This window comes from Barbus barbus (genome assembly GCF_936440315.1).
Source record: "Barbus barbus genome assembly, chromosome: 16".
Classification (NCBI taxonomy): domain Eukaryota; kingdom Metazoa; phylum Chordata; class Actinopteri; order Cypriniformes; family Cyprinidae; genus Barbus; species Barbus barbus.
Genome location: NC_136744.1, coordinates 30,387,104 through 30,459,192, shown reverse-complemented (window position 1 = coordinate 30,459,192; position 72,089 = coordinate 30,387,104). Strand labels below are relative to the sequence as shown.

General features: G+C 34.7%; 1 protein-coding gene across 1 annotated transcript; it reads left to right on the top strand.

Annotated features, from left to right (window-relative positions):
* Positions 1 to 16,424: 16,424 nt before the first annotated feature.
* LOC306882589 (kinase non-catalytic C-lobe domain-containing protein 1-like) lies at positions 16,425 to 67,653 on the top strand (the record flags this gene model as incomplete). Its single annotated transcript, XM_079437308.1, has 30 exons — positions 16,425 to 16,547; positions 23,672 to 23,870; positions 26,026 to 26,084; positions 29,057 to 29,191; positions 32,134 to 32,251; positions 34,498 to 35,090; positions 37,771 to 37,885; positions 38,739 to 38,810; positions 38,994 to 39,055; positions 39,128 to 39,286; positions 40,993 to 41,070; positions 42,911 to 43,001; positions 44,161 to 44,323; positions 45,321 to 45,856; positions 47,167 to 47,305; positions 50,091 to 50,374; positions 52,417 to 52,694; positions 55,550 to 55,643; positions 55,740 to 55,837; positions 56,892 to 57,085; positions 57,192 to 57,302; positions 57,626 to 57,773; positions 59,657 to 59,824; positions 60,743 to 60,937; positions 62,019 to 62,101; positions 62,720 to 62,873; positions 63,266 to 63,388; positions 63,741 to 63,800; positions 65,117 to 65,274; positions 67,431 to 67,653. Exons 1-30 carry the CDS (start codon positions 16,440 to 16,442, stop codon positions 67,651 to 67,653), a joined length of 4,998 nt encoding a protein of 1,665 aa, XP_079293434.1. The 5' UTR covers positions 16,425 to 16,439.
* Between the last annotated feature and the right edge of the window lie 4,436 nt (positions 67,654 to 72,089).

Sequence of the window (72,089 nt, the reverse complement as noted above, 5' to 3'; positions counted from 1 at the left end):
TGCAACATAACTGAAGTCATTATTCAAACAAATCCTCATCTCAGTAGCTCTCAAATCAAATAGCATCAGATTTGACATCTGTGATATTTGGTCACAAAAAACATTGACGTTTGATATAATTTTGGTTAATATATATACGGGTGCATCTCAAAAAATTAGAATATAATGGAAAAGGTCTTTTATTTTTTGTAATTTAATTCAGAAAATCAAACTTTATTACAGTCTAGATTCATTGCACACAAACTGAAATATTTCAAGAGTTTTTGTTTGTTTTAATTCTGATGGTTACGACTTGCAGCTTTGAAAATTTTTCCATTTTGAGCTTGATTAGTTTGATTAATTTTGAGTATAAATATTGGGTATCTCCTGGGCTAGTTTAGAACATGCAACCACAATAACGGGGAAGACTAATGACTTGACAGTTGTCCAGAAGACTGTCATTGACGCCCTCCACAAAGAGGGTAAGTCACAGAGGGTCATTACTGAAAGCTGTGGCTGTTTACAGAGTGCTGTATCAAAGCATATTAAATGCAAAGTTGACTGGAAGGAAGAATTTGGGTAGGAAAAGGTGCACAAGCAACAGGGATGACCGCAAGCTTGAGAATACTGTCAAGCAAAGCTGATTCAAACACTTGTGAGAGCTTCAGAAGGAGTGGACTGAAGCTGGAGTCAGTGCATCAAGAGTCTCCACGCTCAGACGTCTTCAGGAAAAGAGCTACCAAGCCACTTCTGAACCAGAGACAACATCAGAAGCGTCTTACCTGGGCTGTGGAGAAAAAGAACTGGACTGTTGCTCAGTGCTCCAAAGTCCTCTTTTCAGGTGAAAGTAAATTTTGCATTTCATTTGGAAATCAAGGTCCCAGAGTCTGGAGGAAGAGTGGAGAGGCACAGAATCCATGTTGCTTGAAGTCCAGTGTGAAGTTTCCACAGTCAGTGATGATTTGGGCTGCCATGGCATCTGCTGGTGTTGCTCCACTGTGTTTTCTGAAGTCCACAGTCAATGCAGCCGTCCACACATATAAAATATCATAATCAAATGTTATCAAAATATTAATCTGACGTGTGACAAAAAACAGAATTTGTAGTCATTTTAACAATCAAATACATTGAATCAATCAATTACTGTATTAAAACAAACACAACAAACAGCGAGTATGTTATCGTTTACAAACCTTTTATTGCAGTTTCACATTTAAGTATTTTGATATGTCATTGGAACACAAATGATCCATTTTTCTCTCAGAACAGTATGTCTGCTGTGCATCTAACAGATGAACTTTTAAAAATAGTTAAATGAACAAATAAAACAATTAGTTGTTACCTTTATCCATTTACGTTCACCCGTATCTTAATATTCAGATTGAAACATCTTAAAAAATTATCCATAATTATCCATTTCAGTCTGGTGCTCTCATCTGACTCCAGAAGAACGAGCGAGTAAATAACAACAGACGTGTTTCTGTATTTCCCATCCTATAATTGAGGTAGGTTTGTGTGTGAGATGGTGTGTGTATGACAGGTGTGAAATCCCTCAGAACGGGTAATATATTCAGAGGTCTCAACACAAGCCCCAAAATAGATCAGTGCAGCATCTCACGCCAAATACTAACTTCTCAGGCGGAGAGAGAGAGTCTGAGTCAGAGTAGTGTGTAATTAGCTATTATTTAATTAAAGCCTGGAAAGCTTGGGCTGAGTCCGAGACTCCAGAGCTCGTGAAGGTGAGTGTGAGAAACTGGTTGACATACTGGCTTCATCACATGATGATGATGATTATGATGCCCAGGTGTCATTTCCATAGTTGATTTGATCTGGTTTGTCCTGATTAGCAGGGTAATATAGACCTGCATGTCTTTAACAATGTCCGTGTGTTGGACTGGTGACATACTTCTAGCTGTTTTTGCCTTAAATGCAGTGTTTTATGATATCTATTTTGGTTATACTGGCACTTTCCACAAATAACGGCATAAGTTAGAGTCCATTTGCTTTTGTTTATAGTTCTTTTTTCTTCTTTTTTTTTTTACATTTTGATTCATTCTTTTATTTTTATAATTAATACATTTTATTTATTTTATTTATTATTATTACCAAATGTGCAAACCCCATGTTCTGCATAGGGAAAGCAATTTAATAGTTGAACAATTGTCTAACATAAAATTAAAATAGCATTAAATCATCTTAAAATGGTAATTTTTATATACCCCACCTTACTGGTCTTGTCTTTATCAACAAACAAATTCATATAAAAACTGCAGATATCTGTCTGTCTGTCTGTATGTCTGTCTGTCTGTCTGTCATCTATCTATCTGTCTGTCTGTCTGTCTGTCTGTCTATCATCTGTCTGTCTGTCTATCATCTATCTGTCTGTATGTCTTTCTGTCTGTCTGTCTATCATCTATCTATCTGTCTGTCTGTCTATCATCTATCTGTCTGTCTGTCTATCATCTATCTGTCTATCTATCTATCTGTCTGTCTGTCTGTCTGTCTGTCTATCTATCATCTATCTATCTGTCTGTCTGTCTGTCTATCTATCATCTATCTATCTGTCTGTCTGTCTATCATCTGTCTGTCTGTCTATCATCTATCTGTCTGTCTGTCATCTATCTGTCTGTCTGTCTATCATCTATCTGTCTGTCTGTCTGTCTGTCTGTCTGTCTATCTATCTATCTATCTATCTATCTATCTGTCTGTCTGTCTGTCTGTCATCTTTCTGTCTGTCTATCATCTGTCTGTCTGTCTATCTATCATCTATCTGTCTGTCTGTCTATCATCTATCTGTCTGTCTGTCTGTCTGTCTATCGTCTGTCTGTCTGTCTGTCATCTTGTCTGTCTGTCTGTCATCTTATCTGTCTGTCTGTCTGTCTGTCTGTCATCTTATCTGTCTGTCTGTCTGTCTGTCTATCATCTATCTGTCTGTCTATCTATCTGTCTGTCTGTCTGTCTGTCTTTCTGTCTATCTATCATCTATCTGTCTGTCTGTCTGTCTGTCTGTCTGTCTGTCTATCTGTCTGTCTGTCTGTCATCCATCTGTCTGTCTGTCTGTCTGTCATCTATCTGTCTGTCTATCATCTATCTGTCTGTCTGTCTGTCTGTCATCTATCTATCTGTCTGTCTGTCATCTATCTGTCTGTCTATCATCTATCTGTCTGTCTGTCTGTCTGTCTATCGTCTGTCTGTCTGTCTGTCTGTCTGTCTGTCTGTCTGTCATCTTGTCTGTCTGTCTGTCATCTTATCTGTCTGTCTGTCTGTCTGTCTGTCATCTTATCTGTCTGTCTGTCTGTCTGTCTGTCTATCATCTATCTGTCTGTCTATCTATCTGTCTGTCTGTCTGTCTGTCTGTCTGTCTGTCTGTCTGTCTGTCTGTCTGTCATCTGTCTGTCTGTCTGTCTATCATCTATCTGTCTGTCTGTCTGTCTATCATCTGTCTGTCTGTCTGTCTGTCATCTTGTCTGTCTGTCTGTCTGTCTGTCTGTCTGTCATCTTGTCTGTCTGTCTGTCATCTTATCTGTCTGTCTGTCTGTCTGTCTATCTATCATCTATCTGTCTGTCTGTCTATCTGTCTGTCTGTCTGTCATCCATCTGTCTGTCTGTCTGTCTGTCATCTATCTGTCTGTCTATCATCTATCTGTCTGTCTGTCTATTTGTCTGTCTGTCTGTCATCTATCTATCTGTCTGTCTATCATCTATCTGTCTGTCGGTCTGTCTGTCTATTATCTGTCTGTCTGTCTATCTATCTATCTATCTATCTATCTATCTATCTATCTATCTATCTATCTATCTATCTATCTATCTATCTATCTATCTATCTATCTATCTATCTATCTATCTATCTGTCTGTCTGTCTGTCTGTCTGTCTGTCTATCTGTCTGTCTGTCTGTCTGTCTATTTGTCTGTCTGCCTGTCTGTCTGTCTATCATCTATCTGTCTGTCTGTCTGTCTGTCTGTCTGTCTATCATCTATTTGTCTGTCTGTCTGTCTATCATCTATTTGTCTGTCTGTCTGTCTGTCTGTCTATCTATCTATCTGTCTGTCTGTCTGTCTATCTGTCTGTCTGTCTGTCTATTTGTCTGTCTGTCTGTCCATCATCTATTTGTCTGTCTGTCTGTCTATCATCTATTTGTCTGTCTGTCTGTCTGTCTGTCTGTCTATCATTTATTTGTCTGTCTGTCTGTCTGTCTGTCTGTCTGTCAAGAATCTTAGAATTAAATAGTTTTCATAATTAAAATACTTTTAATTAACACAAATATTACACAGTCATCCCATGAACTTTTACCTTCATTTGTTTTATTCAAATTTGAATAAATGTTTATTTAATAAACACGGGAAATAAAGCAAACTATGCTTCATACTTTATACTTAAAAATGCCCCGTTTAGTTCAGTGTGTTACTTGCCATTTATTTGGACTTGTAATATTTAATAACAAAATACTATTTACATCTTACTATATGTATTTTTTGTTTGTTTGTAGGTAGGTTAACTTTATTGTCCTTAAAAAGGCAATTCTTTATGTAGATAGCAGTAAACATCAGTAAACATGCAACAGCCACACAACACACAATATCGAACAAAAAAAAAAATAAAAAAAAAAAAAAAAAAAATAATAATTATAATAAATTATTTAAGAACGCTATTGCTGCCGGTACAAAAGAATTCTTATATCTATTTGATTTACACAAAGGGAGTTTAAGTCTCCGACCAGAAGGAAGCAATTGAAATTCATCACACAATGGATGGGTGATATCAGACAGGACTAACTGGCCCTTCTTAGTCACCTTGTATTCATAAATTTGTGCGATAGTCCTTAACTCAGTTCCCACTATCTTACTGCATATTTTAACTATACTGTTCAACTTTCCCCTACTCTTTACATTCAAATTTCCATACCAACAAATCACAGAAAAACTTACAATAGATTCAATAAAACAAGTATAAAACATCATCATAAAAGAGACATCCACATAAAAAGTTCGAAGTTTCCTCAAAAAATACATACGTTGAAGAGCTTTCCCTCTAATCATATCAGTGTTTGCCTCAAATTTTAGTTTATCATCAAACACAGTGCCTAAGTATTTATACTCCTTGACCAATTCTACCTGATGCCCCTTAATGACAGCAGGCAACATAGGTACAATATTCTTCTTACGGAAGTCAATGTACATCTCTTTTGTTTTAGAAGCATTAATGTTTAGAAATGAAGCATCACACCATTGAATAAAATGGTCTACCACTGGACCATAACTCCCATCTGACCCAGTAAGGAGAGACACAATTACAGAATCATCTGCAAATTTAATAATGTGTCTCCCCTCAAAAACACTCCGACAGTCATCAGTATATAAAGAAAACAAGAGAGGGGACAGAACACAACCCTGTGGGGTACCAGTAGAAGACAACAATGCATTAGAGAACACCCCATTAACACGTACTCTTTGGGATCTACTAGTTAAAAAATCTACCAACCAACGCACAATATTTAAGTCTAAATTAAAATTTTCAACAAGTTTCTTCGCCAGAATATGGGGTTGAACACAATTAAAAGCAGAAGAAAAATCAATAAAAAGCAAACGTACATAATTATTTTTACCTTCCAAATGTTTTAGAATCATATTTAATAACGTACAAGTGGCATCTTCCACTCCTCTACCTGATCTGTACGCAAACTGCATAGGATCAAGTGCTGACTGTGTTAAGGCTAAAATCCCCTTCCTAACTATTTTTTCAAAAGATTTCATAACCAGGGAAGTGAGTGCAACAGGCCTATAATCGTTAAAAGAAATAGGATTACTTTTTTTTGCAATTGGCACTACTATGGAATCTTTCCAAGAACGAGGGACTTTAGAAAGTTGCATTGATTTATTAAAAATAAATGTACAAATCCCTGAAAGCTGCTCTGCACAATTCCTCAACAATCTTCCACTAATATGATCAGGACCTGGACTTTTCCTTACTTTAACCTGACCAAAGCAGCTACGTACATCAGCTTCACTAATTTGAAATTTAACAGAGGTGTCCAAAGTCACAATATTCCCACCATACTTCAACAATTCGGATGTAAAATCATGAATATCAAAACGTGTATAAAATAAATTAAAATCATCTGCTAATTCATGATCAGATTTCCCACCTAGAGTAATACTTTTTGTCTTCTGTTTAGTTCCAATTATCGACTTCACTCCATCCCAAGCTAAATGAGATTCCCCACTTATAAACATGGTTTCAACCTTATCCTTATACTGCAATTTGGCTAATCTCACCTCATTTCTCACCAGTTTATGGGCCTCTCTGTACCGAATGCTATCACCTTGTTTATAATAAATGTTTCTCAGATTAACCGCATTTTTAACTTGTCTAGTAATCCATGGTTTGTTATTCGGAAATACTATACAAAGTTTATTTTTAATAACCAGATCTTTACAGAATACTATATAATTAGTCACAGTCTCTGTGAGATCATCTAAATCAGTACATACAGATTTAAAGAGTTCCCAATCGGTACATTCAAAGCATCCCCTCAGCTCTTGAATTGAGTCTTCCGACCACACAGGAACGAGTCTTTTCTCTGTTTTTTCCCTTTTCAGGACAGGTTTATAAGCAGGGGCCAGATAAACTGCATGATGGTCAGACAGGCCTAAAGGAGCCCTCAAATATGACTTATAAGCCCCTTTAATAGACCCATAACAGAGATCCAAATATTTCCCACATCTGGTAGGACAATCCACATATTGATCAAAATGGCTCAGTGATTTCTCCATTTTACAGTGATTAAAGTCTCCCATCACAATATTGGGTGCGTCAGGAGAAATATTTTGCCACCGATGCACCGTTTTACATAAAATGTCGGATGCATTTTTCATATTAGCCTTTGGGTGAATATATACAACAGTAATGAATATTTGTGGAAACTCTCTCGGCAAGTAAAAAGGGCGAAGTGATATCGACAACAGTTCAATATCAGGACTGCATATAGATTCCCGCAAAATCGCGGACTTGCACCAACGCTGGTTAACGTAGATGCATACACCTCCACCCAGAGTTTTCCCAGTCACAGCAGCATCCCTGTCCAATCTCAACGGGACACCAAAGCCCTCTATTTCCAAATCAGAGTCTAGGTCATGTTCTTTAAGCCAGGTCTCCGTCAGGGAAATAACACAAGCATTCCTGTAATCTGAGAGAAACCGAACGTTTGCTTGTAAATCGTCCAGTTTATTCCGGAGAGACTGGGCATTAGCTAGAATTATTGAAGGGAGTGGAATGCGATGTAGTTGCTGTTTTCGCAGTCTCTGACGCAGTCCCCCCTTCTTTCCCCTTTTCCTCACCTTCTTACTGGTGTTCATCTCTGTGTGGGTGCGAGAAAGATCAGTCCTTAAGATCTCCGAAGGCCAGTCATGGGATTGATCCAACACAGTGTAATCAGAGACCCAACACTCCATAAGAAAGTCACGACTATAACGAAGCCGCTCTCCATTCCCACGCTGTCCTCTCACGAGGTATCCAAAGAGTAGCCAAATAATCAAGTAGTTCACAATCGTGTGATATATCATCATGACGGTTCAATAAGGGCAACGAAGTGAAGAACTTAATAGACACTTCAGGAACTTATACTCATGCAAACTCATACATACAAACAACAAACAACAGTGTTGCTACTTCGACGTTACTGCTTCTACAGGTCGCCACAGTGCAGCCTGTTTGTTTTTCCCAGTGTATTTGATGGCATCCTATCGAAATGTCAGTGAGATTGGAGATTTGGGTTCTCTTTGTGGAAAGTGCTTTTAATATTTATTTTACATTTATCACACAATCTATGAATATATCTGCTAACAGCTGCATTTACAGGGTAACATCTGTGAATAATTTTGTAAAGTACTTATTTTACTTTATTAGAAATAACATTTATATGGTAATATCAAAATGCTATGCCAATAAATACAGTACAATGAGGTTTAAACCATTTAGATTTACATTAGGATTGGGTCCAACAATAAAGGAGTTTCTTATAAAACTGTTATTAAAACGTTTGTCAAAAAAGGAGAGACCATTTACAAAAAGTTGGGGATTTTAGGGTTGTACATCTGAGAATTTGTTTAAAATTATTATGCCACTGGGAATAGCCTTAATTGCTTTGCTAAGTTGTTTCATTTACAAAAAAGGGCTACATTTATACTGCTGCTGTGGATTGTTTGTAGCGGAGTAGAAGTGCCTTCGTCCGAGGTGGAACCCTCTGGGAGATGTATTTTTTAGAGCGGTTGCTCATCTGCAATACATCTATAGGACGTTTTATAAGACATCTTGCAGACGTACGTGTGCTGTCTGGGAAAAGGCACACGAGGTGTGAAAGACATCAGAGCAGCTCCTGTTAATGTCGAAAAAGCATGAAATGAGAGAAGAAAAGATATTTGCTCTGTAGTCTGAAGTCTGGACACACATGACTGAATTTGCCTTTATCTTGAAGGGAACTACAAGACTTCTGAAGTCATTTAATAACTTTGCAACATAACTGAAGTCATTATTCAAACGAATCCTCATCTCAGTAGCTCTCAAATCAAATAGCATCAGGTTTGACATCAGTGATATTTGATATTGGACGTTTGATATAATTTTGGTTAATATATATACGGGTGCATCTCAAAAAATTAGAATATAATGGAAAAGGTATTTTATTTTTTGTAATTTAATTCAGAAAAGCAAACTTTATTACAGTCTAGATTCATTGCACACAAACTGAAATATTTAAAGAGTTTTTGTTTGTTTTAATTCTGATGGTTACGAGCTTTGAAATTTTTTCCATTTTGAGCTTGATTAGTTTGATTAATTTTGAGTATAAATACTGGGTATCTCCTGGGCTAGTTTAGAACATGCAACCACAATAACGGGGAAGACTAATGACTTGACAGTTGTCCAGAAGACGAACATTGACGCCCTCCACAAAGAGGGTAAGTCACAGAGGGTCATTACTGAAAGCTGTGGCTGTTTACAGAGTGCTGTATCAAAGCATATTAAATGCAAAGTTGACTGGAAGGAAGAATTTGGGTAGGAAAAGGTGCACAAGCAACAGGGATGACCGCGAGCTTGAGAATACTGTTAAGCAAAGCTGATTCAAACACTTGTGAGAGCTTCACAAGGAGTGGACTGAAGCTGGAGTCAGTGCATCAAGAGTCTCCACGCTCAGACGTCTTCAGGAAAAGAGCTACCAAGCCACTTCTGAACCAGAAACAACGTCAGAAGCATCTTACCTGGGCCGTGGAGAAAAAGAACTGGACTGTAGCCCAGTGGTCCAAAGTCCTCTTTTCAGATGAAAGTAAATTTTGCATTTCATTTGGAAATCAAGGTCCCAGAGTCTGGAGGAAGAGTGGAGAGGCACAGAATCCATGTTGCTTGAAGTCCAGTGTGAAGTTTCCACAGTCAGTGATGATTTGGGCTGCCATGTCATCTGCTGGTGTTGGTCCACTGTGTTTTCTGAAGTCCACAGTCAATGCAGCCGTCCACACATATAAAATATCATAATCAAATGTTATCAAAATATTCATCTGACGGTGTGACAACAAACTGAATTTGTAGTCACTTTAACAATCAAATACATTGAATCAATCAATTACTGTATTAAAACAAACACAACAAACAGCGAGTATGTTATCGTTTACAAACCTTTTATTGCAGTTTCACATTTAAGTATTTTGATATGTCATTGGAACACAAATGATCCATTTTTCTCTCAGAACAGTGTCTGCTGTGCATCTAACAGAGGAACTTTTAAAAATAGTTAAATGAACAAATAAAACAATTAGTTGTTACCTTTATCCATTTACGTTCACCCGTATCTTAATATTCAGATTGAAACATCTTAAATTATCCATAAATGATCAGAACACATGATCAGAATAGAAACGAACTGTATTATATATATATATATATATATATATATATATATATGTTTTATCCAGTGTTATGTGCTCCCTCATACTTATGTTCCCTGAATCTTATGTTCGTTATGTTTCGTTTTCTCTGTTGATGCTAGATGCCAAAAGAACCTGCTTCAGGAGAATAAAAGGATCTAAATATTTCAAATCATTTCTTCAGAAATTGGAAGATGGTGTTGACATATCATAGTTGTGACACAGGCAATATTAACATTAGGATTTAAAATATTCTTAAACTATAAAACACTGATGTCTCTGCAGAGGAGGAATATGGGAGGGGGTCAGCTGCCCCTGATATTCCCTGATTAGATTACATTTTAATCAATGTCTGACAGTGTTGACAAAAACTGGGGACACAGCTTTGAAACCTTATGAAGCTCATATCTTGCTTTGATATGAGATATTCTTAAATGTTGCTTTTGATTTTTTTTATGTTCTTTTTCATAATTTAAAACATTTTTATCCGTTTTATAGCATATGAATGATTGAACCCTTCTCTGTGGACACAGTGTTTTAGATGTAGTCTTAGTCTTAGGTCCGGCTGTGCCGTGAGGTGCATTGGGCGGCAAGTTTCCACCAACTTGATCGATCAGCCGAGATGTTTTCAGCTTCGTCCCATGAAACATTGACTGTTTTCAAACCTTGGTTTTACTTGTACTTATGCGAAGCCCTATCTTGGTTGCCTCTTGTTCCAGTCTCTTTGTCATTTCTTGTATGTTCTTCCTTGTTGTTCCAAGTAGGGTGATGTCATCAGCAAAATCAAGAAGGACGATGCAGAATACCTTTCCAGTAACGGATAGGAGCGTGATTCCTCTCCAGTTGTTGCAATCAGCGAGATTTCCTTTCTTTGGGAGTTTGATGATGACTCCTCTTCGCCAATCCTCTGGGACTTGAGCTGTTGCCCAGCATGTATTTAGGAGAGTCGTCAGTTGTTCGATGACGGGATGGCCACCATGTTTTAGTATTTCTGTTGATATCATGTCTAATCCTGGAGCTTTATTCTCTAGTAGGCGGATCACAGTCTCTGTTGCTGTGATGGCATCCAGATTCACGGCCAGATCCTTGTCAGTGGCAGGTGGGTTCAAGGCGAAAAGCTCAGATGGCATTTGTTGGTTGAGCATATCCTTGAAGTGTTCAACCCACCTTCTCTCTTGGTCTTCTGCTGTCAGCAGTACCTTGCCATTATTATCTTTGATGGGAGCTCCTTGTCCACTTCTCGCTCTTGTCAGGTTGCGTACGATACAGTAAAGAGCCACATCCTGCGCTTCATGGCCTCTTTGCTCTATCCAATCCCGTTTGTCTTTTCGGCAGCTCTTCTTCACCTGACGGTCCAGTATATGATATGCTTCTGATAACTCCTGTTTTTCTTGATCTGTCTTTGTCCGTTCGCGTCGCATTTTTGCTTTCCACCTTTCATCAATAAGATTCCATGATCGATCTTGGATCCATCGCTCCTTATAGGTGCCTCGTCTTCTTCCTATAATGATTACATAAAATACAATGCAGTCAGTTCGGACATATAGCACGGTGCTCATTCAACAAGTGCACAGCTAAACAGATGAGTTTTGAGTCTTGATTTAAATGTTGCTAATGTTTTAGCACATCTGATCTCTTCTGGAAGCTGGTTCCAGCTGCGGGCCGCATAATAGCTAAAAGCAGACTCCCCTTGTTTTGTGTGAACCCTTGGTATTTCTAACTGACTCGATCCTAATGATCTGAGTGGTCTGTTCGGTTTATATTCAGTGAGCATATCAGCAATATATTTAGGTGCTTTGACATGACTACTGAAACTAAGGTCTGTCTCCAGAATCACCCCAAGATTTCTGACTTGATTTTTAGTTGCTTGACCCCTAGAGTCAAGGTATGCATTCACCTTGAGAACTTCATCTTTGTTTCCAAATGCAATGACTTCAGCTTTCTCCTTGAACAAAAATAACCAAAACTAAATAATAATAATACAATTATATAGACATTTAAAATATATATATACTCAACAATTTTACTTAAACTAAAATTAAAACAAAATATAAACAAATAAATATATATTAATACATATAAATAATAATAATAATACAAAGAAAAACAGATTTTTATCAAACAAATAAAAACAAAAGTATGATACTAAAATAACACTGAAACACAAAAGCACGTCTCAGTGTTTTATAAGTGATGTTCTGCCATCTAGTGGCCAATTAAATTTATAAAATAATGTTTAATTGTTTGTGTCCTAAATATTATTTTATGTAGTTTTAACGTTAGAGAGGCACATATGATCATGCTACATTGTGAATCAGTGTTTATTTTAGCATCATTTATATACTAGTATGGTATTTATTCATAGGTTGAATTAGCTATTATTTTTGTGTTCAGTTTTCATAATTTCATTATGAGATTGTCATTTTTATATATTTAATATTAATAGTTAGCTTTAATTTATTTTTAATTCAGTTTTAATTTTTTAATACTTATTTGCTTTTTAAACTATTTTAGTTACCAAGGCAACATTTCTAATGGTTTTTCACGTATTTATATTTTTTAGTGTTTTCATTTACTGAAATCCCCAAAAAAAATTTTTGGTTAGACATATATATATATATATATGTATATGTGTATATATATGTATATATATATATGTATATATGTATATATATATATATATATATATATATATATATATATATATATATATATATATATATATGTCTAACCAAAATTTATTCAGACATCTTCAACATTTCTCACATTATCACAGTTTATTTGCTATAGTTTAGAAAATGGTAATAAAATATGAGAATAACTCAGAGTTAAACTGCATCAGAACAAATTCATCTTGAGAATGTCAGATAACTTTAATAGAAAGCTATGTAACAAAACATGGTCAAGAAAAAGTGTCAAATCAAATTTCTGGTCCCAAATTTTCATCAGTTTTATTGGTAGCCCACTGTATGAAGAATATTTGGGTATAATGTCACCGTTTACTTTATTTTGCTATCCTCACTTACATCAATTAACTATAATGGCCTGCGCCCACTATTAAAAATAAATAAATAAAAATATGAAAAAATATATCTGGTGTCTGAATAATTTTTGGTGTGTGTGTGTATATATATGACTAAATCATGCAGCTACTGTCATAGCATTTGTTGAATTATAGTTTTCTGCCTTTCTGTATTCTGTTGATATAGATAGTTCATCATAAGCCTTTATGGATTGTCAGGTTTATATGAATCGCTGTGAAGGATATTGACATGAATCCGGTGTGATGAGTAGTTTTACGATGGTTTTATTCTCCAGTAATAATAATCATATAAGTTTAGATCCAAATAAGGATCAGTAAATGATTGCAGGACAGTATTTTCCTGGTAAATTATTCCTATTCCTCAGACGGTCCTGTCTGTCGTGTGTTACTCTAGAAGTCATGCTGCAGTGTTTGTTAACACTGGTCCTCATCCTCAGGAAAACACAGCTTATGAACGTTCACAAGCATCCTTGCAGGTCTGAGCGTCCAGACCGACTGACCCCAGATCTGTGAAAGCAAACACACAGATGGCCATGAGAGAGAGACAAGAGCTGTCAAAGTGACTCAGCATTCAATCAGTGTTACTGTGTGTGTGTGTCTATCTGCGTGTCCTCGTGTGTGTGTCTCTGTGTGTGTGTGTGTGTGTGTGTGTGTGTGTGTGTGTGTGTCTGTCTGTGTGTCTTTGTGTGTGTGTGTGTGTCTCTGTGTGTGTGTGTGTGTGTGTGTGTGTCTCTGTCTCTGTGTATGTGTGTGTATGTCTGTCTGTCTGTCTGTGTGTGTGTGTGTGTGTGTGTGTGTGTGTGTGTGTGTGTGTGTGTGTGTGTGTGTGTGTGTACGTGTGTGTGTGTGTGTGTCTCTGTGTGTGTGTGTGTGTGTGTGTCTTTGTGTGTGTTGATAATACTCTGGATGATAATATTGTTGAGTTAAATCATTATATTCTGGGTTGAATTATTAGGAAACCCAGGGCCAATCCGGTTTTGGTTTACTTTTAGTTTAGGTTGCATTTGTTGATCGCATCTGTGTTTTTGTGTTTTACAAACTTAAACATTTTGACTTACAGATTGTGTAAATGTTAGGAATGGTGAACATTTGAACTGACTGCAAGATTCTAGTATCGTAGGGAACAATTTTGTTTATAGTCAGAGTTATAGTTCCTGTTATTAGTTTAAAATGCTTAATCAGACGACGTTTTATGGATTGATCACATATTATTCACACAATGGCATTAAATTATTCAGAATGTATTGATTCTCCCTAATTCTTCTTTTTTAACTTTAAAATATTCACATTCATATTCACACATTGCGTAAATAAATGTGCAATCCATGCTTCTAAATTTGAGGGAAAAATAGCACCTCTCAAGCAATTAGACCTTGTATGAAATAAATAATTATGCAAGTTACTAAACATTGGTGATGAATAGCTGTGAAACCCTACATCTTCGTCATATCCAGTAACCGTTGATTATGGAAGTCCAGACAAACATATTTCAAATCTGGAAAATGTAGGGAATGTAATATCGTTACTGTTTTCATGTTTATTAATCTTATAATGTACATTTATAACAAGTTTGTAATAATGTAAGTTTGAAAATAAGTTTGATAAAGCAATCTAAACGTAATCTAAAGAGTATGTATATTATGTTACAGTTTTCATCATGGAAAAAACTATTTGTAAGTAATTTCCACAGCTCTGTTTATATTTCCCACAGTAATTATTCCTATAGGTGGACATCCATAGTATTATTTTCCATACTACAGAAGTCAAAGGGGAACTATCAGCTGTTTGCTTAGACACATTCTTCAAATATCTTTTGTGTTCAACAGAAGAAAGAACATGAGGGTGAGTAAGGATCGTTTTCTTTATGGTGGCCTATGCCTTTAACATGTGCAGTAATCCATTTACACCTACAATAAACAATAGAAAAAAGAGAAAGAAAGAAAAAAGAGGTTATTTCTGAAGTAGAAACAGTTTTCACTGAAACATTGCTAGTAAATTTCACAAACTATTCCAGAGAAATGGCAGGTAACACACTGAATTAAATGTGACATTTTAAAGTTGAAAAACTGAAATGTATGGAAGGCATCTTTTTAGCTCACTATTCTGACTTTTTTCTTGCAATTCTGAGGGGAAAATAATCGCAAGATGTCAGAATTTTGAGGAAAAAAACAGAAGAATTATGTGATGTAGATTCAAAATTGTGAGAAAAAAAAAATCATATCAAATTATATCAGATTAGCTATATCTATAAATGGTGAGAGAAAATTAGCCTACCTTTTTTATTTATTTGTTTTATTCTGTGGTGGGAACAAGCTTCCATAGGTAATAGTATTTTCCTGTAAAATGTAATCTTTATTTAATACTCATAAATATGATTGTTTTAAGTGAGATGTGATGGTACAGGAATACTTTAAACCTTCAGTATCCCAGTATAGGGAAGACCGGGGCTAGTTGTAGTAGTAGTAGTAGATAACTGTATTATCCCGTGGGGCAGTTAGGTTTGCAGCACAGTGGCATAGGCACTTTATGACAGGACATCAAACATATAACACCAAACAATTAGTCCATACATCAGACACAGACAGACATAACATGAAGAACATGCATCACACCCTACATTACACTATACAGCCAGCTGGACATCTAGCTTATTGACTGATTTAAAGCTTTTATAGCTTGTGGTATTGTCACACTCTTTACAAGCAAATCTTTCTCAGAGTGGCTTTATTTTATTACTAAATTGTCAAATTGGGAACATTTTGCATATTGATATTGAGAAAATAAAAGTTTATTGTTGGAATATGAAATATGCTTCCACAATATCTCTATTAATTTATTCATTCATTCATTCATCTAAAATAAAGATGATGAACAGTCAGTAACATAAAAAGATGTTATTCTTATCCAATAATGAAATACTTATGTGATAAATCATTCAAAGTTCACAGACAAAGTGAATCGATTATGTAATGATCCCTGTTTTTAGTATTTTTTAAATCAGTGTTTTCTGAATGAGAATATTGCCAGTGTTATGATGAAACACGTTTATTTGAGACCAGTATGAAGTGTTTTGTTGGTCTGAGTGAGTTTTGGAGGTGAGATCAGCTGTTTGGCCAAGATTCATGTCGGTAATGCAGAACACTTCTGAGAATGTGTTTTAGGTATTGAACTACACACGACTGTTGTGTAAGGATTTACCACAGGCAGCCGCTCTTTTGCCGTTTTAGTGGCTTTAAAGACCTTCAGAGACGAGTTCTGGCAGATATTTTAAGGGAACGCGTTATGACGCATACGCGGGTCATGATGACGAGCAAATATTAATAATAGCGCGTCTGCGCGCAGCGGACCGAAGGCGGAGGTTTCTGCGGCGCCTGTCGTTACCATGACAGCACAGTTAGTAAACTCCCCCGTTACCGTCGGTCTTCGATCAGCGGAGTCCGCGCTGCAGAAGAGTGCGCTGCTCGTGCAGACCGAGAGAGAATCAGAGGAATCGATCCGCGGCGCGATGGGAACCTTCCGGAGCTCAGCGGTCTGTCTGGAAGAGGAAGAGGATGAGGAAGAGGACAAAAAGCGCCGGGAAGTTGAGCGTCTTCCTCCGCTGCTCGAGGACGAGGTGAGTTTGATTGATCGACTGATTAGACATTCTATAGAAATGTTGATATATCACACATATTAAATATTATTATAATATTACACTAATCTCTAAATGTCTAAATCTTATATATATATACAGACACAGACACACACACACACACAGACAGACAGACAGACAGACACACAGACACACACAAACAGACACACACACAGAGACAGACAGACACACACACACACACACACACACACAGACAGATGGACACACAGACAGACGGACACACACACACGCAAGCACACACAGATGGACACAGACAGACAGACGGACACACACACACACACACACAGACAGACAGACGGACACACACACACACACACACACACACAGAGACAGACAGACGGACAGACAGACAGACAGACAGACAGACGGACACACACACACACACACACACACACACACACACAAACAGTCAGGTCCTTATATATTTGGATACAGACACAATTTTTATAATTTTAGCTGCTGACCAAACCATATTCAAGTTACAGTTATATAATAGGCTTGAAGTGTGTGAACATGAAGTGAATATGGGCTGAAAGTGCACACTCTGAGCTTTAATTTGAGGGTGTTCTCATCACAATTGGAGGAAAAGTTAAGGAATTACAGCTCTTTAATGTGTACCTCCCCCTTTTTCAAGGGGCCATAAGTAATTGGACAGTTGACTCAAAAGCTGTTTCATGGAAAGGGGTGGGCTATTTCATTATTTCTACATCAATTAAGCAGGTAAAAGGTTAATTCTAAGTGTGTCGTCTGCATTTGGAAGCTTGGAGCAGCTCATGATCAAAGCACACAGCATCATCTGTGAAGCATGGAGCGGTGTGATGCAGGAGCATGGCTTCCAGTGGCTCTGGGTTACTGCTGTTTAGTGATGATGAGTCAGAAGAAGCCGGATCAATTCTGAAGTGTATAGACTAGAGATATACTCTCTGCTCAGATTCAGTCAAATGCAGCAAAGCTGGTTGGGTGGTGCTTCAGAGTACAAATGCACAGTGACCCAAAACATACAGTAAAAGCAACCCAGGAGTTTTTGAAAGTAAGAAAGGTGGATTATTCTGTAATAGCCGAGTCGATCTCCTGATCTCAACCCGATTGAGCTGCATTTCACTCGCTGAAGACAAAACTAAAGGCAGAAAGAGCCACAAACAAACAACAACTGAAGTCAGCTGCAGTAAAGGCCTGGCAAAGCAAGAAGAAACCCAGTCTCTGCTGATGTCCATGAGTTCAGACTTAAGGCATTCATTGCCTGCAAAGGAGTCTCAAAAAAATATTAAAAATGAACATTTTATTTATGATTATTTATTTGTCCAATTACATTTGAGCCCCTAAACATGGGGGACTGTGTATAAAATCGGTTGTAATTCCTAAGCATTTTATGTTATATTTTTGTTCATCCCCTTGAATTAATGCTTAAAGTCTGCACTTCAACTACATCTTGATTGTTTTGTTTAATTCTGTTCTAGTGGCATACAGAGCCCGAATTATGAAAATTGTGTCAGTGTCCATATATTTAGCATTTGGTTAGATGTAGTTTATGTAGAAATGAGAAATATTTCAGTTCCCGAGGAAGAAACGCGTTAGATCACTTCTCATGACCCACTTATAAACTCACAATCTCATGATGTAATTTGTTTGTGTCGAGCAGCTGCTGTCTCTCACTGACCTGCGGTTACACTCTGTTTCTCTGTGAGGATTGCTGTGAACTTCCTGAGGTTCAGGGACAAACTTATGTAGGCCGGTGTGTGTGTGTGTGTGTGTGTGTGTGAGATTGTAGGGAGGTTAAGGAGAAATGCTCTGTTCTCACGGGAGATTGTCTATTTACAGGCTCGTGCCATTACAGCTGCATGAGACGGCAACTTTATGCCCTATAAACGCTTTATTATTCAGCTCCAGTGAAGTGTTTCGTTCTGTAATGGTGAATAAACATGTGCTGCTGTTCATCCTAAAATTATTATACATCTGTATAGGTACTAGCATAAATACTTAAATTATACTGTGAAAAATCTATGCTATAAATATTATTTGGAAAAATATTTAGCTTCTACTAAATTATTATATGTTAAAGTACTCATTTATTTGTTTAAATCATATTTAAATTTATTACAATCTATTTTTATTTACTTTATTTTAATCTAATAGTTTATTTGTTTATTTTAATCTGTTTTATTTATTTTGGATTATTTTAAAGGCATTTGTGTAGTTACTTGAGCAAAAGACCTGAGTTGTACTGTGAAATGAAATTGAATATTAATATAATATTATTTGGAAAATATTTAGTTTCTATTAAGTTACTTTATTACATGTTTTTCACACTCCTAATGTTATTGTATTATTGTAAAATATTCATTATTTACCAATTTTTTGTTCATTATTTTGATCTCATTTTTTATTATTTTAAGGCATCTTTAATGGTACAAAATTTATACTATGAAAATTAATATGCAATAATATTTAGAAAACATTCAGCTTTTTTTGTTTATTTTAATGTAATGTTTATATATGTACAGTAATTTAACTTAATTTTCGATTATTTATTAATTTACTCTTTATTATTTATTCATTTAAAACTTATTTTGTATTATATATTTATATATTTACTTATTCTGTAAACACTTTTTTTCTGTAAACATTTCCACAAGACTCCAGTTTTACCGGATTTAGATTTTTCAGACGTTTTGCTGGACATTGTAGTTGGCGGAGCCGTAGCTCTGGTCAAACGCTACAGGAGGCGCAGGCGGCGGGGGAAGAGAGCCGGAGCGCTCATGAAGCTTCGTCAGCGCGGATTTAGAACGGCGTTGCCTAGCATCCATCTGGCGAATCTCCACTCTCTACCCAACAAAACGGACGAACTCCTTCTGCTCTCCCGGACAAACAAGGATTTTTCTAACTCTGCTGCTCTGTGTTTCACGGAAACCTGGCTGAATGGCGACATACCAGAAAGCGTGCTACATCTGCCTAATTACCAGCTGATCTGAGCAGATCGGGACGCAGAATCAACGGGGAAATTGCGCAGCGGCGGGGGGACGTGCTTTTACATCAATGAGAGGTGGTGAACAGATGTAACTGTGTTAAAGAAGATGTGCTGTTCAGATCTAGAAACGCTCTTCATTAACTGCAAGCCTTTCTATTCGCCGCGGAGTTCTGCTCGTTCATTCTCGTGAGTGTCTACATTCCACCGCAAGCGCACATTGGGGACTTTAATAAAGCAAATCTCTCCCGTGAACTGCCAAAATACAGACAGCACATCACATGTCCCACCAGTAATATATTGGATCACTGTCACACAGCAATAAAGGACACATATCACTCGGTTCCACGAGCAGCTTTAGGACTCTCTGATCACTGTTTGGTTCATCTTATTCCAACCTACAGGCAGAAACTTAAATCTGCAAAGCCTGTGTTAAGATCTGTTGAAAGATGGACTAACGAAACAGAGCGGGATCTACAAGCCTGTTTCTCTCTCACTGATTGGACTGTCTCACTGATTGGACTCTGGAGAATCAACACCTGGCAGACAACTTGAACGAGTTCTATTGTCGTTTTGAAAGATCACCCCACACCCGCCCTGAACACCTCTCCACACAACCATTCACACCTCCAGCAACCCCCCTCTCCCCCACACCTACGATTCAAATCAACGAAGAAGATGTGTGCCAGATCTTCAGGAAGAACAAAAGAAGAAAAGCACCAGACCCTGACGGTGTGTCACCAACCTGCCTAAAAACCTGTGCTGAGCAGCTGGCCCCCATCTTCACACAGATCTTCAATAGATCACTGGAGCTGTGTGAAGTCCCCTCATGCTTCAAACACTCCACCATCATCCCAGTCCCAAAGAAACCCAGAATTACAGGACTTAATGACTACAGACCTGTGGCCCTAACGTCTGTAGCCATGAAATCATTTGATAGACTGGTTTTAGCTTATCTGAAGGACATCACTGGACCCTTACTGGACCCCCTGCAGTTTGCCTACAGAGCAAACAGGTCTGTGGATGATGCTGTCAATATGGGACTGCACTTCATCCTGCAGCATCTGGACAGACCAGGGACTTATGTGAGGATCCTGTTTGTGGATTCAGCTCCGCTTTTAACACCATCATCACGGAAACCCTTCAGAATAAACTAACCCAGCTCTCCGTCCCCACCTCAGTCTGCCAGTGGATCAACAGCTTCCTGACAGACAGACAGCAATTAGTAAAGCTTGGTAAATTCACATCCAGCACTCGTACCAACAGCACTGGAGCTCCTCAGGGCTACGTTCTCTCCCAACTGCCCTTCTCCCTCTACACCAACGACTGCACATCTAAAGACCCCTCTGTCAAGCTCCTGAAGTTTGCAGACGACACCACACTGATCGGCCTCATCCAGGACGGTGATGAGTCTGCTTACAGACAGGAGGTTAAGGAGCTGGCTGTCTGGTGCAGTCTCAACAACCTGGAGCTTAACATGCTCAAAACTGTGGAGATGATCATGGACTTCAGGACAAACCCCCCTGCTCTCCCCCCACTCACCATCATGAACAGCACTGTGACTGCAGTGGAGTCATTCAGATTCCTGGGCACCACCATCTCTGAGGACCTGAAGTGGGATACTTACATAAACTCCATTGTCAGAAAGACCCAGCAGAGGTTGTACTTTCTTCACCAGCTGAGGAAGTTCAACCTGCCACAGGAGCTGCTGAAACAGTTCTACTCTGCCATCATTGAATCCATCCTCTGCACTTCAATAACTGTCTGGTTCAGCTCAGCTACCAAATCTGACCTCAGAAGACTACGGAGGGTAGTCCGGACTGCTGAGCGAATCATTGGTAAAACCCTCCCCACTCTCCAAGAGCTATACTTATCCAGAGTGAGCAAAAGGGCTGGTAAAATCACTCTGGACCCCTCACACCCAGCACACTCCCTCTTTGAACTGTTACCATCTGGTCGACGCTACAGAGCTCTGAGCACCAGAACGACCAGACACAGGAACAGTTTCTTCCCTCAGGCAATCCATCTCATGAACACTCAACAATAAACGTGGAACACACAACTATAATACATTATCCATTCACCACACTCACTAATTTTATTTTCTATTTTCTTATTTCTAATTTGCACATACTTGACCCGTACATACATAGTTGTCTATATTATATATTGTGTTTTTGCTGCTTTGTACATTGCCTATTTGGTTATTTGTTGTTATTCTTATATTATCTGTGTCCTGTCCTGTTGCTGTCTTTCTGTTGCACTGTGGAGGTTCTGTCACTACAACAAATTCCTCGTATGTGTAAACATACTTGGCCAATAAAGCTCATTCTCATTATAATTCTCATTCTCATTCATTTAATATTTGTTTTAAGATATTTGGATGTTCACTAGTATATAGCAATAGCAAAGGAAAATCTGAATGTGCTGTTTCTAGTTAAACATGGTGCCGATATGAAAAGAAGCACAAAAGACATTTGTTGTAAAGCATCTCTAGGGCCTTTTCTGGACTATGACTTCATCACTGAGACGAGCTTGTTTTTGGATCAGAGATTTGTTGAATCAGATCCATCTGAAGCGGCAGAATATTCGTTTGCTATTTATTGAGCAGATTATGCAGTGACCCAAAAAAAATTCAAAGATCTTCTTGCAGTAAATCTGCTTATGACTCCCATCTGTGAAGATTATCTCGTCATGATTTGATTATTTCCTTATGAAGAATAATAAAAAAAAAAAAAAAAAGAGTATGCAGTTAAGTTTGTAAACACATTAGTAACTGCATAACAATGTTTCAGGGTCATGTTAGTGACGTTTTCTTCAGAGTATGTGAAAATGTAGTTTAGACCTGACTGTAGAGGAAAGCATACAGTAAACACAGCTGTCCTTCACACATCTGCCAAACACACATTCCCTATAGAAATTAATTGATGAAATTGACCACAAGGATGACATTTCTACTGACATCATAGTGGAACTTATAAGAGGGTGTTACAATAAGTGCTTTGTAATCCATGAAATATTCCACTGGAGTGAATAGGTCGCTATGGAGATCTTGGATTTTTACTGTGTGTGAGTGTGTGTGTGTGTGTGTGTGTGTGTGTACAGTACTGGCCAAAAATTTGGAATTAAGATTTTTTAAATGTTTTTGAAAGAAGTCTCCTTTGCTCATCAAGGCTGCATTTATTTGATCAAAAATACAGTAAAAAATTAAAAATAGCTGTTTTCTATGTGAATATATTTTAAAATGTAATTTATTGCTGTGATCAAATCTACAGTGTTATTTTAGTATAATTGAGATACTGTTATAGCTTTTATTTTTATATTGTCTGTTTTCATCTAAAGTGTTTTAATTTTTATGTCTATTTGTAATTTTACATTTTATTTAAGTTTTAGTTTTACTTATTTTAGTGTATAAATTTAAACAAAATAAAATGAGAAATGTTGCCTTGCCAACTAACTTAAATAAACAACGTTTTTTTATTTCATTTAACTTTTATTTCAAGTAATGAAAAAGTGACGGTAAAGACATTTATAATGTTACATAAGATTTCTATTTCAAATAAATGCTGTTCTTTTGAACTTTCTATTCATCTGTGAATCCTGAAAAATAAAATGTATCCGTTTCCAAAAAATATTGTGCAGCACAACTGTGTTCAACATTGATAATAATCAGAGATGTTTGTTGAGCAGTAAATCAGTATATTATTATGATTTCTGAAGATCATGTGACACTGAAGACTGGAGTAATGATGCTGAAAATACAGCTGCACATCACAGGAATAAATTACAGTTTAACACATATTCACATAGAAAACAGATATTTTAAATTTTAATAATATTTCAAAATTTGTACTGTATTTTTGATCAAATAGATGCAGGCTTGGTGAGCAGTATTCAAAAATGCTAAATAATCTTAATTATTCCTATAACTTTTGACTGCTAGTGTATGTGGGTTTGTGTTCACTTGCATTTGACATTTACTGCCAAAATAATATGTGCATTTTTTTGCATTAAACTAGAAAAATGCAAACATGTTTTCACTGGTTTTCAAAGATGTTTGAACCCATGTGTGTGTTTGTGCATGCATGAGACTGATCTGTCAGTGTGTGCTCTCCATCCTCAGGAGAACGTGTCTCTGGCTGATATTCTGTGTCTGCGGGATGGTGGGCTGTCGGAGCAGGAGTTGTGGGCGGTGTGTGTGGAGTGTGTTCGTTCTCTCCAGAGCATTGGTCTCTCACCGCTCTTTCACACCCTCTGCGTGACGCCCGACACGCTGGCCTTCAACGCTCACGGAAATGTGTGCTTCATGGAGGAGCTCAACGGTGAGTCACCAGCGGCATGAGTCAAACTAACACTCAGCGCTCGCTTTAGTCACTGTTTCCCTGGCTTCATCGAAATATTGCTTTTAATGCACATCTCTAATGGACGCTTTTGACCGACGTGTTCTTTTGAAAGCACTGTGTCTTCTTGATAAGTGTGATTTTTCATGTGCACCTCACATGTGTGACACGCTGTACCATGGTGTAGATAATGAATGCATTAGTTTGCATAACGATTAACAGATACGACACCCTCCCACCAGTGTAAGACACATTATTAAAGGAATAGTTCAGCCAATAATGAAAATTTGCTGGTTTACACATCCTCAAGCCATCCAAGATGTACGTTACATTACATTTAGTCATTTAGCAGATGCTTTTATCCAAAGCGACTTACAAATGATATGTAGATGAGTTTGTTTCTGAGAAATGTGTCACTGCATCAGTGTCTCAGCAATGGATGCTCTGCAGTGAATGGGTGCCGTCAGAATGAGAGTCTGATAAAAACATCACAATAATCCACACCACTCCAGTCCATCAGTTAACATCTGGAGAAGACTAAAGCTCAAACACATCCAGCATTAAGATGTTTTTAACTCAAATACATAGAGTCCATAATTCATAACAACACTTCTTCCAGTGAATAAAAAACAAATGTATTTCTCATTGTTAATGTTAGTTAATGCATTAACTACTGGGACCTTATTGTAAAGCGTTACCTGTAATTTTACTGTAAAATTCTGTCAAATTTATGGTTTTTGCAAGTAAAAACTATCAATTACCATATAATTTACTATGAAAAACATTCACATTCACAGAAATCCCTGCGTGACACATCACATAGCATTATATTTTATATAAATAGGTGTTTTGTGTTGTGTTTTATGTTATAAGTTGTAAACGGGCCTAAAACTAACATTTTGCCACACCTGTCAAGAGTTTAAAAACTTGAGAGAATTTACCAGCCATAAATATTTTTTACCAGCCAAGAAACTGTATGTGCATTTCATTAAATAAAAAAAGAAAACGAACAAATTGTGAAACATATCATTGCAATTTGTTTTTATTATTATTATTAAGGTTTTTATTTACCTATTATTAGTAGTAGTAGTAGTATTATCATCATCATCATCAAATCATACAAATTAAACTAATTTTAAAATAAAAAATAATGTTAAAATAATTGTAATTATATAGTAAGATTTAATATATTGTTATTGTTATTTTATATAACAACAGTAAAATTTAAATACTAATATTTATGGTTGTTTTTCCTTCTTCTTTGCTTTCAAACCATAGAGATTTTGAACACGATTTTGATGTTTGAAAACATCAACAGTGCGTCAGATTGCATAATTATATAATTACAGTGCAGTCTTTGTGATTTGCTCATCACACTAAACCATATCATGTTCTCAGGCATTGTTAGACTTAATTAAAAGTGACCGGCCAGCAGCGTTTCATGTCCTCACCAACGCTGATTTTTACTCACGCTTGGTGAGTTTTAATTATAGTCTTAAAACAAACCGGCACCAATATGCCATGCTGTAATACATGAAACAGTGTGTTGTTTACAGTGTAACCCTTCTCTCTATGCCTGTAAAATCACAAATGTAAGATCAAAACCATCAAGAAAACAGGTCTAGATCTGCTTCAGGTCTCATAGGTGAAGATACGAAGGAGAACTACATAAAAACAAGCAGTGGTTTGGTCCTCCAGCTCGTTTCTCAAAGACAGCACCGCATGCTATCTAAATATACCGGCCGGCGTAACCCTGAGGAGTTTCTGGAGGATCTGACATACTCGGGAGGAGAGAGCCTGACCTACTTCAGCAGAAGCGTCTGGAGGAGGCCTAGTTAGACAGCACCTCACACTCTTGTTCACAGAGAAAGCACGCTCTTATTGATGAAGGCAGTGTAATTAAACATCACCGCCGGAGCGTTTGATCGTTCTGCGCTCTTGTGTCTGACTGCTCGTTCTGAAACTATTATTAGTTTGCATGCATTTGCATTTGCATTCATTCACGTATTATCAGTTTTTTGTTTTCTAGCTCATGATTTTTTACGTGACTTTTGCATGGACAAGCATCGCTCATGTTTGATTGTGTTTGTGAGAGTGTACGAATCTAGTTGATTTGTCTTTTGTCCTTTTTTCTCAGACGATCCTGACAGCTGTTTCGTTCCTCCAGAGCTGGATAAGACTGGAAGCACATTTGAGGTGAGAAAATATGAGTCCAGGAACTGCTTAGACTTGTTATGAATATGCATTACAAATATACGGTCATAATAATAACTTAAGTAAATATATCATGTTAATTGCATTAGACACCAAGGTTATTGTAGTTAAAACTAAAACCATAAAAAAACATTTCTGATGCCTGAAATAAAATAAAATCTTAAAAATATATATATTATTTCATGTCATTTTCATTTAGTTTCTTGATGTACTAAAATAACTAAAACTGATAAAATTTAATAAAAACTGTACATACCGGTACATATGAAAAATATAACCAATAAAAATGACAAAACACAACAAAATTACTAAACATTTAAGTAACATTAAAACAAAATGCAACAATAAAAACTAATTTAAAATATTAAAATAAACTATAATAGTATCTCAGTGATATTAAGGGCACTTTAAATACATTTTCTTTGCTTGTCATGTTAATTGCATTAGAAACCAAGATTATTATAGTTAACAAAACTAAAACCATTAAAAAAAAAAACATTATCTGAAATAAAATAAAATATATATATAAAAATATTTTTTTTTATTTCAGCTCGTTTATCGTTTATTTAGTTTAACAATGTACTAAAGATTGAAATAAAATGGTAATAAAACATTTATAAAATCTATACAGACATTAAATACACAAGAAAATAACTAAAACTGTCAAATTAAAACACAACAGAAAATATAAAAAATAATTCAAAATATAAAAAACTATAATAATATCTTAATGATACTAAAATAACAATGTTATTCTCAGTTGAAAAAAATGTATTCTTTGTTGAACTCTTTAGCTTTTCTCTGTTTCACAAGGTCAGAATCCATGCTTTCTCTATCGACAGAACAGAGACCTTTAAAACAGCAGTTATTTGCGCGCTTATGACGTGCTGTAAGAGATTATTTATTGGACATATAAAATGTTCATCAAGTTGCACGTTCTGTGTTGCCACATTAATATGCAAACTTATATTCTCATTTATTTAGCTTGCATGTTTTTAAATGCATGTATTTTTAAGAATATTCGATGATAAAATATATATAATCTGTAATATGTGTGAATGATGCTGTGATGAGCCGTCAGATCTGGATTGGGCTTTTCTGAGATACACAGATATGATATTATATGATTCATAAGCCCTGAGGACTGTGATCTTTGAGCCAAAACGCTCAACTTCCAGATAATTACACACACCAGCACAAAGATTTCCATGACATAATATCACATGCAAACAGCCCACTGGCTTCTATATTATATGTGGATATAATCATAACACTTTACAGTCCTAAACATGTAAGAACTACAAGCCAGAATGACTGTAGGTGGTTTGCATTGCTGAGATGAAAACACCTTACATGTTTCTTTCAGTGGGAATGAACAGCCTTTTATTTGAAACACTAGTCTATCATGTTTTCTGAAATACTGATGATCGGATGCATGCTATCATCAGCTATATGTAATCTTGAGATTCTTCTGGCCTTGTTTTAATGGAAAGGCTGATGTATTATAGGAGGCTGACTGAATGAGGCGTCAGGTTTGATGGACAGCAGACGGCTGCATGCTGACCAATAAAACAACTGATAAATGAGAAGAACATGCACTGTTTTTGTTGCAAAAAAAGTTGAGCAAACTTAAAGTTTAAGGCAACCAGATTTTTGAGTTTTCTTAACTTGTTGTTTTAAGTTTATACAACAAAACGTTGAGAAAACTCAAAAATGAAGCTGGTTGCCTTAAACGTTTAGGTTTGCTCAACTTTTTTTTTTACAATGTACAGTATCTGATAAAAACTGTGTTGGTTCATATGGAGGCCAGTCTCTCTCTCTCTCTCTCTCTCTCTCTCTCTCTCTCTCTGTCTTTTTGGCATGTTCATAACATAATTTTCATAATTTTCTAATTTAAATTTTATACTTCATATACTTATTTTTTTCATATGGAGGCCCTTTTTGAATTACATAATTTTAATAATTTACACATTTTAATTTTATACTTCGTTAATATTTTTTTTTAGATGGGTTTGGTCTTTTTCTTTTTTTGATGTTCATAACATAATTTTAATAATATTATTCACGTTCATTACATAATTTTTTTAATGTTAATGTTTATACTTCTTTTTTTGTTTCAGAGGAGACATTTTTTGCATGTTCATAACAATTTTAATAAATTTGTCTTATACATTTTTATCATTTATATATTTTTTACATTTATATAAGTTTTTAAAAACACCTTTCCCTCTATCTTTCTCTCCTTCACTTACTAGTTTGTACTTATTTGAACAATGACTGAGACTTGGTGTTACGAGCACTTCCTCTGTCTGACTGCCTCTTCAAGATTAATCGCTTCTTGTATTCCCCAATTATAAGTCGCTTTGGATAAAAGCGTCTGCCAAATGACTAAATGTAAATGTAATATTTTTACATAATCATTGTAATTTTAATAATTTTGTATGATCATTTTAATATTATACCTACTTTTTATATTTGATATACATTTCTTTTTTTTTCAAATGGAGGCCAAACTTTCTTCTTTTCTTTTTTTTTTTTTTTGCATGTTTATAGCATAATCGTATTTATTTACTTATTTATTTATTTGCATCTTCATTACATAATTTAAGTAACTTTATCGTTTTAATTTTATACTTCATATACTTTTTTTTTTTGTGCATGTTCATTGCATTATTTCAGTATTTCATTTCTAGGGTGACTTTGTTACATTGTGTCCTGGGACTGCAGATGAAAAATAGCCTTTGTTTTATTTACTAAATTAGTAAATACAATTTAAAAAAATACATTTGCATTTTTCATTGTACAAAATCAGACTGATAATGCATTAAAACTTCACATAACTGATTTTATCTAGTGGACCAAATGCAGGTTTGCAAACTGAAAATATTTAAAGGCTGGCAAGAAAACAGTTGGTGTTTTTTTTTCTTCTAAGTCTCTCTCTCTCTCTGTCTCAGGGTCACATGTTCTCGTTAGGCTCCACCCTCTGGGCGGCGCTGGATTCTGTGTCGGAGGCGGAGCTGAGTGAAGAGAGCAGGTGTTTGCTGAAGCAGATGCAGCGAGAGAAACCTGAGGATCGACCGCCACTCCAGGTTCATCACAGACTGAGTGGAAACACTTCTGCTTTTCTCATTGTTACTACAGCATAACCATTTGATTAAAAAGCTGCATTGAGACAAAACACACACACATATACACTCTTAAAAATAAAGCTTGTCTAAATGGTTCCATAAAGAACCTTTAACATCTGAAGATCCTTTTTGTTTCACAAAAGGTACTTTATGGCGAAAGAAGGTTCTTCAGATTATATAAAGGTAATAAAGAGATGGTTCTTTGTGGAACCAAAAATGGTTGTTCTATGGCATCGCAGTGAAGAACGTTCAGAGCACCTTTATTTTGAAGTATTTGGGGAGTAACTAGCTACATGTAATGGAATTATGTCATTTAATAAATAATTAAGAAATAATGTGTCATTACAGTTATGAAAATGTTAACAATTACAAAGGGGGTTACATCTGAATATATCCTACAGATTTGATTGATTTCTTTCATAAATTGCTCTAAAATATGAGACACCAATGTTTCAGGAGTTTAGTGCGCAGAATAGACACAAGCTTATTTGATAACTGGTTTATTTCCTAATTGGGTTTATATATATGCTTTATTTTTTTAAGATTAACAGTTTTTTCCCCAAGGCATTATTAGATGCCAGTGTTTCCTCTCATAACTATGCTATAGCTATTAAACTATTTCTTGCTATGATTTTAAATCTGTATTTAACCTCAGAAAGATCTCAAAGTAAGAAGAGGTGCTAAAGTCTGATTTTGTGGTGGCTGTGCTTTAAAATGTAATTATTTAATCTTGAAGGATTCTGAAAGTTTGTCAGTAATTAGTGTCGAGTAATGTAAGGTTAATAACCTTGTCTGCTTTAAATGTTTCAAACGATTAACAGTTTAGAAAACTTTCATTAGAAATTTAGAAAAGGAATCAAATGTAATCAGTTACATTACTTTACTAGTAATTGAGTTAACTATCGGGTAACTTGTAATCTGTAGCCTATTACATTTACAAAGTAACCTTCCCAACATTATATTTTATTTAGGCTTTAGTTAAACTAAATTAAAAAAGAGTAATGCTGCCTTGACAACTAGCTGAAATAGAATAAGTTTAAGCTTTTTTTCAGTTGTTGTCTATTTTATTTCAAGTAACGAAAATGTTTTTTTTTCATATAATTTTATTTTTAGTTTGTTAACTGCTTTCAGATGTCAGATATTTTTTAACAATTAAAATAAAACACTATAAAAAATTGAATAAATTGACCTCAGAGAATAATAAATAATGCACATTTTGTTAGTTTACCTGCATGTATTGCAACCATTAACTGACATCAAAGAATAATAAGAAAAATACGTTTTAATAATAAATAAGAAAAAGTAAGTAAATAGTTGTTTTTTTGTATATTTATTTTATTTGTATTATTTATTTTATTTTAGTGAATGTCTATATTGTTTCAAGTAACAAAAATGCTTTTATGGTTTTAGTTGAAACCCTGATAAGAACTTGATGAAAACATACTGTAAGTCAACTCGTTCTGAACTTATGACTTTCTGTGGAGATTTAAATAATTAAAATGCACAATATGAACATTTTAAGGGTGATTTGGTTTAATAAAGGACACAGATTTCCATCTTTGTTTAATGATATGTGAATAATAGCCTATTACATGTTATTCTGATGAGAACACATCCTGATGATCATGTTCTCCAGTGTGATTTAAGAGAGAGGTTCACTTACATTTGAGTGTTTCTCAACTCTCTCCATTAAAGTGTCCTTGACTGCTTCCTAGTGGTTATTCAAAGCTAGTGTACTTAAATGTTTAACGCACTTGGCTCTCAATTTAACAAGTTCGCTCAGGTTCACATGACATGCTAACAAATAAAACATTGCATGTTTTTTAGTAAGTGTTTTATTTTGATTTGTTTTTATTTAAAAAAATTTGTTTAAATTTTATGTGATTTGTGATTTAATTAATTATGGCTTTCATCAACTTACAACCCCCTGCAGAAGGGTTATCATATAACTAAAGCTAAAACATACGAAAGTTACTTAAAATAAAATTAAGGTAAAATATAACCAAATAAACAAAGGTTGCTTGAAATAAAATAAAATAAATGTAAAATAAAATATACAAATTTTAACTTATTTTATTCCAGCTAATTGCAAAGGTAACATTTCACATTTTCACATTTATTTTTTAATTTTTTTAGTTTAACTTGAAGTACTAAAATTCAAGAAACTAAATGTAAATAATAAAAACGGTAACACTTTACAATAAGTTGTCATTTATTAACATCAGTTAATGTATTGACTAACATGAACAAGCAATGAACAATGCATTTATTACACTATTTATTAATCTAATGTTAGTTAATGAAAATACAGTTTTTCATGTTAGTTCACAGAGCATTAACTAATGTTAACAAACACTACTTGTGATTTTAATAATGCATTATTAAATGCTGAAATTAACATTAAGATTCATAAATGCTATAGAAGTATTGGTCATTCTTAGTTCATGTTTACTAATGTTGTTAACTAATGAACCTTATTGTAAAGTGTTACCATAAAAACTAAATAGACATGTTTAAAAGAAAATAATAAAAATGACAAAAACACACTAAAATGACTAAAACTTTAACTACAATTAAAGTGAAAAGAGAAAATACAAAAATAAAATGTAATAAAAAAACAGATCTCTTGCAATCTGCTCTAAATGATGAAAATGTTTTTCACTACGGTTTCTTCATATATGGATGAATCATATCATGATTCATCAAACCGTCCTTGATCTTTTGAGGCGAGAGCTTGATGAAAACGTACTGTAAGGACATTTACTGAAACCATTCTGAACCTCAGTGCATTTCTGTAGAGAATTAAATAATTAAAATGTACAATATGAACCAGGGTGATTTGACTTATAAAGAGGCAGATTTCTCCCATTGTTTAATGACAATATTGTGTCTTATTTTGTCAGGATGCTCTCTCTCAGGCGGAGGCTGTGCTCGGCGACGTCTCGCCCACAACCGTCTGCCGCAAACTGTCTGCCATCGGCCGAAGAGTCCTGTCCATCGAGTCCATCGCTGCTCTGCAAGGTGTGATTGCACAGCGCTCTCATGCTGTCAGTCCTCTGGCTTGTGTTCCCGCCTCATGTGTCCTTATTTGGTTTGTTTCCTGTCCTTGTTAAGTGTGATTATCAGTTAATTATTGTCCTGCTGTGTTTTAGTAATTATCTATGATTATGTATTTATAGTCCTGTCTGTTCAGTTAGGTTTTGTTCTGGTCTACTCGTTACTCCCTTGTGTTTCTGTCTGTGTCTACCTTGCCTGGTCTTGCCCTGCCTTGTCTGGAGTCATTAAAGACTGGTATTTTGAGTGTTCCTCGTTCCTCCCTGCTGTGTGCACCGTGACACATACACTGTGTGCAGAATTATCAGGCATACTAATATTCTGGTCATATTTGTTTTTCCAAGCACAGTTTACCAATTCCAAACCACATCAATCTTAATAACTACTATTGATTTTGTATTTAATCATTTATAAGTGATATGTGATTGTTCTTGAAGGCTGAAAAACTCCTTATATTCAGGTGGGTTATTATTAGGCATGATTTCTTTTACATATTAACAGCAGAAGAATTAAGATTTAAGCTGAAGAATTATGTGTAAGTAAGTTTTAGGAACTCATCTTTAGTCCATCTCCTATCCTGAAAAGTCTGTCTTGCAGAGATTGAGTAAAATGAGCTCCTAAAACTTACTGCCAGATTCTGGAAGATAAACTCTTCAAGCAGTGGTGCCAGAGGATGTGGTGCTGGTCCTTCAAGAGTTACTCTCAACTTATCTGTCCATAAAGCCTTTAAAAAAATCAGGCTTCATATATTTCACAATACTTCAGCATGTTTTGCTTATTAAGTGATGGTAATTTTTTAGGATTTTTTACCCAAGCAAAGTCTCTGAGAACCTGACACATTGTAATTCTGGAGACTCCAGGAAGGTTGCAGTTCTGGAAAATGGTGGCGTTGGAGATTAAACGGTCCCTGATGGTTTTACACACAATTCTTCACCTTAATTCTTATGCTGTTAACATGCGTTTTCTTCTCCACCTGTTTTTTTCTGACCATGCTGACCCAGTGAGCATTTCGCTGACCAATGGTCATGCCTTAACTTTGCAATTTCTGTATTGCATCCTTCTCATGGGCATTTAATAATTTTTGACTTTTCAGTCCGAGTTAAACTTCTTTTTTGGCTCATATTATCTGTAAAAGAAAACATGCCTAATAATAACCCACCTGAATATAAGGAGTTTTTTCAGCCTTCATATACAATTATATATCACGTATAAATGAGTAAATACAAAATTAATAGTTGTTAAGATTGATGTGGTTTGGAATTATTAAAATGTGCTTGGAAAAAAATATGACCAGAATATCAACATGCCTGATAATTATGCACACAGTGTAATGCGGTGCATTGTGAGGGAACTGCAGGGGGTTTGTGAGCTCATAATTAAATCCCTTTTTTTTTGTCTTAAACATTTATAAAAAACAATTTAAATAAAACACTATAAAAATATAATGAATAAAAGAATGTTTTATTTGTTTACCTGCCTGCCATGTGACTATTAACTGATATCGGAGAACAATAAATAATAAAAAATATATAATAAATAATAATAAAAAATATAACTGACATCAGATAATTATAAATAATAATAAATATAAATAATAATAATAATAAAAAATTGTTAACGGTCACAAGCCATGTGACCGTTAACCGACATCAGAGAATAATGAATAATCATAATAATACATTTATTTTTTTACCTGCTTGTCATTAACTGACATCAGAGAATAATAAATAATAATAAAAAAATATATTTTAATACATTTTGTTTATTTGCATGACCATTAACTGACTTCAGAGAATAAGTAATAAAAATGAATAAATAATAAAATAATTTAAAATATTTTATTTCTTTACTTGCATGTCATTCAACCATTAACTGACATCAGAGAATAATACAAAGTAAAAAATATAAAAAATAATAGAAATATATTTATTTTTGAAATATGAAATTTGTTTACCTGCTTGTCATGCAACCTTTAACTGATATTAGAAAATAATAAATAATACAAAATATAATAATTAAAAAAATTGTTTACTTGCATGCCATGTGACCATTAACTGACACATGATAATAAATCATAAAAATATTTTTAAGAAATTATTTGTTTACCTGCATGTCATGTGATCATTATCTCACATTAGTGAATAATATATTTAAAAGTATATATAATAAGTAATTTAAAAATATATTTTCAAATCTTTTCTGTTTGTTCACAGATGGATGGGAGAAATCCAGTTTCCAGTTTCTGGATCACAAAGCCTGGAGATCAAACTCCACGGAGAATCCCACCGGCGATCGGAGCATGATCAGAAACTACTCTGCCGATTCGTACGACGGTGAGGATCTGCTGCTGAGACGCAGAGGTCTGCTCTGTAACGGCTCTCCGTGGTCCGGAGGTTCGGACAGCAGGTCTCAGAACAGTTCTCCGGTGCACAGGAGGAGTCAGGAGAGGAGGCCTGGGAGAGCCAGGAGAGCCCTGAACCGCTCCTGCTCGGTCCCGGACTCCAACAACCCTCCGGCGCTCAGCCCGCCGTCCCACACAGCCATCAGCATGATGATGGCCGACCTGTCCGAGATCACGGAGGAGGAGAGCTGGAGCGGGAGACTGCGGCGACCCAAAGCCAGGGAGGACCAGGAATCGGGTATACCGTCTGAACCCGATGAATGCGAGATGGATCAAACTGAAGCTGTGGACACTCAAAACCCAACGGCCTCAGAAGACAGAGAAACGCACGCAGACACAGACCTGCGCAGATCCAACCACATTAACAAAACTCTGTTGTGCCTGAATGAGGAATCTCACAATCAGGTGCGTTTGATGATGCAAAACAGACAAAATATGACTTTTTTCTTAATTTAAGGCAAAACACTACAGGTAAAGCAATTGTTTTTTCATGCACTGGTCAATTTTTACTGTGTCGTGCCTGAATGTGGAATCTCACAATCAGGTGCGTTTGTAGGGATGCACCGATACCGATACCGATACTGGTATCGGGCCGATACTGCGCTCCTGTACTCGTTAAAATGCCCCGATACCAAACGCCAATACCACACAGCATGTGATAAGTGCCATATTCAGACAAATAAATAACAGACAACAGAACAACAGACAGCAGAATGGAGTTATTAGAGATTAAGGATGTCTACGAAGTGTATGCATGCAATGAAATTAATGTTAAACATTCAGTATTGACGCCTGTATAGCTGATGTGCGCGAGCTGATGGGCTAAGCAAAGCACGCTGAGTGGATTGAGCGCGGGGCGGCGCAGATGAGCGAGCTCGTCGAGTGAATATCCCTTTCTCACAGACATCACTGGATAGTTTGTAGTTCGGTCGGATATGTCAAAAACAAGTAAGTAAAACAATACACGAGTTACTTAACGGTAGGGAGGGAGGGAGAGAGAGAGAGCGTGCGCGTACTTCTGTTGTATGATCTTTATTGATGTTCGCTCACTTGGCACAAGCATCATTTGGCTTAAAACTAAATCGTAAATATATGACAATTTATAGGGGTATTCACTATAAACCACCATTTATTTTCAACCTTAAGCATACACGCCATTCTGGTGAAAGTGAAACTAACAGCTTATGCGCTATGTTCTGTACTTGTCTCTCTCATTCTGCACCAGTACGTTTCAGATGAAAAAAGCAACTTTTATTTCTGAAAATATCACAGTTAGGAGATTTATAACGAGTGGTTCCCTGCATTATTACAGCAAAACGCGTAATTACAGTAATGAGCCGCTGCAATGGAGCAGCTCTAATGCTATTAAATTAAAGATGATGTAGCATAGAGCAAAAAAAATGAACAGTGAAAGTAACAAAAACTTGTAAAATACATTTTAATGGCCATAATTAAGTGTGAAAATAACCGAAGATATTATACAGTCAAATCAAAATAAAGTAAACTGTGACACATTATAACTAAAAATTCTTCATACAGTGGACTACCAGTAAAATTGATACAAATTTGGGACAAAAATTTGTTCAGGCCGAGTCTGGGGAAAAAAACTGAAGTTCAGGTTTGCATGAAGCTGGTTTGCAGCACGCCCAGGAGACTACAGGCTCATTAAGGCTAAGGGTGGCCCGACAGAGTGTTGATAGTTGTGTAAATATTGTCATTGATTGTCTTCCTCTGCACAACAACGTAACAACCGTGATGATGTGAGAAATTTTAAAGGTGTTTGAGTAAATTTTGGTTTGACTGTATTTATTTGATAAATGAAGTTAACCAATTAACATTATACATACACTCTTTGTTTCTGTACCCAATATTTGAAAAATGTACAAATGCAATGAAAATATCAGTATCGGTACTCGGTATCGGCAAGAACCAAAAATAAAAGTATCGGTATCGGGCGAGTACTGGAAAAAGTGGTATCGGTGCATCCCTATGCGTTTGAAGATGAAAAACAGCCAGAAGAAGAGTTTTTCCTTCATTTAAGGCAAGACACTTTAGGTGAAGCAATTGTTTTTTCGTGCACTGGTCAATTTTTACTGTGTTGTGCCTGAATGAGGAATATCACAATCAGGTGCGTTTGATGATGCAAAACAGCCAAAATATGACTTTTTTGTTCATTTGATGATGCAAAGCAGCCAAAATATGATGTTTTTGGTCATTTAAGGCGAGACACTGTTTTTGCTTTTTATTTTGCTTTCATAACATGCCGCCTTTGTGTTGAAGCTTGTTTCTGTCATGGAATGCAAAGTTTTTAAAAAGTAATTGGGACTTTTTATCTCACAATTTGAATTATTTTCTTGCAATTCTGAGTTTCTCACCGTTTTATTTTTTTCTCATATTCCTGAGAAGAAAGGTCTGAATTATGAAATACTTGCAATTACGAGATATAAAGTCAGAATTGTGGGATATAAACCCTGAATTCTGAGAAGAAATTGTGAGAAAAAAAAGTCCCAAATCTCTTCTTTTTTGTTTTTTTTATTCCATGATGGGAACTAAAAAACAGAATTGCAAGATGTAAACTCTGAAATCAAAGAAATAAAATTGAGAGATAAAAAGTTACAATTGCTTATTTTTTTTATTCTATGGCAGAAATCCACTTCCATATCTTTCAGACTAGTGAAAGAAAACATCCAAAATACACATTTAAGTGTTTATTTTATTGCACTTTATCAATTTGCATCTGTAGATTTCAGTTTTAATGCATTTCTTTAAACACCGTGAGTTTTTTCTCCACTTCAGTAGTACTTCCACACACCAAACCTTCCTGTCTATATTCTGAAGGTGTCTGTTCGTATAACATTCCCCTGATTTCATTATTATATCTTTAAAGGCTGTTTTCTCAAAATAAGTTTCTTTCTCCAGTTTCTGTTCTGGAAATGTATGCAAATTAATACATATTTAATAAGATAATGCCCCATTTGCATTTTTAAATCAGATAACAAAACAGTTGTCTTAATGTACTGGGGGAAAGTATGTATTAGTTCAATATGTTGATGTAAAATGAATGAATATGTTTTGTTTTACTCAGTGGATCTCTTTGCGGGAGCTGCTCTCGTGCTCGGGTCAGCCGTTCTCGGTGAATGAGCTTTGGGCTTTATGCTACACGTGTCTCTCCACGCTGCAGACATATATCGACCTCCCAGGTCAGTCGGGTACATCAAAGATACTTTGCTTTGTCTTTATTTAGGTATTATGTCCATAATAACTTTAGTATATAATTCACCCAAAAATGAAAATTGTCATCATTTACACACACTTAAGTTGTTTCAAACCTGTATGAGTTTCTATCTTCTGTGGAACATTAAAGAAAATATTTTGAAGAATGTTGGTAAGCAAACAGTTGCCGGTAGCCATTGACTTCCATAGTATTTGTTTTTCCATACTATGGGAGTGAGTGAGGACCAGCAACTGTTTGATTACCAACATTCTTCAAAATATTGCATTTAATGTTCCACAGAAGGAAGGAATTCATATATGTTTGGAACAACATATATACTTTACATTCAGCACTATGAAAATAATATACAAAACAATGCATTAATATAAACTGGAATAATTGAGATTTTTGAAAGAATGGTGAGCCTCTTCTGCTCACCAAGGCTGCATTTATTTGATCAAAAATACAGTAAAAATTGTGAAATATTATCACAATTTAAAATGAACTGTTTGTGTGAATCTGTTAAAATGCTATTTATTTCAAAACTGAATGTTCAGCATCATTGCTCCAGTCTTCAGTGTCCTTCAGATCCTTCAGAAATCATTCTAATATGCTGATTAGTTTTTTTTAAAGTGACTTGACATCCCTATAAACTTTAACCTAAAATGTTGAATGTTATTTGCCAACTATGCACATTCAGACAGTTAGAGAGTGTTACAAACCATCTCCATTTAACACAAACTAAGACTGGTATTTATTTAGCAACCGTTTGCTCCATGTTTATGTGATCTCTAGTGGCTCCTGTTTGAGAAGCATAACTGTGCTCTATATTACATTAGACTACCTGTGTCTGGACTCTGTGTATGTGGGCTGTGAAGGAGAGATGCTGTTTCTGAGACCTAAAAACTCAGGTAAAGGAACTACAGAACATCTCATTACCATCACAGCTCAACAGCTGCCAACGAAGAGTCAGTATTAGATGCAACACACAGCAACTTTACATGTAGAATAACTCAACACTTGCATGTTCTTAAGTGAATGCAGTTATTATAATTGTTATTAGTTCATTAATTCTGTTCCTGTTGTCTTCTCAGCCTCCTGTGATGCATTTTTTCTGGCTCCTGAGTTTCAAGAACATGGAATTGTGACGGAAAAGGTTTGTTGCTGTCTAGTAGATGTCGTCTGTTTAAACGAATGTGGTTTACAGTGTGTTTTTGCTCGTCTCTAGGCGTGTGTGTATGGGGTAGCAGCTGTTCTCTGGGCTACAGCCAAATTTCATTTGTCTCCTAATCAAAAGCTGGCCATGCCGAGAAAACTCAAGAGACTTCTGCTTGAGATGGCCAAAAGAACTCCAATCGAAAGACCTTCTATTGAAATGGCGAAAAAGGTACTTGAGAATGATTTATTTAGTCTTTAAAAAATGTGCAGTCATGCTTAAAGTAATATTTCACTCCAAAATATGGGATAAGATTATATAAGAGTTTTATATTTATTATAACAAAAAATAAAACAGTAATAAAACTCGTCTGGACAGAGTGTAGAGATGAAGTTCAGAGAGGTAGACAGGGGCTAGGTTGTGTAGGGATTTATATACAAAGAAGTCTATTCTCTGACAAACCGGCAACCAGTGTAAGGATTTAAGAACTGGGGTGATGTGTTCATGTTTAGGACACTTTAAAAGAAGTCTGGCCGCAGCATTCTGAACAACCTGAAGACGTGCAATTTGACACTTTGATATACCGTGAACAGCCATTTCTAGAGTTTTAGGAGTGAGCAAATATTTAATTTTGGACTGTAAGCAAAGCTAATAAAAACTGGATCCGATAACAGAAGAGATATGTTTATCAAATTTTAAATGCTGGTCAACAAGAACTCCTAGGAGGATCTAAAAACGGATAAACTTTCTAACTCAGGGCTTATACACTGAGAGTTCATCTCATTGGGACGAAAACAATTACCTCGGCCTTGTCTTCATTTAGGAAGAGGACATTTTGGGCTAGCCACGATTTAACCTCCTCTAGACATTGCAGAAGAGATGTAATCGCAGTGGAATTGTTTATTTTGATTGGTAAATAGCTCTGAGTATCATCTGCGTAGAAATGAAAAGACATGCCATGTTTACGTAGAATAGAGCCCAGAGATAGCATTTAGAGAGAAAATAGAAAAGGAGCTAAAATAGAGCCTTGAGGAAAAAACTTTCTGTCAGACTGGTATGACTGAAACCATTTCAGGACGTTAGCTTTTAGACCTACCCGAGACTCCAGTCTAGATAATAGTGAGGAGTGGTCTACCGTATCAAAAGCGGCCGATAAATCTAGAAGAATAAGAACCACAGAGTCTCTGGAATCAGCAGAGAGGTAAATATAATTTAACACTTTCAACAGGGTGGACTCAGTGCTGTGAGCAGACTTAAAACCAGACTGAAAAACCTCATAAATACAATTACTTGACAGAAAACGTTGAAGTTGATTCAGCACAATTTTCTACAAAACCTTTGAAATGAAAGGTAAGACAGAAATTGGCCGAAAACATTTTAGGACAGAGGAGTCCAGTGAAGGCTTCTTGAGCAGAGGAGTGACCGTAGTGACTTTAATACTGGCTGGAACAGAGACAGTTTGGAGAGACTTATTGATAAGAGACACCAAACCTGGCCCAATCGAATTGATAATTAATTTTAAAAATCTCAGGTGAATGATATCGCTTGAACAGAATGAAGGTTTAAGCTTGCCAATCACCTCCTTCAATTCCAGTAGACTGATAGGTACACAAGCATCTTGGAGAGACAGTTAAAGATAAAGTGTGGCAGACGCTAAGTCTGAAGTTAGTCATTTTGTCACTGAAATATCTCAAGAAGCTTTCACAGAGAGCAACAGGCAAAGTGTTAACGGAAGGATTAGTAACAGATTGAATAATTGAAAACAAAACCTTAAGTTTAGAGTGATTCGTTTAAATTAAATTAGAGAAATATGCAGCTTTCGCATTGAATGCATTTCTGTTTTTTCATCCAAACACAGTCTCTGTTTTGTCTTGTAACATATGCATCCAGGCTGTTTCTCTATGCTAATGTGCTTTATGTCGGCTGTTATATTTCAGTCTTGCTGTGACTACCTCTCCCGCCAGGGAACGAATGCCGAGAGCGTGTGGACGCAGATCATCAGCCGAGTTCAGCAGGTGAAGCGTCACACCTCGTTCATACGGATCTGATGGAGTCACGCGGGGCAGGGTTTCATCAGTCCTGTGATCTTGTCTTTTCGGTTTTATTTAGTCTCTTCTATTTGTGTGTTTCACCCGCCTCCAGCTGTCTCAGAAATATCATCTCTGGCTGAATCTGTCCCTCCTTCTGCTGCATTAAACATGCCAATCCAGAGATATCAGCGGCAAACAGGCGTCCCTGTAGGCACCGAACCATCCTCTGTCCTATTTGCACATCTGCTATACATTGTTTTGACTCCGGTTTCCTAATATCCAAGATTTTTTCATGAGTTCCCACAGGAATGTTATTGCTCAGTGGTTGTGTTTAAGGCAAGACGGCACAGGTGAATAGGAAAAATATAACTAATATTTGTCACCATACTTCTCCAGTTGATTGCTTGCATTTAAGAATTGCAAACTTTTTTTATATTACAAGTTTTCTCAAATGTTATGTTTAAATATGTGAATGAGGCACTGAATAATTAAATATGCGTTAACTTGCGTACATTTCCAAAACCTAAATCTTAACATTCCAGTTTAAAATTCTTGTTTGATTTTGTTGACATTAAAGTTAAAGGCTTTTATAAATGGGATTTCGGATTTCTATTAAAAAAAAAAACCTTCAGAATATATATATATATATATATATATATATATATATATATATATATATATATATATATATATATATATATATATATATAGGAATAACACTGTAAAGTTTGGTAACTTTAAGCGTTACTGAAGTAGATAAAGAAACTATTTAAACATATTTACAGACGTAACCTGAAATAATAAAGCAGTTTAATGACATATGAACAAATCCCTCTATAAATATTCAGAATATAGATAAGAATAAAACTCTAAGATTTGATGTAAGTGTAACTGAAGTGGAGAGAAAACTCATTTTGAGAGAACGGCCAGTAACACTTTATTTTAAGGTGTCATAATAAAGACTAATTACCTAATTAAGTACTTAGTAGCCATTGTACTTACATGAAACAAATGTACTTAGCATGTAACTAAGCTATGGAACAGCCTGTAATTACAGTTAACCAAAAGATTGTTACATATGTGTTGCAGACTTTATATGACGTAATTATAAATGTAAGTACACAGACATAAGCTACTTAAAATAAAGTGTATCTAGATTGTACTTAAGTGTACTTCATGTGTATCTTATCCAGCTGCACCTTAGTTTGATTTAACCCACAGCTAAAATACATGTCATACCTTTCTAATTACATAATATTACACAAACATAAGCTACTTAAAAGTGTATCAAGATTGTACTTAAGTGTACAAGTAGACTCGGTCGGTTACAATAACAGTAGCTGCCTATTACATCTACATAATTAGTTACATAAGTACATTTTGTTTCATGTAAGTACAACAGCTACTACTAAGTACTTAACTATGTAATTACTCTGTATTATGGACACCTTAAAGTAAAGTGTTACCGAACGGCCTTTATGTATTGTAGGCCTAATTGAAATCTAAAGTGCAATAAAATAAACACTTTAAAAATGCATTTTGCATGTTTTCTGTCTACTAGTCTGAAAAAAGCCAAATAACCCAAAATCTGAAAATTCACCAGTGCATGAAAAACACAATGTCTTGCCTAAAGCATCAACTTTGCCTCAGAGGTTTCTAATAAAATGCTTTAGACAAAATAAAAATAGAAACAAATGAAGAATAAATCCCATCTACTCGCATCAGCGTAACAGCAGTCAGTCCAAACTCTTCTGTAACTCTTTCCTGTCTTAATGCTTGAACTTCAGTCAACTAGTTTCTCATAATAAACCTGGTTTCATTGAAGGCATTCGATGGGAATAGAGATACAGAGGAATCATCTTCTCCTGAGTGTGCTGAAAACCCATCTGACCCACACTTGGGAGAAGTTAAGACAGGTGCGAGTCATTCTTCCATTTGCATTTTTAACATGTCAGATTAAATAGATTAAACTCACAACTCTCAGAATATTGTCAGGTCATATTTCACCCTAAAATCAAAAGAAAGAAGAAAGAAATCATTTTGTTCATGAAGAAAGCCTATTGTTAAATTATTATTATTATTTTCATGAATTAAGCTATTTTTACTCACTTATTTACTGTAAAATTATATATATATATATGTGTGTTTGTGTAAAATATTATTTTGTTTTACAAATTTTATTTTCCATTTTATTATTTTAATACATTTAAATTTTTATGTGTATTTTTTTACATTTCATTTTATTTAGTTTTATGTTTTTGCATATTTTACATTTCTTATTTTTTATGTTTATATTAAGTATTATTTTAATTTATGAAATATTGGTTTACTTTTTTTTTACATTACATTTAATTTTTAGTTTATTGTATTGTATTATTTTAAATATTTTTATTGTAATTCTTTTTCTTATATTATCTTATTTTTATATTTGTTTTTTACTTATTTATTTTTATTTTACTTTCCCATGTTTAAAAAAAAAAAAAAAAAACACCCCCAACTCAAATGTTAATTCTATGATTTTTGTCAAAACCACAGATTTGTTTCATTATGGAGCTTTAGAGCATTATAGAGATATTTTTCAGTATAGATTCACAGAGAGCTGTCTCTAAGAGAAATAAACTAAAGAACTAAATAATTGTAATGTTTATGTAAGAGTAGGCCACATATTTTCACACAAATTATATATATACGTGTGTGTGTGTGTGTGTGTGTGTGTGTGTGTGTGTATTTATATGTATGTATGTACATACTGTCTAATGTTTATACTCAAAAGTAAAACATCTGGCTAGATTAGCGTTATGAGGTTTTTTTGTTTGTTTGTTTTTTGAGGGGAAATGTGCGTTTACCATTCAAATAATGTCATTTTCATTATATAAAATATAAGTTCTTATTTGAGGGTGAAATGTGATCTGCACACGTCTTTCATGAGGTCCACCCTGTTGTGTAATAACTGTATGTGGGCTGTATATTATTCTTATTCTGTACATATTATTATATATTCTGATTCTGATGATTCCTTCTCATGTGTTGGGTGTTAATCTGCAGGTGTGTTTGTTTGTGTTGTCTTTCTCTCAGGTTTTGTCCCATTGGCCAGCGAGGGCCGGTTGGAGCCTGTAGCTGGTCCAGTTCCTCATCATTACCCAGAATCCTCCAGCAGCGTCAGACTGCCCGAGGCCTTCACCTCTCCTGCCACACACTTCAGCCCCATCATACTGACTCATCACCCGCAGTCCGAGCTGTAGGTCTGCAAACACACTCCCAGAATGCATCATTGTTTAGCATGAGATTGAGTCATCAGTGAATTACTGAATCAGCTACTTGTGCTCACAATATGCTGATTAATGACGGTGAATGCTGTTAGTTTGGGACCACTTTTAACCTGGATGATCAAATTCTGATTGAGGTTTTAGTGTGTTGTCAAGGGAGATCATATTTTATAAAGTCCAATATTATCTATCTTGACCAGGGTTATTTTAGGATTATTCATTTACTATTATAATTTGAATTAATATTTTTTATCAGTATTTTTATACTTTTAGTTTTAATTCTAAATTTAGTTACATTTTAGCTATTTTATGTGTTTTTTTGTATTGCTTTTTTAAAATTTGTTTAATTTATTATGATGTCAGTTTTTATTTATTTCATTTCCAGTTCATAATTTTAGTGCTTCAACTTAAACTAAACGAAAATAAGAAATGTTGCCTTGCTAAAATGAAATAAGTTTTTCATCTAATAAATTAATTTTATTTTATTTTAACAAAAATCTTTTAATACTTTGTTTTACTTAATGACATTAACTTTGATCCCTAAAGTTGACTTTATATCTCAGGTTTAGGTTAATGTTCTTGTTTTAAATATATTTAAGCATTGTCAGAGGACAGTCTATTGACACACCATTTTTATTATTATTTGATTTGATTAGATTTTTTACATAGTTTTATTTTACATTTTATTTGTAACTTTTTGAAAAAAAATTAAATAAAATAAATTTCTATTTTGTTGTTTTATTATTTTTACTTTTTTAATTAATGAATTTATTTTGTACGATTTTTGTCATAAATTAACTGCTTTGTTCCTATTAGAAATGTAAGTACTTTGACTTTAACTGGAACTGGACCGATCTAAAATAGTAAAATATTTATAGTTTACAGTAACTCTGGTCTGAACCCCTAAAGTTGACTTTAAAACTGAACTCAGGTTTAAGTCCTAATGTTCTTGTTTGAACTATTTTCCAGGATTGCCAGTGGACTCTCTGTTGAGGACATCACAGATGAAGGGATCCTGCGAGAGCCAGATGAACAGGAAGAGAGCGCCGCTGAGGATGATGGGACGGCCGGTGTTTTCTCCGTGGGTTATTCATCATCCTCCAGCTGTAAGACTCCGGTGACTCCCCAAATAACCAATCAAGAAACAGACGGCCGGCCACACTTCCCTGTCTTGTCCTGTGCTAATGGGATTTGTGACAACTTCCTGCTACAGCAAGACCTGCAGACAGGAAGTCTGACCCTACTTCCTGTTCAGATCGCAGTGCTTCAGCCAATCACAGGCGCGGATGACTTCAGCACAGAACCCCTGAAAGCTTCTGCTGGCAGTGTGAGGAATGAAAGCGTGTGTGTGACCCACAGAGCCTCGGGGACAGATATAAGAGCTCAGCCCAACGCTGTGCATCACTGCATGAAACGCTGGCGTCTGCTGCACATCATCGAGCTGCTCAGAGAAGACTTCGCTTTTGATGCCGACCTGGAGAATGGAGTCCAAGATCTGGCTATGGGTAAACATTTATTTAGCTTTTTTTACCTTTTTTACGTTTACAGTTACATTTAGTTATTTAGCAGACACTTTTATCCAAAGTGACTTACAACTGAGGACAATGGAAACAATCAAAATCAACAAAAGAGCAACGATATGCAAGAACTATGACCAGTCTCAGTTAGCAGTAAACATAGCAAGGTTGGTTTTATTAACTATATAATAAAAAGAAAAGAGAGAGAATATAAAAAGAACAGAGCAATCTAGTGTTAGAGGCCTTTTTTGCTTTTGTTAATTGTATAATAAAATAAAAGAAAACAAATAGATAGAATACAAAAAGATTAGAGAAGCTAGTGTTAGTTTTATTTATTTAATTTTTTTTAAGAAAATAAGCCTTTTTTTGAAGAATAGAATTAGAATAGAGAGTGTCAAATAAAGATGGAAAATATGTGTTTTTAGCCGATTTTATTTTGCCGTGTTTTTCTTCATATTTTACTTATACTTTTATACATTTTATTTTAATGTTTACATTTATTTGGTTTTAGATTTTATTATTTTAATTTTTAGTTGTATCATTTTTACCTATTTTATTTTACATTTTATTCTCATTTAATAAATTTTTACGTTTTATATTTAAATTTATTACATTTAATTATTTTTATAATTATTTTGTTTTACAAATTTTACATTTTAATAATTGTATTTTATTTAGTTATATTATTTTACATATTTCATTATACACGTTAACATTTATTATTTTTTATATTTTTTACATTTGATTATTTTTAAGCATTATTTTAATTTATAATTGTTTATATTTTTAAAAACTTTTGCATTTTTATTGTATTCTTTTTAATTTTTTATTTTATTCAAATTTATTTTTGTAAAATTACTGTAATTATTGTATTTTTTTTTATATATATTTTTGTATTTTACATTTGATTATTTATTTTTTTAAGTTTAGTTTAATTTGCTTTACCTTGTTTAAAACACACACACACACACAAAAGAAAAGCCCAGCTCATCCTTAAGTCCAGGGGCGTAATAAACACACTAGTCAACATTTGAAGTGGATCAAACCCTTTCATCAAAGTTAACCTAAAACCGAAATGCGTTCTTGTCTTAGGACAACTTTGATTAACTTTTTTGATCCGCTTCAAATGTTGACTACAGTAAATAATTGTTTATTTGTTTATTAATAACGAAATACATTTAAACATAACTGTTGTGTTTATGTAAGAGTATGCCACTTTTTTTTTAACAGTCTTAATCAGTTCTTTGTTGTTGGAAGAGTCTTAAAGGACTCCTTCATGACTTGTGGTGTGTTTCCAGGAGAATACATCTTCTCTTTAGAAACCCTCCGGTTTGAGACCTTTTGTCGAGCGATAACGGAGAAGTTTGTTGATCTGTACTGGGATCAGAAGCTGCTGAGTGACCTGCACCATCTGATCAACCAGCATTCATGCCCACGGTGAGCATTATAACACATACACCCAGATCTCCACCTGCTTTACCTTCTGCTGGGCAAGTCAAATAAATGGATCCTTATTTAAAAATAATTAGATATTTCTACTGGAAGACAAGACAACACTACCAAGTAGGAAAATCCTACTTCTTTTATTATTATGTTGTTTTTTTGCAGTGTACCAAGACGCATGATATGAGGAATCAAGATATATTATCTTGCACAGTTTTGCTGTAGATTTATCTTGTTTTAGAGGTGTTTATAAAAGGAAAAAAAACATGAGAAAAATAGGTTAATAATTTTTGCAGTTAATTCAGAAAGCAAGGCAAAAACATAATACTGTCCACTAACTAAATAAAATCAACCAATTAATTAAAAACACTTAATTGAAGATATATTATCTTATCTACAGTTCTGCTTCTTAAGTAGATTTATCTTGTTATAAGGAAGTTTAGCAGATGCAGATTAATAAATTAAAACAATAAATAAAAAAACATTACCAATTAATTAAATAAAATCTGCCAGTGACTCTTACACAGTTTTGTTTCTTTTTAAGTAGATTTATCTTGTTTTAGAACGTTTAGAAACAAACACAAGAATAATGCAGATTAAGAAAATAATTTTTGTAATACAGATACAGAGAGCAAAGCAAAAAATAAATAAATAATAAATTGTCTTCTAAATAAAATATGCCAATTAATTTACAAAACTCTTAATTCAAGACACATTATCCTACAGTTTTGCTTCTTAAGTAGATTTATCTTGCTTTTAGAGATATTAAAAAAACAACAAAAATATAGATTAAAATATTTTTTATTATACAGATACAGATTGCAAGACACAAAACAAATAAAAATACATGCATGAATGAATAAATGAATGAATGCATGCATGCATTAATTAATGAGTGAGTGAGTGAATTAATGAATGAATGATTGCATGAAAGGATGCATGAATGAATGAATGAATTCATGAATTAATTGAGTGAATGCATGAATGAATGAATAAATGCATGAATTAATTGAGTGAATGCATGAATGAATGAATAAATGCATGAATTAATTGAGTGAATGAATGAATGAATAAATGCATGAATTAATTGAGTGAATGAATTAATGAATGAATGAATAAATGCATGAATTAATTGAGTGAATGAATTAATGAATTAATGAATAAATGCATGAATTAATTGAGTGAATGCATGAATGAATGAATAAATGCATGAATTAATTGAGTGAATGAATTAATGAATGAATTAATCAATGCATGAATTAATTGAGTGAATGCATGAATGAATGAATAAATGCATGAATTAATTGAGTGAATGAATTAATGAATGAATGAATCAATGCATGAATTAATTGAGTGAATGAGTGAATGAATGAATAAATGCATGAATTAATTGAGTGAATGAATGAATGAATGAATAAATGCATGAATTAATTGAGTGAATGAGTGAATGAATGAATGAATGAATGAATGAATGAATGAATGAATGAATGAATGAATGAATGAATGAATGAATGAATGGCAATCGATTGATCATTATTGAACAGGTTTGTTTTTCTGAAATGCACAAACGCCTGTAGCTTTGAATTTGAATTTCATTCACATGAGACCTTCTCAAGAAACCCTCGAGACACAAACATATGTCCACTTCCACTCCACTCATCATCAGTAATCAGCCCAGAATCATTTCAGGAAAAGCTGTTGATCCCTATGGAAACCGAGTCCTCGAGAGTCCTCCAGATCAGGCACTGATACGGCGCACACCTCTGGCTGCGAGAGCGTCACATGAAGCCAGAGACACACAATAGTGTCTTTCTCACAGCGGATCACATGCTGTCTGATCTGCAGCTGTGAGGAGACACGGCTCGGGGTGTTACAGATGCGCTCTGCTCGGGGCTCGAGGGGTTAAACGCCGGCGCAGGTGAGCTGGAGCGTCAGCGTGTCTCCGATCAAAAGACAGGTTTTTATAACTCACTATAACTCACGGTGCTCTGGTGAAGCATAAAGGAACCATTCTGCAGTTCTCTGGTAGGCGTTTTTATTTTATTTATTGTTTGGATAGAAATCTGTCTGTACTGCAAAGACAAAATTGCTTTTCCCAACGTTCTTAAAGCAAGATAAATCTACTTAAGAAGCCAAGCTGTGTAAGATAATGTGTCTTGAATTTAGTGTTTTTTTATCATTATTTGGCTGATTTTATTTATTTATTTATTTAGTTAGAAGATGGTTTATTGTTTTTTGTTTTTTTATCTGCCTTTCTGTATCAATAATTCTCTTAATCTATATTTATTTTGTGCTTTTTTTAAACATCCTCAATAAAAATCTACTTAAGAAGCAAAATTGTAAGACAATGTGTCTTGAATTAAGTGGTTTTTTTTATGCATTGGCAGGATTTATTTTTTTAATTTTAATTACTAGAAGGTTTGATTGTTTATTTATACCAATCTTTTAATATAGATTGGTATATTAATATATTTAGAATTTAAATATTTAATATATTTAGAATGAAGTTTATTTAAATCCATTGGTGAATTAAAAAAAACAAACATTATAAATAATATTTGTTTGTTTGCTTGTTTTCTACTTATGAATTGCTTGAAAATTGCACTGGCTTTAGACGTTTCAATATTTTACTGGACAATGTTGTGTTATTTGCTCTTCTGTGAGTGTTTGCGCTGTGCTGTGCTGTTTTTATTCGTTCATTGGCTTTGCTCAGATGCTTTGAGCTGTGTAAGGTTCTGTGTTACAGAGCTTGTGTTGTTTTTCTCTCTCTCTCTCTCAGCGTCTCTGATGAACAGCCCTCCTCAAAGGCAGTGGAAAGGGCAGCAGCATCGCTCCAGAGCGCTAGACAGTGTTTGTCCAGAGAGGAAAAGGCTCATCTTGACCACAATGCAAACCTCTGGCCTTTAGATCGACAGGAGAACCAGCTGAACGAGATGAAGAAAGAACCTGAATGCTGCAAACTAAATGAGCTTAAATACAGAGAAACAGCAGATGGACAAAACCCAGAGGAGACGGGCTGGAGACGAGACACACAGGAAGTGACATCAGAGGAGGACAACAAAGGTAAGACTGCCTCCTGTCAACATAAAAAATAAATAACTAATCAATCATTCATCAAAAAAATCTGTCATTCAGTTCTGAAACCATTGTCTTTTTCTGGAAAGGCTGTGCTGGCTATTAGTTAATGTCAACAGTAAATTAATGCGGATTAATCAGTCAAAAATTAAAGTGTGCTGAAAATCTGCTCATCCTCAGGCCATTCAAGATCAGGATGAGTTTGTTTGTTCATCAGGTTTGTATAAATGTGTCTCTGCATCAGTGTCTCAGCAATGGATGCTCTGCAGTGAATGGGTGCCGTCAGAATGAGAGTCCAAACAGCTGATAAAAACATCACAATAATCCACACCACTCCAGTCCATCAGTTAACATCTGGAGAAGACAAAAGATGAAACTAATCCAGCATTAAGGCATTTTTTAACTAAAATATGAGTCCATAATCCATTCTTTTTCTTCCTCTAGTGAAAAAGTCATCTGATCTGAATCAGGAGAGAAATCTGCACAGATCAAACACCGTTATTATTATGGATTATGGACTTGTATTTTAGTTAAAAAATGCCTTAATGCTGGATTAGTTTCATCTTTTGTCTTCTCCAGATGTTAACTGATGGACTGGAGTGGTGTGGATTATTGTGATGTTTTTATCAGCTGTTTGGACTCTCATTCTGACGGCACCCATTCACTGCAGAGCATCCATTGCTGAGACACTGATGCAGAGACACATTTCTACAAACCTGATGAAGAAACAAACTCATCCTGATCTCGGATGGCCTGAGAGTGAACACATTTTCAGCACATTTTCATTTTTTGGCCTGAACTATTTATTTAATGCATTGAAGAAAATGGCAACAACAGAGAATAAAGAAGAATTTAAAATATAGTTTTTTACTCAGATGGACATTCAGTGCTGTTTTATTTATCTCTGTTCAGATGTTATAGTCAGATTAGTGTTTAGGGGTGAATGAAGGCCTGTTTTAGTGATGTTTTTCGGGTTTTATAACTTTGATTGACTGTTGAAAGCAAATATAAAAGAGCGAGTGTTTTTCGGTGCTGCCAGACACTGAGAGCTCATGCTGCTTGTGAGTGGAAAGAAGCTGCCAGGAAACCAAAGCCGATGATGGTAGTTTTCATCCCGTCTGTCGCCCAGCGCTCTCCATTCTGCTCGTTCCAAACACTCGCAGTGATGTTTTCCTTAGTCTTTTATGGTCTTTGTGCTCCTGCTCATCACACACACACACACACAGTGCAAACAAACACACACGCTTACAGCAAACTCCAGGTGTAAATCACACATAAACACGTCCCTGTGAAAAACCAGAAGGAACAAATAAGGAAAAAGAAAAGGCAAGTATGTCAATACAAAATGTCTAGTTTGAAAGTGAGCATAGATAATCAGAAAGAGATAAACGGATTGACTAATGAATGGATAGATAGATATTTAGATGGACGGACCAACGGATTGGTAGATAGATAGATAGATAGATAGATAGATAGATAGACAGACAGACAGACAGACAGACAGACAGACAGACAGACAGACAGACAGACAGATAGACAGACATTACATGGCATGTTTGTTACAATTAAGCATGCATTTTTCTCATATTACACTATATTACATATACATATATCATATGACTTCACCCTAAAAAAACAAGAAAACCTTTTTGTTTTCTCCTTTCTTTAATCTTTCCCTGTCTAGCTTGTTTTTGAACAATGCCTGAAACTTGGTATTACGAGCACTTCCTGTCTGTTTGCCTCTTTAAGATGAATGGCTTGATGTATTCCTCGATTGTAAGGCCCTCTGAAAAAAAGCATTTGCTAAATGAATAAATGTAAATGTACAGTAATGAGAGTGGGGTATTTATTTATTTATTTTGCTATGCACAATGAGAATTTTTTAATAAATGTGTGAAATTATTATAAATATAATCTGAATGCAAAAGTCGCAATGCAAATAAATTCTAATAGAAATAGTGTTGGTTTTGGGGTGTGATGTGATGGAGTCGGGTTCAGTGACAGCGTGTGTGTGTGTGTGTGTGTGATAGAGCTGATGGATCTGATGGCTCCAGACAGTGGCGCTGCAGAGTGTGTGTGTGCAGCTGAAGCGCGGCTCACTCCTGACCGCTCGGAGCTGGACACGGACGACTGTGACTCTGTGATGTCTGAGCAGACGCTCTCGGGCTGCAGCGGCCCTTGGCGGGCCCCACCCGGCTCCTGGGCTCTGGCTCTGTACGGGGACGACTGCTTCAGTCTGGATGTGCTGGAGTACACACAGAATCTCAGCCGTCACAGCCAGTCGCCCACGCTGGAGGACAAATCACAGGTATCTAATCTTTCCATGCACGGGTCATATTTACCCCAAATCTAAAGATAAAAAAACATATCTTTTAATAAATTAAGCATGCTCTTTGAATCATTAAGATGTTGTTTTTTTGGAGCATTAAATAATTTTCATGACAATTAAACACATTTTCACCACAATTATCAGCTTTGTTTATTGTAATATTTTTTATTCTCAGTGGTGATTCTGTTTTATTCCCACTGTATATTTTACTTTTTTATATAATTAGCAAAATATTAAAAGCAGTGCAATGATATAAATAATGTACAATTTAAATAATGTATCAGTGTTATTTTAGTACTTTTTAGATACTATTACCATATTTTTAATATTTTAAATAATTTTTTTTTTTTTTACTATCATTTGTTCACTTTTTAATACTTTTGTTGTTGTTTAAAAAAATATTAATGTTTTATCGTTTTTATTAATTTGTATTTATTTGTTTTAGTTTATTTAGTTTGTATTTTATTACTTCAGGTAAAACTAAATGGAAATGATAAATGTTGCCTTGGCAACTAGCTGAAATAAAATGTTTAATTTTATTTAATTTAATTTTATTTCAGTTAATGTTTATTTAGTTTCAAGTGATAAATGTTTTTATGATTTTAAGGTTAATGTGAATAATCTTGTAATATACTGTTGTTGTGTGTATATATATATATATATATATATTTACATACAGATTTTAGCATGAAAATAATTGAACGAAAATAATGTCACAATGCAAAACATTTTAATTTATGCAAAATAATTTCCTATAATTTTTTTTTTTGAGTTGTTGACTTTTCCTCGTGTCTACTCTATCATTGTCCTAATGCTGATTTCCGGTGTTTATTTAATGCTAACTGTACTGAAAGGACCCTCATTTCATAGAGCCAGAGTTTTTCCAGGTACAGTATCCTGAACAATCTTTATTTTCATCAGAAGAGCTTTAGTGAATAAAGACCTTCCCAGCAATCATATTTTGAAAGAAACGCATGCATCAAACATTCAGAATCAGGAGCAGAAAATGGACAGTGTGCATTTTGATTGGGTTCAAGTATAGCATTAGATATGTACATGATAATATCTAATATTTATAGCAGAATATGAGCGCTCAGTGTGTGTGTGATGCTTTGATGGTGGTTTCTGAGGAGCTCTACAGGACGAGCGGAGCTGCAGTCGGACTTCAAAGCGCTGACCATCGATCTGTTACATAGAGAGAAATCCAGAGTCTGCATCCTGATCACATGCACTACTGATCTAAACTTACAGTCAGTAAGATACGTTATAAGCAAGCATGCATTAAATCAATCAAAAGTGACATTTAATATTTCTATTTCAAATAAATGCTGTTCTTTTGAACTTTCTATTCATCTGTGAATCCTGAAAAATTAAACGTATCACAGTTTCTGCAAAAATATTAAATGTGTTCAACATTGATAATAATCAGAAATGTTTGTTGAGCAGTAAATCAGTATATTATTATGATTTCTGAAGATCATGTGACACTGAAGACTGGAGTAATGATGCTGGAAATACTGCTTTGATCACAGAAATAAATTACAGTTCAACATATTCACATAGAAAACAGCTATAATAATAATAATACCTTTTATTTATAGGCGCCTTTCAAGACACTCAAGGACACCATACAGTAAAATACAAAACATAAAACACAAGCATTATAACATTTAACACATTAAACAAGCAAATCATTAAAAGCTATTCTAAACTAATACGTTTTTATCTGAACTTTAAAATGGGAAATTGAGTCCAGCTGGTGAATGTGCAAAGGTAAAGAGTTCATAACTGCGGCGCTGCACAACTAAAAGCCCTGCCACCAAAGGAACTCATCTTGGACAATACATCTGCAGAAGATGATCTCAAAGAGCGCAAAGGAGTATACAAATGAAGAAGATCTGGAAGATAATGAGGTGCCAAATTATGAAGAGCTGTGTATGTAAGAAGTAAAGTTTTATAATGAACACGATAACGAACAGGAAGTCAATGCAGCTGGAAAAGAATTGGAAATATATAGTCAAAAGTATGTGACTATCCTAGCTGCTGAATTCTGTTCTATTTCAAACTGAAATAATATTTCACAATTTTTACTGTATTTATGATCAAATAAATGCAACCTTGGTGAGCAGAAGATACTTCATTACATTAAAAAACTTACTGACCCCAAGCTAATTTACATACCAAACATCTTCATCACGTTGGCTCCATATTGTTTATGCTAGAAATCAAGATTTACCCACCTACGCAGCTAAAAGCAGCTTCTGATGGAAGGCGGTTTCACTTAAGCCGTCATTTATGGTCATTATGTGGTTATTTTCATTACTAAATCAAAAAGTTAATTATAAAAAAAGTTAACATTTCTCATTTTAACGTACAGTTTAACTCTAAAATAAAAACTACATTTTTACAATAAATAAATTATAAAACAATTACTAAAAAACTACTAAAATTACACATTTCAAAATTAACAAAACTTTAAAATTAAAATGCATGGAAAATATAAAACTAAAAATTGATTAAAAATATTAATAAAAGCTATAATAGTATCTCAATAATATTAGAATAACACTGGTCCAAGCTAGATCAAGATATGATTGATTGTGACCTACCAGCTGGTCAAACTGGTTAGTGTTGGAAACCCACTGCCATGTCTCAAAGCCCAGATGCGTGGAGAAGCTGTCTTTTTCCAGCAGGGAAGCTGGTGAAATAAAAACACGAATCCTGTGTTCTGTTGTCTGTGAATGCAATGCATGGTTGGTTTGCATGTATTTCCAGAGTTTAGTTGAGCATCGAGATCCATTTATTAATCTTTTCTTATCATTGCTCTTAAACAGGAGCTTCACCAGCAGCTGATTATCGAGAGCAGAAATCTGAAAAAGACCACCGCTTTCTACCACAAGCTGATTCAGCAAGAGAGGAGAAATAAAGGTACGACAGAAAACCTGCCGCCTGTCCGTGAATTCCTCAGTACAGCGGTTCCTCGTTCCTCTCTCGTGTGTTTGAGCTGCTCGTCTGTATTTGTAGGTTCAGACACAAAGGCGATGGTGTCTAAAGTCAAGCTGCAGTTTGACGAGCTCAGAGAAAAAGTTGAGTTTCTGCAGTCTGTCAAGAAATATCTCCAGGTTTGTGCCAAAGCACCCGCTGCGTTTCCTCTGCTGTGGGTTTAAAGACTGTTCTAAGCAATCATATTCTGCATTCACATTTATTGCATGCTTTTATCTTAAGCAGCATGACCTCGATGTTGTCAGGAACTACTAAATAATAAGAACTAGAGATCTGACTGTGAAGTGAAATCTGATGAGCCAAATTCAAGCCTTTGGAAAACAGAATTGTTTGATTGTTAAAATAATAGCTTTTAATAATAATTATGATGAAGATGATGATAATTATTGTTTAATATCTATTAAAATCAATTAATATCACCATCAGTTTATAATGAATTGGATAATAATGGTTATCTAATGTATTATAAATACAAAATAATAATCTAATAATAATGGTAATAATAATAATCATTCATTTAATCTAAATTAATAGTAATAACAGTACTATTTTAATAATAATAGAATATGACTGTTATCAGTTTATAATACATTAGATAATAATGGTAATCTATCTATTATACATTTGAATAATAATAATAATCTATTAATAATATTAATAATAGTTGATTAATTATAATATATGAGATAATAATAATAAATTTATTTATAAATATCAATAATATTTTAATAATAATAATAATATCTATTTATAATAAATTATATAATAATGGTAATCTATCTAATTTATTATGAATTTAAAAAAGAATCTAATAATAATAACAACAACAGAATAATTGCAATAAATAATAACTTCAACAATTCTATTTTACCCTGGCTTTAAATTAGGCTTATCCAATCAGATTTCACTTCACAGCTCTATTTATCCGGTATTTAGAAGTTTCTAAAATCAACAAGGTCATGGGCTGGATTTTCAACACTGTGAACCTTAAATAAACTGTAAGGCGCTTAAAAATGAACACATCTTTGTAAATAAATGTATTTTGGTGATTAGTTGTTGTTTTTGTTGCCAGAAGCTTGTATATTAGCAGTGAGCCATATGAGGCCATGTGTGGTGATTTGACCACATATTTATAATTGCACAAGTGAGTTTGCAGCTGTGTTGGTGTTGCAGGTGTTGTGTGTGGATCAGTGGGGTTTGGCGCTCTCTCTGCTGCCCTCTCTGGCTGTGTGTGGAGCTGCGCCTCTGGAGCTGCAGTGCTCGGACGATCCTGCGCTTCTGCACGTTCTGTGTGAGCAGCGCCGGGGCAAAGGCTGCCCGCTAGTGACCGCCACCGCCAGAGGCCTCATGGCCTACCTGTACGCCAGGTACTGAGTGTGTATGACTGCATGAGAACGACTGCAGCATGTTTTTAACTAATGACTCTGCCACTACTATAACCGTCGTCACACACGTCTCTTCTGACGCTAACAGGAACGCTCACTCCGAGGGGTTTATTCAGCAGTTTTTCTACACGTATCGCTACTTCTGCACCTCGGAGGAGCTTCTGCGGTTTCTAATGGACACATTTAACAGCACACTGGGGTACGAATAAATAAATATGAGCTCTGTAACACAATAAACTAGAAAAGGTGAACTGCTCAAGACAAAACTTTAGATAGATAGATAGATAGATAGATAGATAGATAGATAGATAGATAGATAGATAGATAGATAGATAGATAGATAGATAGATAGATAGATAGATAGATAGATAGATAGATAGATAGTGATTTTGTCAAGCCCTCATAATTAAGATGCATAGAAAGTCTCAATCATCCTCAGTCTAACACTAATTAAATAATCATCTCCAGGAAGTTAAATGAAATGAAATGTAATTATGTTCTCCATTAATTGTGAAACTGCAGAGCGAATGAAGATCCCTCATCAGACAGAGCTAAAGTCTATCAGCGCACTCTGGATGTATTACACTTCTGGATTGAAGACGCACAGTTACTGGACTTCAGCTCCAGCTCCAGCCTCCTGCAGACGCTCAACGCTTTCCTGACCGCTGAGGTCACAGACTTCAACTAGTTTAACTACTAAACTAACTGCTGCTGTAGACAGAATACTTGAATGCAGAGCTGAGTAGATTACATTTACATTTACATTTATGCATTTAGCAGACGCTTTTATCCAAAGCAACTTACATTGCATTCAAGTTACAGTTTTTACATTTTATCAGCTCATGCTTTCCCTGGGAACATACTATACTGATATAAAAAAATTGAAGAGAAAAAAATAAATGGAATATATATATATATATATATATATATATATATATATATATATATATGCTATCAACATCATACAATGCATTAAACCAGGGTTTCCCAAACTGGACTTAATGTAAGAACTGCAATATATATATATATATATTAACACTTGAACACTATAATTATTTAATTAGTTTACCTGCATGTCAATGTGACCATTAACTGTCATCAGAGAACTTTATTTACATGAATTAATCTGACTCAAATGTGATTTACATTCTATATTGTTAATATAGTCAGAGCTAAATGGTATGACACACAGTAAGATAGAAAGGACATTTTAAAAGAGAAAAAAGAATTAGGGAGAATCAATAAATTATGATTTACTGCCATTGTGTGAATGATATGTAATAATGTAATCCATAAAAAGTCACTGTAATCTGATTCTGAGCATTATAAAATTTAATATGTGACCCTGGACCACAAAACTAGTCATAAGGGTTAATTTTACAAAATTGAGATTTATACATCCTCTGACAGCTGCATAAATGATCTTTCCATTGATGTATGGTTTGTTAGGATCGGACAATATTTGGCTGAGATACAACTATTTGAAAATCTGGAATCTGAGGGTGCAAAAAAATCTACTTCTCATATTACTGATCAAAAATGAAGTTTTGATATATTTACTGTAAGAAATTCTCTAAATATCTTCATGGAACATGATCTTAATATCCTAATGATTTTTGGCATAAAAGAGAAATGTATAATTTTGATCCATACAATGTATTGTTGGCTATTGCTACAAATATACCTGTGTTACTCATGACTGCTTTTGTGCTGCAGGGTCACAAATACTTTAATTACCAGTACTTGATTTTTGGAATCTGATTACATAATTCAGATTACATATAATCAGTTACTGCCAGCACTGCTTGAGTGTGTGTGAAACGAGTGTTGGGGGAAACGCATTACAAGCATTACCTAATCAGATTACTTTTTTCAAGTAACTAGTAAAATAATGCATTACTTTTTAATTTACAGTATAATATCTGAGTTACTTTTTCGAATAAGTAGCGCAAGTTACTTTGTTTCCCGTGTATTGACTGACAGCTCTTGTGTTGCCATGTTGAGAGAAATCAGGAGTAAGTGCAGCGTGTTGAACATGTCTTTACTCTCACCTGCACTAAAACACATTCAGTGTTCCTCAAAATGAATGCAAACCTGCAATAATTAAATGTTAAATTACACATATCTTTTATGCATTTAATCCCATTTTATTTACCAATATCTTTGCTGCCAACCTTCGATGATCAAATTCAACAATATTTATAAGCAAAAATGACTTAAGATAAACATGCCATTTTTCTTTATTGCTGAAGTGTTGAACTTGCTTCTTCTGCGTTCTATGCTTCATGCAATCCAGAATGGCTGAGGCTTATTCATTTCACTTTTGTTGTGAAAGTGCCTTTACATTTGCCAAAAATAGGACTTTTTATGTTAAAAACTAATTAGCATGCCCAGCCCAGATGAGAAAAAGTGACACAAAATTAACGTAATGCATTACTTTCCATAAAAAGTAACTAAGTAATGCAATTAGTTACTTTTTTGGGGGAGTAACGCAATATTGTAATGCATTACTTTTAAATGTAACTTTCCCCAACACTGGTTCCTTGTCTTCAGGTGGCACCGGTGGACAGTCGAGGAGAGAGTTTGCTGGCGGCGCTCCAGGCCTCACCCCGGAGGAGACGCGTCTGTGGCCCGCCGTGTGTGTTTGACGCCTCCATCAGCGGCCCAGGCCACGAGGAGAAGCTCTCAGTCAACTCATCCATCGAAGATGCTGCTCCAAAGGTCTGTGGAAGTCAGAGCTCAAAACACTCATGCGTTTAAGGCAAAACACCACAGATGAATAGTGTAAACATGTTAATAGATATCACAATACTTACATTACCAATTGAAATGTTGTTGTTGCTCGGTTTTGGTTAAATGTGCATTTAGAAGACAATGATAACAGTCCATTGAAAACACAACCAACCAGTGGACAGATCTGGGAAGAATGACAGTATGCTTATGAATAAAAATGGATATTTGTTTAAAAAGATAGACATTAGGTACCTAATTAAAATGGGTTGTAGTGATTAGAAACACAGTGTACTGTTGATGAAAATAATCATTTGTAACCTGCTCTTGGTATCCTCTTGTCATGAATGTTTATTTTATTTTATTTTATTAATTTATAATTGTATTTTATTAATCATTTTTAAAAATGCATTATCTAATTAAATATGCACTATTTTATTTATTTTATTTTTTAATCATTGTTTTATTTTATTTTTTTTATTAAACATTAATAATAAAAAATGCATTTAAGGCATTATCTAATTAAATATGCACTAATTTGTATTTATTTCCGGGAAATAAATCTGAATAATTGGATAAAGTTGGTTCAAAATTCTCATTTGATTTTATTGACACATACAGAGTTGAAGATTTTCACAGACAGGATTTTGGATTTCTCTTTTTGTTTCTCCAAATCAGTCAGTAGAAATACATTTTCACCATGTTTTTAGGACTAAAATGTGAAATATAAATCAAGCAGTAAAGCTCAGTAAAAAGCTTCAGAATGTAGAAAGGAATAAAAACACTGGTTTTGCATGTAGTGTCTTGCCTTAAAAAACATCAAACACATTTTATATTAATTTAAAACATTAATGTCAAGCATTTCAGCAGAAGTCAGTCATGGCTGCTCTTGATGTTGATGGTGTGCAGGGTTGGCGTGTGTCGCGTGTGGTGGAGCCTCAGACGCTCCAGAGTAAAGAGAACGTCTTCTCCATCGCTGCAGCTCTTCCTCGGCCGTGTTACGCCTCTCTGATGAGTCCGCTGAGATCAGAGGAGAGACGTCCCTTCAGTCCGAGCGAACACATGCCGCTGCACATCGCACAGCAGCTCACCTTACTGGAGCAGGTGATCAAAACCCCCCGATGCATTCATCAGACACACAGCACACACCACCGGTCAGAGGCTCAGAATAATTCTTTCTGAAAGAAGTCTCTTCTGCTCACCAGAGCTGCATTTATACCTTTTTATATGTGTTTTAAAACCAAGACACGAGTCCAAATGAACCCCTAAATATTTATATTCTGAAACAACCTGTAATCTCTCTCCCGAAAGGAAAATATGCCGTTTTATATCAACACTGTGTTCTTTAGAAAAGAACAAACAAGCTGTTTTTGACACGTTTAATTTCAGATGACACTGATGACATTTCTGATTATTATCAATGTTGAAAACAGTTGTGCTGCACAATACATTTTTATATTTGTTGCTTTTGTTCTGTAAAGATGCATTCAATTGATCAAAAGTGACAGTAAAACATGTATAATGTTACAAAAGATTTCTATTTCAAATAAATGCTGTTCTTTTGAACTTTCTATTCATCTGTGAATCCTGAAAAAAAGTATTGAATTCCACAAAAATATTGTGCAGCACGACTGTTTTAAACATTGATAATAATCAGAAATGTTTGTTGAGCAGTAATTCAGTATATTATTATGATTTCTGAAGATCATGTGACACTGAAGACTGCAGTAATGATGCTGAAAATACAGCTCTGATCACAGAAATAAATTACAGTTTAATATATATTCACATAGAAAACAGCTGTTTTAAATTGCAATAATATTTCAGAATTTTAATGTATTATTTGATCAAATAAATACAGTCTTGGTGAGCATAAGAGACGTCTTTTAAAATTAATTATTCCAAACTTTTGGCTGGGAGTGTAACTCAAAATACCTGTCCTTAATTTCCAATTTTCAATACCATCCTTTCTTATTTTATTTTATTTTGACATTATTATCACTCTATCTTTCCTGTCTTTTCTGCTCTGTTCTCTCGCTGTCGTTTCCTGATCCAACTCTAGGTGGAGATGCATGATCATCTTATTTTCATGCTGCTCTTGATTCTTGATTGGAAGCAGACTTTATATCGGGACAGAATCACTATATCATGTGTGTTCATGTCTCATCGTCTGTTATTTATGCAGGAAATATTTCAGGACTGTCATCCGGTTCACTTCTTGAACTCAAGAGCTCACGGAGTGACAGAAAACTCTGGAAACAATTCCAGGTGAGTTTCTGCTGTCCTGATTTTCTAACTCTAGTTCTTTTTTAAAAAAAATAAAAATCACCTGAGAAAAGCAAAAGCTGGTTTAAATTGTAAAAAGCCTGCTGAACAGTGACCACACAGCATATTTTACATGCATAAGATTCAAGATTCAAAGCGTTTGTCATGTGCACAGTGAGGAAAACAGCTTTCCCTGTACAATGAAATTCTGTCTTTGCTGTCCACAGAGAAGGCCAAGACAAGTGCAAAAACTATGTAAAAAAATAAAAATAATCACACACATATACACACTCAAACAAATAAAAAAAATCAAATAAAACTATGCCGCAGAAGTAGAAATATAAACTATGTAGATATAGAAGAACAGTACATCTGTAAGTGTACAATATTGACTTAAGTGCAATATAACAGTACAGTAACGTGCAGCTACTTGATAATAATAGCAGCAGTAACATTAACAAATGTGCAAAAATTAGGAGCAGCAAAAAAAACATTTTCACCTAAAATCTTGGTTTAAAAAAGAAATGCATGTGCATATATTTATATTTCATCTTCACAAATATGTCCAGTATGTGTGCTCGTTGTCTTGTAACGGTGTAAATGTTGCTGTGTGTTGGTCAGGTGTGCATCTCTGGCCTCCTCGCCTCTAGAGGGCAGCAGTCTGTTGGTCAGTGACGTCTCGGGGCCCCAGGGGCCGCTGCAGAGGCTCCTCACACACGCAGACTGTGTCGCTAACTGGGTTTCTGCTGAACTCGTCATCTGTGACTCGGCCAAGGTCATTCTTCAGAGTTTATTGAGTATTTATGCATCTTATAAAGGTTATCGATGAAACTGGGTTATGAATGTTCACGGCAGAATCACTGTGAATTATATAATATCTGTAACATCAATAATATTAATAGTAGCAAAACTGCTTCACAGCTGTTATAATTACTTTAATAATTAGTTTTGTTTTTTGTTTTTTGAACATGCCTGGGGAAAAACTAAGAAATTATATCATGCGTAAAGAACATATTTTTAGGACCATTAAGTGTTTTTTGCATCGTAACATTAATTTCATGCCAATTAAGAACATTTCTGTCCTTAATTCTCTGATATGCACATAAATGCACACTATATATATTTCTACTTTTCCTAGTGTCAGGTGTGTTTGTGTTTTATTTTTAGGCCCAGACAGCTTTACTTGCTCATTTTCTTGCTGTTGGCAAGTTCTGCTACGAGACGAGAAACTTCGCCACAGCCATGCAGATTTTGTCAGGTCTGGAGAACGTGATTGTGAGGCAATTACCGGTAAGAAACGAAACAGCCAAACGGCACGTAATGTGATAAATGGTTCTGCGCTGAGAGAGTCATAACCTCATAAGCTCCACTGTATTTCTTATTTTTGCTGTATCTTATCTGGCGGCTCCAGCAGCTGAAATGTTAATTGCATGTCTGTTAAACTGATTAAACACTAACTCTGTTTAAAAGCATCAAAGGGTTAGAATCGACATTCAGCATTCTGTGCAGAAACAAAGCAATGTTCGTCATATTTAGCGTGGAATGAAATTGCATGATGAATGTTTCTCATAAGCCATGCTTATTACGGTTTAATTAGTTTGCCGGTGTTTCTCTTGTGTTGTTGGGTTTGTGTTGAACGCAGGCGTGGAAGCAGCTCTCTCTGAAGGTGTGCGAGGTTCTGGAGGAGCTCAGGGCTGTGCAGGTCAGACAGAGAGGAAAAATATCATTTCATGTTTTAGCATTTTTTTGCCACATGATGACAAAATAACTCCCTGCATGTTGGTTATACCTACCTGACTTGGATTTGGAAAGATACAACTTTATGAATTTATTATTTAAAACTAATTCTTAATTGTGTTATTATATTGGTAATTATAAAAATATTATTTAAAACAGATATTATATATTATATGTAACTTATAAAAACAAAACTGCTTCACAGATATGCTTTATTTTAATTTGTTTTCATTCTTTTAAGCTAATTCCTAATAATTTCTTATGTTATTATATTAATAATAATAAAATATATTTTTTAATGTATTATTATATATTATCTGTAATATTAAAAATTAATTAAGTTTTAATTAAACTATTTCTTAAGTTTCTTAAGTTATTATATTAATAATAATTGTATTATAATAGTATATTATGTTATTATATTATATTTGTATTATTGCATTATATAATATCTATAACGTTAATAATATTAATAACAAAGCTGCTTCACAGCTGTTTTAATTATTATTTTTATTTTTTTAAATAAGTCTTAAGTGTTTCTAATCTTGTTATATTAATAATAATGCTAATAATAATACATACATAGTATATTATTATATTAATATCATTGCATTATATAATATTTAAAACATTAATAATGTTAATAATTTCAAATAATTTCTTAATTGTTACTTTTATTATTATTATTAATAATAATAATAATAAATATTTTTTAACATTTAAATTCTTTATTGCTTTGAATAATAATAATAATAATAATAATAATAATAGTGCTATTATGAGCATTTTTTTAATTACTTTAATAATTAATTATTTCGTTTTAATTATTTCAAACTAACTCTTAATTTTTGCTTTTATTATCATCATCATCATCATATATTAATAATAACAAAACTGCCTCACATCTGTTGTTGTTTTTTTGTTTATTCTTACATAATCTCCAGACAGTTGCATCACCCAAACATTTTTGACTGTGTCCTACAAAATATTAAATAACTTAATGAATTTTAAAACAGAAACTAAAAACATGTTTATCACTATAGAGGTGTATAAAGTCATTGTTTGTTTGAATTGTATTTTTAATGTTGCTTTGAATTCGTTACATTCATGTATTTAACTTACATTGCATTAAAGGTTTACGTGTTATCAGTTCATGCATTCTCTAAGAATCGAACCCCTTACACTAGTGTTGCGAGCACATGCTCTACTGTTTTGAGCGTCAGGAACTGGTCTCATTGAAGAGAGAAGAGGTTTTAAGGTCTGTTAATGATCTTGTTTCAGGTGTTTCTGAAGAGTGATAGTCTGTGTCTGATGGAGGGAGAGAAGGGCAGACGGCGGCCGACTCTCCCAGAAGCTCAGATCCTGGCCTTACACATCCAGCAGCTGGAGATCGGAGCGTTTACCATGACCAGCGGAGCATACAAGTGGCCCAAACTGAGGTCTCATGAATGCACTTACATTTACATTCATGCATTAACAGACGCTTCTATCCAAACTGAGGAACAGGAACTCGATACAACGTCTTTAAAGGAATAATTTACCCAAAAACTTAAAATCTGCTCATCAGGCCATACAAGATTAGGATGAGTTTGTTTCTTCATCAGGTTTGTATAAATGTGTCTCTGCATCAGTGTCTCAGCAATGGATGCTCTGCAGTGAATGGGTGCCGTCAGAATGAGAGTCCAAACAGCTGATAAAAACATCACAATAATCCACACCACTCCAGTCCATCAGTTAACATCTGGAGAAGACAAAAGATGAAACAAATCTGTTGTCTCTCACATCAAAATCCAGACACATATTAGTTTAGAGCTGTTTTGTCTTGTAAACACTGCTTGATCTGTGCAGATTTCTCTCCTGATTCAGATCAGAACACTTTTTCACCGGAGGAAGTGTTGTTATGGATTATGGTCTCATATTATAGTTAAAAACGTCTTAATGCTGGATTTGTTTCAGCTTTTGTCTTCTCCAGATGTTAACTGATGGACTGGAGTGGTGTGGATTATTGTGATGTTTTTATCAGCTGTTTGGACTCTCATTCTGACGGCACCCATTCACTGCAGAGCATCCATTGCTGAGACACATTTATACAAACCTGATGAAGAAACAAACGCCTCTATTTCTTGGATGTCTTCATTTTCAGGTGAACTATTCCTTAAAGCCTTTCAATTACTATAGTATCTACCCAACTTGTGCTTGCACTCACGTACGCTGCAGAACAGACATCTGCGGAGGTCAGAGGTCACGGACAGTCAGGTGTGTGTGTTCGTGGAGCAGATGGTGTGTGATTGGAGATATTTGGGGTCTGTGCCAGGAGCCGCAGGGCTGTTTTTGGAGGTGGACATGCAGCTGGTTGTTGTACATCTGTAGCTCACAGCACACAGAATCAGGTCAATCACACACACATTTAGATACTATGCATGTTTATGATTCAATCTGGATTTCTGGAATTAAACTATTGTTTTATATTTGTGAGTTGAGTTGATGATTCATAGATGTTGCATTTATGATAGTTTATGGTTCAGTGCAGCTACTAGTATTGGTTGTGGCTTTGTGTTCAGAAACCTAAATGGTGTTTTAGTGACATTGCTAAGTGCACTAGTACTAGAACACATACTGTCAAAAATTTAAAAAATAATTGTTTTGTTTTTTTCCTCATAAAAATCGCGATTGCGATTTAAAATGTGATTTTATAAAAGTTCAAGTTGGCACAATTTGGCCAATATTATATGTTTATATATCAGTATGGCTTAATAAAAATAATAATTACATTTACATTTAGTCATTTAGCAGACACTTTTATCCAAAGCGACTTACAAATGATGACAATAGAAGAAATCAAAACCAACAAAAGAGCAATAATACGCAAGTTTTTTTTTATATATATAATAATAATTGTTATTATTATTATTATTATTATTACTAAATAAAAAATATTACTATTGTAATATGTCAGTGTAAAAACATCAGATATTTGAAAAATATATAATTTTAATAATAATTGTATGTATTAATTATTTTTATTTCGCATTACAGGTGTAAAATTGCAACACTAATATTTATTCATTTTAAAATGTTTAACCATTGTACTTTTATTTTGACAATAATAATAATAATAATTATTATTATTATTATTAAAGAAAGCTGTTACATTTATTTGTATAGAACTTCTCATGACTCATTGTTTTAAAGCAGAATCATGAAATGTTTTGCAAACATAAAACACTATAAATGTGTTTTAGTTCTTCTCAAATATATTGTTTTAGATATAATAATTATTATTATTACTACTAAATAAAGCTATTAAACAAAATAAGAAACATTACTACTGTATTATTTCTCCATATTTAAGAAAACTAATTATCATTTTATTTTATAGTACAACTGTAATATTAAAATAACTGTCATAATTCCTTTATTTTCAAATGTTAAAAGAGCCCTTTATGAGTGTTTCTCATAACAAGCGACCCAAACTTGGATACAGAGACGATTATTTTGAGACATTTTCTGCAGAATGTGCAAATGCTGTTCTTTCATTATTAGAATGTTAAGCCAAACTCACGCTTCGAGTGTCTTGTCTCTTGTCTCCTCTCAGGAACATTGCACGTGTGGTCAGTCAGGTCCACGCGTTTCAGGAGCGTCTCTATTCCTACCCTCCCGACCTTGAGCTGCAGTCGTATCTGCGTGGGCGAATCGCTCGCTTTGGCAGATGTGACATCCCGCTCCTTGCCTCCGACAACCACATCAACTTCAGCCAGATGCCCGCCGGTCGTCGGATCCACGACACGCTGCGCCGCGTCAAAGCGTCTTTCCAGTGACCGGCACAGATGTGCAACGATCCAGAACTACAGCGACCAAGAGAGCTCAGCGTGCTGCAACCTAAGAAAACACCTGCAAATTAAGAAAACGTCATCTGTTTGACAGCACAAGTACACACAACACAACCAAATATAGAAACGTGCTGCAAATACTCACAACACAAATAAATACAAACGCGCTGCAAAAACAGAAGCACTTCAAATACTCACAACACAAACAAACACGCTTCAAAAACAGAAACACACCGCAAATACTCACAACACAAACAAATACAAACACACTTCAAATACTCACAACACAAACACGATTCAAAAACAGAAACACACCGCAAATACTCACAACACAAACAAATACAAACACACTTCAAATACTCACAACACAAACACGATTCAAAAACAGAAACACACCGCAAATACTCACAACACAAACAAATACAAACGCATTTCAAATACTCACAACACAAACATACTGTTAAAACAGAAACACACTGCAAATAGTCACAACACAAACAAATACAAACACGCTTCAAAAACAGAAACACACTGCAAATACTCACAACACAAACAAATACAAACACACTTCAAATACTCACAACACAAACAAATACAAACACACTTCAAATACTCACAACACAAACAAATACAAACACACTTCAAATACTCACAACACAAACACGCTTCAAAAACAGAAACACACCGCAAATACTCACAACACAAACATACTGTTAAAACAGAAACACACTGCAAATACTCACAACACAAACAAATACAAACACGCTTCAAAAACAGAAACACACTGCAAATACTCACAACACAAACAAATACAAACACACTTCAAATACTCACAACACAAACAAATACAAACACACTTCAAATACTCACAACACAAACAAATACAAACACACTTCAAATACTCACAACACAAACAAATACAAACACACTTCAAATACTCACAACACAAACACGCTTCAAAAACAGAAACACACCGCAAATACTCACAACACAAACATACTGTTAAAACAGAAACACACTGCAAATACTCACAACACAAACAAATACAAACACACTTCAAAAACAGAAACACACCGCAAATACTCACAACACAAACAAACGCACTTCAAATACTCACAACACAAACACACTGTTAAAACAGAAACACACTGCAAATACTCACAACACAAACAAATACAAACACGCTTCAAAAACAGAAACACACCGCAAATACTCACAACACAAACAAATACAAACACGCTTCAAAAACAGAAACACACCGCAAATACTCACAACACAAACATACTGTTAAAACAGAAACACACTGCAAATACTCACAACACAAACAAATACAAACACGCCTCAAAAACAGAAACACACCGCAAATACTCACAACACAAACATACTGTTAAAACAGAAACACACTGCAAATACTCACAACACAAACAAATACAAACACGCTTCAAAAACAGAAACACACCGCAAATACTCACAACACAAACATACTGTTAAAACAGAAACACACTGCAAATACTCACAACACAAACAAATACAAACACGCCTCAAAAACAGAAACACACCGCAAATACTCACAACACAAACATACTGTTAAAACAGAAACACACTGCAAATCCTCACAATACAAACATATACAAACACGCTTCAAATACTCACAACACAAACATACTGCTAAAACAGAAACACTGCAAATACTCACAACACAAACAAACGCACTTCAAATACTCACAACACAAACACACTGTTAAAACAGAAACACACTGCAAATACTCACAACACAAACAAATACAAACACGCTTCAAAAACAGAAACACACCGCAAATACTCACAACACAAACAAATACAAACACGCTTCAAAAACAGAAACACACCGCAAATACTCACAACACAAACATACTGTTAAAACAGAAACACACTGCAAATACTCACAACACAAACAAATACAAACACGCCTCAAAAACAGAAACACACCGCAAATACTCACAACACAAACATACTGTTAAAACAGAAACACACTGCAAATACTCACAACACAAACAAATACAAACACGCTTCAAAAACAGAAACACACCGCAAATACTCACAACACAAACATACTGTTAAAACAGAAACACACTGCAAATACTCACAACACAAACAAATACAAACACGCCTCAAAAACAGAAACACACCGCAAATACTCACAACACAAACATACTGTTAAAACAGAAACACACTGCAAATCCTCACAATACAAACATATACAAACACACTGTAAATACACCAACAAAAAAACACACTGCAAGTAACACAGACCACAAAGGGGTCCCCAACATTGCTTACGAAAATTGACTATGGTTTTATTATAGTAAAAGTAGTAACCATTTATTGATTACCATTTGTATAAGCACAGTTGTACAAATATCATGATTACTTTAGTGTGGTTAATTTACCATAGTTTAACTATAGTAACCATTTTTTATTTGTATTTATTTTTATATAATAATAAATATATAATCATATATAGGCTATGTATTTATTTTAATAATAAAACCATGGTTAATTTTTGAAGTTGTAAAAGTATCCAGCTTACATTCCACACAGTTACAGTAATTGTGTAGTATTTCATCAGCTTATTTAGGCTAATAATAACCAAAAAAAAAAAAAAGCTTAAGTAATTATATGACCAGGATGTTCACCTTTTAGAGTAGACATTGATAAGCATATCCCAGCTAGGTTCGTCACCTGTTGTGGTTCCCTTAAACATTTCTGATGTGGGCTGCGTTTCCCAAAAGCATTGTAAACCTAAGTTGATTGTAGCTGTATTGGTTTCAATGGGTCTACGATGTACTGTACTTAAGATTACAATGCTTTTGGCGAACGCAGCCGTGGTCTGTGCCTATTTGCTGAACATTTCTGTTTTTGGTTGTGTTGTGTGCTCTCAGCACATGTGCTGTCAAACAGATGAAGATGTTTACTTCATTTGCAGGTGTTTTTTTTCTATTTGCATGTGTTTTTTCATTTGCAGCACATTGAGCTCTCTGGGCCACCATACACCATACAACTCCTTCAGAGACTCCTTCCATCTGAGCGCTGAGGAGAGATGATGTTCACAGTCGCTCTCTGATGAGGAATTAGGAGTCTGTGCCAGAAAACGGGATCGTTTTCCTGTAAATACTGTGAAAGCACAAGACTTGGGAGTTTTAATTGGTGATTTTCCTCATTTTAGGATGTGGAGGTGTTTTCTCATCTTTAACTTCAGTGTTGCGTTCTTCTTCAAGCAGCCTTATCCAGTTTCGGTTTGATGGATGATTTTCTTCAAAGAACAAAGATTTATAAGTGTTAAGATATGTGTTTAAGTTTTTGACAGCTACACAACCAAATAATGCAGTATGGATATTTATAGATTTATTGATAATTAATTATATTAATGCATTTTAGATAAGATTCAACTGTTTGAGATCGAAAAGCTTGAAATAATGCATTATTAGCTTCTCCAGAGAATAGAGAAAATATACTTTTAGTAATAGAGTAAATGCAGTATATTTCTACACCGATTCTTAAAAAAAATCGTGACATACTTTTGCATACATTTCAATATTAACTCATTGTATTTGGATTTCTCCATTTTGGTGCACTTTCTTTGGGACACTTTTATTTAACTTTTTAAAGTTCAGTTGCGCATCTTTTGCATTAGAATTAAATTAAACTCACTGGTCACACTGTAGAAACTGAAAATGTCCTCTAGATGCATTGCCAATAATGTTCTTCTTAACTTAAAGGGATAGTTCACCCAAAAACAAGTTGTTCCAAACCTGTGAGTTTGTCTCTTGTGTTGAACGCAAAATAATATATCTTGAAGAATGTTGGTTACCAAACAGCTGCTGGTCCCCATTGATTTCCATAGTATGGAAAAAATAATACTATGACCGTCAGTGGGGACCAGAAAGTGTTTGTTTACCAGCATTCTTCAAGATATCTTCTTTTGTGTTCAACACAAGAAAGAAATTCATGTTTGGTTTTCAGGTTGCAGTATATAAATAATACTTAAGACTTGAATTGAACCAATTAATTTACAAGTTTTAAACTGTAGGATTATGAATGTAGTTATATAGGTGTTAATAGCCCATTAATCAGGTTGAGAGCTAATAAATTGCATTGTATTGAGTGAAAAATTTTCAGGTGTGCAGAATACATTTCCAGACATTCACCATCTTCACCTTTGACCTGTGATGGACTAACAACCATCATTTTATGTTTCAGCCTTTGAATCTGATGGCTCCTCAGCTTCTGTGATTGTAAAGCCTCCATCAGATGCACAAGACGGCATCTCAGAGGAACCAGTAGGTCATCTGGGTATTGTTCAGTTAATACACACGGTCAAAAGTTTGGAATAATTAGGGGTTTTTTTTATATATGTTTTGACGAGTGCTCACCAAAGCTGAATT